We start from the raw sequence: 72,089 nt of genomic DNA, 5'->3' as shown, positions 1-72,089 counted from the left end.
GGTTAGACATTGAGAAACTGGTGAGCTTGGTCAAAGTTGTTCTTTTGTGGTTTAAAATTACAGAAACTCAATTCACTTATTTTTAATCTTTTTCTTTGGTTAGATGTTCAACTGTTTTTAAGAGCTTCTTTAATCGTATTCCCTGTTCTTTTCATGGCTCAAGCTTTCGGGAAAAGTTTGAGACAACGGTGTGGGTTGAACGTGCTCACTGAATTTACATCTACAAGATTTTGAACTTAGCTTCAGAATAAATTTCATCTTTTTGGAAATGGAATATGTTCATGACAATTCATAATAGTTCAAGGTTTTTGAAACTATACCTCTCCAGGTTTCTTTTGGCACCGTTTTAGGCGTTGGTTTGTTGTGCATTATTTCTTTGCTACTTTGCTTTTATTTATGAATTTCCAAGCCAAGATTCTACAGCTCACAGTTGATTTGAATGATTAGGGGTCCAATGAAAAAGGCCACTTTGTACTTGTTACAAATCTTGTCCCATGTTCTGGGATTAGATTACATCTTTGGCCTGAGAAAAGAAAATCAGCATCAGACTTGCCTATTAGTAAAAGGGTTCTAGAAGTGACACAAAACATGGTGCACATTCCATCAGGACCAGCACCAACGCAGGTACAAAATGTTGTACTTATGATATCCAATCCACTCTATGGGAGTGCTTAATTCTTGTGTAGGTTAGTTTCATGTTGTTTGTGTCAACTCCAGTGGAAGTGATTATCAATGTAAAATAACATGAATTTACATTGATTAAAAAAGACAAATAAGAGAAATTTGCACTTATTTGTGAAGTTGTGAATCTGAATTGCTATCTGAGTGTGGTTAGAGTAGCAGATTTTAGTAAGTTGGTTTGTTTGACATGCTATTGTAGCTGATTTTTTTTGTTTTTGTTTTCTAGATTGAACCAGGTAGTCAGACTGAGCAAGCTCCTCCATCAACTGTATTTTTGTTGGCTCCTGGGGATATGCGTGGTTTCAGATTCTTGACCATCTCAGTTGCACCTAGTCCGGTATTGTTTCTTTAATTTCGTCTGTTGTCTCACATGTGTTCTCCATTTCATAGTATCACAAGTATATATGCATCAGAAGGTTTTGTGAAACCTTTTGGCTGCTTGAGTTTGTTTATATCAAAAAAATTCTGGCATAAATTCACCGTAGTTAATTTTCCAAAGCAATCTCAGAAATCAGAGCAATGCATATTATTTGAAAAACATTGTTTGTAGCATGACTTTCTTTTTAATATTGCTAATACAATTGCCATTGGAAAAACATGAGATCTTTAGAGCCACTTTACTAAAGACTGGATATGCACTGATGTTTTTATTTCTAATTTTTCTTTTCCCCCTTTTGTTTTATGTTTGAATAACTTGTTTATTGTGCCCTTCCTTCTGTTTGAATGTCTTTTTGGAATGTTGCGTAAAAATCAAAGCATTGATGCTGTTTGCATTAGCCTCACCTAGAGTCCAGCCTCAATAAAGCCTTTTAAATACACAAGTTTTGCTTTGAGTGGCTGTGTTGTTGTTGCTTCTTTTTCTCTTTCTTTTCTTTTTTTCCCTGTTGCTAAATGAATTTCTATTTTCTAGTATAATAAAATTCTCATTATGCCATAATCTTTGTTTGTTTTGAGGAGTCTCTCATTTTCTCATCTTGTATGCATGTTATATTGTGATACTCTGTTGATCATACAGATTTTATATCCTATGTATCTGCGGTATCTTTTGAATGTTACTTCTGCTCTTGTTGAATGTGATGAGCATCTCTTAGTTACTTTTGAAAGAGGTTTAAGTTGAGAATGTATGTATTATGACTTTCGGGCTCTCAGACTGTTTCAGGAAGGCCTCCACCTGCTACTTCCATGGCAGTTGGACAATTCTTTAGTCCAAAAGATGGGGAATTAGAGTTGTCTCGTCAGCTGTTGCTTCTCTCAACTTATTCTCCGAAGGTCAGTACTTCCATAAAGCAGCTTCTGGGCGTGTGATTTAATCTGGATTATATAGTTTTATTCATCTACTGACGGCTTCATTACTTAAATTTTGCACAGGACATAATATTGAAGGAGGACCATCCTCTTGTTTTCAATATGTCATTTGCTATTAGCTTAGGTCTTTTTCCTGTTAAACTATCTCTGGAAACTACAGGATGTGGAATAAAAAAATCTGTACTCCCCGTTGAAGAGGCTAGAGATCTGGAGAATGGCAGTAAGGCTTTCTTTATGTATTTATTTTTCATGAAGTCAACCTGATTTCAGACATGGATTATATATATATTAATTTGTGGAATATGATGAACATAAGCAACCTCATTAAGGTTTTCCTGTAGTTGATGATCTTGTATAATTTGCGCATAGTTGGATTGCAGCCCCTTCTTCTGTGTCTCTTAATTGAAATTTTACTTATCAAAAAAAAGAAAAAAGAAAGGCTTTTCTAATTGTCAGGTTTTCATACCCTGACAACATCGTCCTCTCGTGGAGAGTTAAAAACATGGAAAAGATGGTTTTCTGAACTTACAATTTAAATATGAATTTTCCATTTGTTGAGTGTTTAGAGTTTTACTAAGGTGTTTTAACCTTAACATTGACACAATAATAAACCTGTCAGTTGATGGCAGTTTCTTAAATGATAGGATTTGGACTTACTAGTATCTATGAAGCACGGACACGCAACACAACACGGACATGACACAGACACTCAAAAATGCAAATTTTCAAAAAATAAGGGACACGACACGCTGGGGACACGTTCAATATATATAATTTTTTTTATATATTATATGTAAAGTTAAAAAATATATTCTAATTTTATTTATTTTTATTTATTTATTTTATTTATTATATGTAAAATTAAAAAATAAATATATTATTTGTATTTATTTATATTATTTATTTACAAAAGAAAGGCATAAAAAAGAAAAAAAAAGAATAAAAAGAATAAAGAGGGAGAGACAGACACGGTATAAGGAAGAGGGAAAGAAAGTAAGGCGAGAGCGAGAGTGAGAGGCAGACACGATCAGAGAGCGAGAGGCGACACCAGAGAGAGATGGACAGAGAGAGAGGAGATGAAGACGATTTGAGACGAACAGGTTCTTCCTCGATCTAGCCTCGACAGGTTCTTTCTCTCTCTCTCACTTCCTCTTTCTCTTTCTCTCTATCTTCAATGGATTAGGTCTCTGGTTAGGGTTTCTGTTTACAACGTGTCCACGACGTGTCAAGCATGTCAGAAAGAGTGTCCACCTGCAAAAATTCAAAAAAAAAACAAGGACACGTTAGGTCGAATGTCGGACATGTGTCTACCACGTGTCCGACGCGTGTCCGTGTCCGACACCCATACGCTGCCTCCAGCGACGTGTCCGTGCTTCATAGCCTAGTATGAATCTAAAAACCTTAACTGAAGGTTCGGGTTCTTTTGGTATTTTGAATATTGTATATCTTCTTTGGTTTGATTTAAATTTGGACAATTGGGGCATCATTATTCTTCTTTTCAATGTTTAGCTTAAAAAATTATGATCTCTGGATTTCCTTACTATCAGAGGGTTTTTTTTTTTTTTTTTTCCATTTCTTTTGATCAGGTTTTTGCTTTCTATTTCTGCTAAGGATAGCTCTTTCCTGGTAGCAAGACTTTGCAAACTACGCTGTTTTCCACCTGTGGCACTCGCTTAGGATGCGACATCAAGTCTTCACATATTTCCAAATTTGTATTCTGAGACAGTTATGGTGGATTCTTCACCAGCACTCTGGAGTTCAATTCAGGGGTTCGAGAAGACTACCGTTTTGTTACTGGTATTGTCATCTAATGTTTAATAAGTTTCCTGTCTTGTAATAACCATACAATATAGGATTAATACAATTCACAGTTCTATTTCTCCAACCTTAAAAATTAAAGGTTTTGATTTCTGCGTTTTCTGTCGGATTTTATTTATTTATTTATCGTTTGTGTGTGTGAATGGGGACTAGTGATTTCAGTAATTTGTGTTTGCCACGTGTTCTGGTTTTTGCAACTAACTTCTGCAGCTTGTTGGGTTGTGCGCTGCTATCTGTTACATGGCGATTTGGCTTGGATACACAGACATGCACTTAATCTTTGGTGTATTTATGACTTTGGAGCATGTGTGGCTCAGCAGGGAGAGCTAAATAATCAATTGAAGCAGTAGCTCTAGAAGTTCTAGAAGTTCTGGAGTTCAACTCAGGGGTCCGAGAAGACTACCGTTTTGTTACTGGTATTGTCATCTAATGTTTAATAAGTTTCCTGTCTTGTAATAACCATACAATATAGGATTAATACAATTCACAGTTCTATTTCTCCAACCTTAAAAATTAAAGGTTTTGATTTCTGCGTTTTCTGTCGGATTTTATTTATTTATTTATCGTTTGTGTGTGTGAATGGGGACTAGTGATTTCAGTAATTTGTGTTTGCCACGTGTTCTGGTTTTTGCAACTAACTTCTGCAGCTTGTTGGGTTGTGCGCTGCTATCTGTTACATGGCGATTTGGCTTGGATACACAGACATGCACTTAATCTTTGGTGTATTTATGACTTTGGAGCATGTGTGGCTCAGCAGGGAGAGCTGAATAATCAATTGAAGCAGTAGCTCTAGAAGTTCTAGGTATGCTATTCCAGTCTGTATCTCTACCAATGATAGGAATTGCCACTTCATTTGTAACTGACTTTAGATGCAATAGTTTTATTTGTTTCTCATTCTTCAGTTGTTCTAGCCAATTCGTATTCAAGCTTTGAAACTTGATGTTGTTGATGAATATTTTTTTAGATTGTGAATACTTTATTCATTTGCTTGCCTAGTGCTCATGTTATAGGGCTGTAAACAAGCGAAGTCATGCCAAGTAGTTGGTTGTTCAAATTTAGCTTGAAAAATAAACAAGTTTCAAAATGAGTTCAAGTTTGACTTGTTTACCGTTGAAAATGTAGCATGATTTGTTCACATACCGAGCTAATCCCAAAGCTTGTCTCGTTTTATAGTATTAGATGTGTGTTCACTAAATGGTCTCAGTGATCTCAGTTTTTCAAGTCTTTTCTAGAAAAAGGAAATTTAAATAATTTTAATAGTAGTTGGGCCTTGTATCACGGGAAAAAGTGTTTCCATATAACATTATGTGCTCACTGTGGTGGATGACAAAAGTGGAAATTTCAGTCTCTGCATATTCAATCAATTATATGTATTATGTTTTTGTTACTGATGAAAAGTCCCTGCTCTCCCACCCTCCAATAGTAATTAAATATAAAAATGAATTAAATTAATGGATATTTGTACTTTTCAAAGTACCATTTGTTATTGTCTGCCGACCTTTCTTTTTCCTGGGTTTTTTTTTTTCTTTTCCATTGATATTCAGTTATGTAACATGCACAAAACTCAACTAAATTAATAATAAAAATTAGGAAGTAAATCTTTTGGAGTGAAATTATCGTGTGAATGATAAAATTAGTATTGCTATGATTAGTATTTTGTGAAAGAATCTGTGAATTATTAGCATGTTTGCATAGTTTGTTATGTGCTATGATTATATGAATACATCTGTAACTTCAATTCTGAGTGAATTAAGTAATCCTTAAATTTGTGTAGCAATGCAACTTACACAATTGAGTTCAATTACATGAATCTAATGATACATGGGGCCTTCTAAATATTTGAAGAAATGTAAAAATGTGTATTTTATTGCAAAAAGATGAAAATAAGCCAAGAATTTAAACAATTCAGTATTTTATCTTTAGCCAAAAGCAACCAAAATTAAAAACCAAAGAGCCAAAAAAATCATGAGCATATTTATAAATAAAAAATAAAAAACCACAATGATTCCTTACCAAAGAGGATTTGATCAAGGCTTTTGTTGGGTATAAATTCATAAACAAGAAGGCATTGAGGGGCTTCAATGGTACAACCCAAAAGTCTTACAAGGTTCTTGTGTTGAATTCCACTTATCAAATTTACCTCATTGAAGAAGTCATTGGCCCATTGTCGTGAATCAAATATACCTCAATGTTACATTATATTTTGGAGCTATTATATATATTCTGTCATTAGTGATAGTGATATATGGTATTCTTTCAATCTTTTGGCATCTTATGTTATCTGTGTTGCTTTATCATCAAAGATCACCTTAACTCTTTGAAGATTTGAATTGTTATATGTATTTCTACTAAATTAGTTTATAAAATGAAATTATTTATATATGAGTTTAGATGTAATTGATAATATATTAATGTTTTCCTTATTTATTTTCTTTGCAGATTGGTTTTTGTTGACGTTTGGAAGCATACTTGCAAATGAAGATCAACTGTTAAATTTTTTTCTTGAACTGATACTTAGTTCTAGTTGCAAATCAAGATCGAGTGTTATTTTTATTTTTGGACTCAACGTTAGTTCATTTTGGAATTTGCTATGATGGTTTTTGTTTATTATACTTAATGGATTATTAAATTCATTTGTTTGATGGATATATTTTCATTTTATAATATAAATTGTTTAGTGAATTTTTTTGTGGAATGGTGTATAATAGCTAGTGGATTTCTTAGTACATTGAAAAGACTATTGAGATATGAGTAAGGATATTTGTGAAATAACAATTTAAATTGAAATATAAAATATGGAACAAATTCAATGACGAATTTTTTTTTGTCATTTGTCCTTGTTATTATGACAAAGTGATTATTTGTCGCTAATAAATATTTTTTGTGACAAAATTTATTACAGCTTATATATGAAATATTTGGTTCATTTTGTTGTTTGGTGACTAAAAATTTCGTCACGTATATATATATTTGTGACGAAATATATTTCGTCACCCATGTATGACTTTTGGAGACAAAAAATTTCGTCTCCTTTACATCTTACTGTGACGAAATTATTTCCTCATCAATGATCAACATGTGTGACAAATTTATTCGTCAACTAAAGTTATAAATATGGTACTGAATAATTATTTGGTGACGAAAATGAAAATTTTTTGTGACAAAATGTTATTTTATTGGTGACAAAAAATTTCGTCACTGAAGTAATCTCATTGGTGACGAAATTATTTTTCGTCACAGTGGTTTTTAGTGACAAACATTCAATGACGAAACCAGTGACGAAAATATTTCCTCACAAATATCTATAGTGACGAAATTAGCTCTTTGAAGACAAAAAAATTTCGTCATTCAAGGCCCAACTTGTTGTAGTGTTTGTTACTTAAATGATTATTTTTTCAGATTAAGTTATTTTAAATATTTTAGTTACATAACTATCCATGATTATTTTGTATCCCTTATACTCTTGGCATAATATTTCTTACTCTGCCATGTGCTTATAGCTATTTACCAATTTTTAGGAAACAGTGCAATTTAGAAATGTTTTTTGGAAAGTCTTAGACGCGAGGCTATGGAATAGACACACACAACACTTTATGATATTTTTATATGTAAATATCGGTCTTTTAGTCAATAAATTTTGTAATAAAAATAGAAACTCCAATGATTATTTTGGTACCCTTACTTAAATATTATTTCCACTTGTGTCTATTAATTTGTTCAAGAATTGGCCGGAGGTAACTTCAGTTATTGGTCATCATGATGCTTAACCCTTGGGTACGGGGAGCGGGAGCCTAGGTTTTTTAAATTATTTTTATAAAAAACATTGGAGCATAAGACACATGTACAAATAGGATAGGGGAAACGTTGAGTTAGATTTCAGGTTGTATTTAAATTAAATATTTGTGTAGCAACAATCGCGGTTTATATAATTATGGTATTTCGTTAAATTTTGTAATTAAGATGAGTTATTTATTACTTTATATAAAATTGTATCTATCTTTCATGTATATGCTGAATAATTTGAAGAAAAAAAATTTTAAAAAAATTTCGTGGTTTCAAATTTGTAATCTTTCAAAATTTATAATTTTTTTTTTTTTATAAAAAAAGATACTAATTTTGAAACTATTTCCCATCAGTAGAAAGTTCACGGATAAAAGAAATAGAAGTTCATCTCAAATTTCTTCAACTCCTACATATGATTCTGTCATTTCATTTCTAGTCGCTTGTTTAATTATGTTCTCTTTTTTTTTTTTTTTTTTGAAAATAAAACCAATGAAAAGTTTTTGAAATCACCCATTGTTTCTCATTTTGACCCAACACAGTTTTTGACAAATAAACAGTGAGTTATTTTTGGTAATTTTTTGAGGTAATTAATCATCAAATTTATTCTCAGACTAATCATCAAATTTATTTATATATTTATCAGAGTACGCAGCGGATAGGTTACACATATGACAAATTTTGATGATGAAATTTCTAAAAGAAGGTAAGACTATAATAACTCGAAAATTTGATGATTAGTATTATGGTTATATGTGATAATATATTATTAAAAAATTAATAAATATAACCGTGGTAATAATAATAATAATAATAATAATAATAATAATAATAAATATAATAATAACAAATCTATGATAATAATAATAACAAATCTAAGCAAGAATCCAGGTGTGTATTTGCTGGACTACTAAATCTTAGTCATCTGGACAATCTAGGATTAAGGAGGATGAATCAGCGAATTTAGATCATTAGTGCACCTAGGTTGTGTATATATATATATATATATATAAAGGGATGAGTGGGGCTATTAGTGTGTATGGAGAAAGGAAAATGAAATAGAAAGGAAAAGGGGAGCGATGGAACAACTGTGGAAAAGTTGTAAAAATAAGAAGAAAATTATAAGGATCAATATTAAAGTGAGTTATATTAGACTTTGAGTTATTATAATATATTTTACGTATATTTTGACTGATCATAATTTATTTTATACAGGTTATGTTTTATAAATTATATTAATATTTCAATTACGTGGGTTATTTTCTGAACTCTGTTTGTTTAAAATGAAACCCATGGATATGTTTGTTTAAATTTTAGAAAGTATTTGACTATGACCTTATAAACAATTATGTTTTGTACGTATCACCACGGGAGTCCCACGCATTGGGGGATTTAAATAACCATTGGCATCTGTTTGGTCACTTTGTGGCCTCTATTGTCATGGATCTATTGACCTTTGTTCTATGCGGAGCAAAGTGCTGTGCGGAGATAAGTGTTACACTATTGTGGGAGACACCTCTACAATCTGTACCTCTGTATTGTTATAAATCCCTTAACCTCTATTCTGACTGTTAATCATGTGACATCTGTTCCGTTCTGTTCGGGACCATGGTTATGATTATTAATTTACATAATCTCAATTTTACTACTTAAATTATTATTTGTTCAGATTAAGTTATTTTAAATATTTTAGTTACATAACTATCCATGGTTATTTTGTGTCTCTTATACTCTTAGCATAATATTTCTCACTCTGCCATGTGTTTATAGCTATTTATCAATTTTTAGGAAACAGTGCAATTCAGAAATAGTTTTGAAAAGTCTTAAACGCGGGACTGCGGAATAGACACACAACACTTTATGATATTTTTATATGTAAATATCAGCCTTTTGGTCAATATATTTTGTAATAAAAATAGAAGCTCCAATGATTATTTTGATATCCTCACTTGAATATTATTTCCGCTCGCGTTTATTAATTTGTTCAAGAATTGGTCGGAGGTAAGTTCAGTTACTGGCCATCACGATGCTTAACCCTTAGGCACGGGGAGTGGGTCGTGACAATATTTAACTTGAACCGACCTTTCCATGGAGGCTTCCATCCGACTGAGACATTATTTGAAACTTTGGACAAAATTTTTTTTCCAGTAACATGCTGCCATTCAAAAGTTCTAGCCATCACCATTGTTGCCTTGAAAGGAGAGGGATTGGTTTGGAAGCAATAAGCATTACGATTAAGCCAGATTTCCCAACACACAAAAGAAAAGATTATGACCCAATTCACAGAAGATATGGGCGAACAACTTTGGACTGATAGTTTAACTTGATCCAAGAGGAAAGGTCAGAGGAGAAAGAATGGAGAACCGTGGGGGGGATACCAATTTGAGACCAACACTAAGAAGCAAAATGACAATTCCTAAGGACGTGAATAGTGGTCTCGGGATAGTGTTTACACAAAGGGCAAAGGGCAAAGGTCATCCTGTACAATGTGCCTATAGAAGAGTTGAGTTTTGGTGTTAAGCTTTTGATGAAGCACACGCTAAAGAAAGTGTCAGATTCTCGAGGTACCAAGGACTGCCCAAAGCCAGGATCAATTGGGCAAATGAGAAGATGCTTGAAAATCTCGAGTTAAAAAATAAACGAAGTTGCTTTTGAAGTTCCCATCGATGGAATGTTTCCAAACTCTAACATCTAATTCCGACTCAAACCAATAGGGTGATAAGCTTCTAATGGACTCAACAATATAAGAGGAAGAACAAAGGAGATGGCTGAAAAATCTCATTAATTATTGACCCAACAGTCTCTAACACCATATAAAACTCACACTCATGTGAGTGATGTATAGAATTTGATTTTTTTTTTTTTTATTGTTTAGCATTTCTATTTTTCACTAGGGACAAAAGGGGAAAAATATAGGTAATGTCTTAATTTGAATGAAAAATTTTAGGGTGCCTCTATTTACACACCACATTTAGTCTTAAGGCACACTATTAATTGGTTATTTTTTATTACAATAATGACGTTACATAAAATGACTAAAATGACCATAAAAGAATATTAATACACCCCTCACACACCACCACTCTCCGCTGCCTGATTCTACCTCCGGCCACCGTCATCGAAACCCAGCCACCATCGCAACCCTTACAACCTCCCTACCTCGCCGGCGACCCCTTTCCCCTATGCAAGCCCTTCTCCCTGTTGATTGAAATTCGACTTTCCAAATTCAAGATCGACTCTCCTTGATCCTATGTGTTGTCAAGAACAGAGCCTTTGATCTTGCGACTTGATTTCCTTACTTCGCGACTTGATGCCTTTGGATTTTGCGGCTTGATATCTCCACTATTTTGAGGTTTCCAGTTCGTAAACTCTCAAGAACCCTAGTCGGCAGTTCGCGATTTGGTCCACTCTAGTGCTGCATCTTTGGGAAATTGGTGTTCAAGTTTGGCATTACACAGATGATTTCGCAACTTGACCGTGGATCTTTTTCGCGATTGGCTTCAGATCCTCTCTGCTCCTTTTTGGGTTCGCAGCTACTGAGTTTTGTATCAAAACCCTAGATCGAACACATTGCGAACTAAAGAAGTGTCACAAGTCGCAATTTCAGAATTGTTATTACATCGCGACTTGTGAATCAAAGAGGCACCTGAAATTAGAGTTCAGAGTTATTGGTCACAGTGCGATTGCCGAAACTTATCTGGATTCGCTGTGGACTTGAGTCTGGCTTCCAACTTGTTCTGGTATTCTGGGTTGACCGAGGCAACATTTGGGGATAGAAAAGGGTTTGGAAGTGTGGTTGGAAGTGGTAAGGCAGGAAAAGTGATGAATGGAGGAGTAAGGAAAAGATTCGCCGAAGAAGGAGAGAGAGACGACGACCTGCGGCGAGTGGCGGCGGCTAAGGTTAGAGTTGGTGAGGTGGTTGAAGAAGATGAGGATTGTCGCGACCCAAACCCACCCCTAAAAGTTTGGCATCGTAACCGACCAGTAATCCTTGGATTACCAAAGGCCTTCTTGTACAATAAAAATTATCGGGGCTTGCGGAAGCAATAAACAAAAATACCAATAGTTCAATGAGCTGTGTATCTAAATGAACAAATAATTGCATGCAAAAACGTTAATTTACCCACTTACATTACATAACATATAACATAATATCTTATATAAAGCAAGTGTACAGGTCAAAAGTGTATAACATGACCGAAAGCTTGCTATTAGCCTTCCAGGTCTAGCCCCGACTCAGAGGCACCCAAAACACTTGGTAGGCTTCAAAACGGTTGCTCGGTTCAAGACTCCGCCTAGGCTTGACTTCCAGAACGCTCACCTATAAATATATATAAAAACAGTGAGCTAAAACCTAATGAATAACATTAAAGTAAAGAAGTTAGTGAACGAATTCCACATATAACATATCTGTAAAACAAATCATGTCACAATCATGCATATCAGTCTCATATCAGAACATAATATAATGGTACATCTCACAGGACATAACACATATCGTCTTTCGACTAGAGTAATCGGTTTCAGATACCGATTAAACACATATCACCACAATGAAGTGGCTAACGAGATCTCGTATCACATGTATGTCATGGACCTGCACTAAAGTGCAGTCCCCCATGACTTAGGACTATCCGTGGATGCCATATTAGATTTGCAAATAGGATATTTGTTCACATAATCAAGATAGCATTTCAAGAAAACATAGCTTATCAATAACAGTTGAAACATAATTTACATCAACATATCTTTACAGAAATGTTACTCACTGTGAGCTTCTAAAACCGGTTGCACGGTCTCCAAGTCTTGACCTACAAATACAAACATTCATAGCACAATTCTTCAATACATATCTGAGTCATGCAGTTGGTTCTTAACCTCATTCAATTATTTCTATTCTTTTATTACTTTATTTCATGTTCATGAAATGCTAATGGATGTATATGACATATGAAAACCATGTAACTGAAGGCCCAGAAGTCAGAAAACGAAAAGAAAACTAAACCAAAAAATCTGCCTTGTTTGGCCGCACGTGCGGTGGCCTTAGCCGCACGTGCGGTGCCTTGGATGCTCGTGCTGTGGCCTTGGCCGCACGAGCGATGAAACTGCAGAATGCATTTTGGCCCAAAACAAGGTTGGCCGCTGGAGCGATGGCCCAAGCCACTTGAGCGGTCTGGGTGAAAAATCAATCTGAAAATCTGCTTTCAATGGGAACTCATTCCTTTACAAAATCAACTTTAAATTCATACATTTCAAAGCCCAAAACTCATACAAACAACTTGAATTAAACACCTTTCACTTGAAACATAAATCATAACTTTAAATTAAATTCAATGTTTCATGTGAAGACCAAAACTTTGAACAAAATGGCAAAATCATCAACTATACACATGTTAACAAATTCATGGAGTTTCACCCTCCATCTTCAAGAATCATGCAAGAAGACAAGCTTATGAACATGACTTAAATGATATGATGCCACGTATGAAAAGTTATGAACCATCTTTCTTCACTTCTTGCCATATCCTTCTATGGTGGTGTTTGGGAAGCAAGTTCCCAAATTTTTTTCTCATTTTTTCCACTAAAAGACAAAAGTTTTGCAAAACCAAAAAAAACACATCCAAACAAAATATCACATCCAACCCCATAATCATTTCACTTTTTCTCTCACAAACATCACATCCAACCACATAGAAACCCAACTATCTTCCCAAACACCAAAAATTTTTTATCTCATAAAAACCTACATCTAATAAAATCTACATAAAAACTCACTTCCCAAACACCATCTATCTCTACTCCATGTTCATGAGTTTATGTATGTCTTAGCTCCATATCAAGAAATTAATAGAAATTTCTTACCTTTGAGTGTTGATCTTTGAAGCTTGGTTAAGTTTCCCCTTTGTTCTTCTTCTTCTTCTCTTCTAAGTTTCTAGATCTCTCTCTCTCTAAGATTTTCTTCTCCTTTTTGTGTTGAGTCAAACAAGGACCCATATTTATATCTATATATAATTGTCTATAGGTTGAGCCAAACATGGCTTAGCGAATCAGACAAAATTAGTTTTTAATTAAACTTCCCAAATGACTCTAAAAATTCCCAATAGCATATTCATGTGCTCAATTTCGGTTTCTGAACCCATTATAGTTGTCAATTTCAGTCCCGAAGTTGTAGCTCAACAAATATTTTTCCAATTCAAACAGATATTCTCCAATTAATTCATATTATCACATAATTAAATAAGGATAATTGTGACATGCTTTTTGGGCCATTAAAAGGATATTTTAGATATATATGAAAATGGATGATGTGCATTGAGCAAAAATAATAAAGTTAAAATTGTGTTAAGTGTGCATTAAGTAAGTGATATACCTTGAAACCAAAGATGATGTGTAAATAGAGGTACCCGAAATTCTACTTACACCAACATTTAATCTCCTTACACCCATTTTCTCATTACAATCAATCCAAATCTTTTTCCCTCTAAACTTCTGAATATACTAATTTTTCGCCTCTTCTTTACACTTCAAACTTTTCAAATCCTAATTCTATCTTATCCCAACCACCTCCTTCGGCAGCCACTTTTACTGTCGGTAGCCGACCCATAGTTCCGCCACCACCGACGACTCCCTCTACCACCGCCGCCACCTTTCAAATCTTTTCACAACCGCTATCTCCGACCACCGCGAGCCCATTCCCTCCGCTGTGATCACCTTCCCAGCCCACCTCCACTGTTGCGTCTCCCTTTCTACATTATTCTGTTGCCATCGCGCCTCCCCTTCCAACCTCTTTATCCGTTGCAATCCTCCTCTCCGGTGGCGACCCATCTCCGCCACAACCCATCTACACTACCATGAACTGCACGCGAACCCATCCATGCCCTCCCATCATCCCAAGCGATTAAGCAAATAAGAGAGAAGTTTCAGATTTGGAAAGCAACAAAAGAGAAGGAGAAGAAGAATCGCGATTCGCAGAGAGAAAGGCTGACCTGGACGGCGGTTTTGGGAAGGAGAAGGGTTTTCAGAGGTAAGAGAAGGGTTTCTGGGGGGTTGGGGAGGTACGAGAAGGCTGAGAGAGCGATGCCGGTGTTGGAAAAGGACTGTCGGCGTTGAAAGACGGTTGGCTGGTGGTGCGGAAAGGCTACCAGAGGTGAGATAGCAGGTGGTGGAGATTGGTGGGTGGGGTGAGAAAATCATTTGTTAAATTTTTGGGATTTGAGGGTTAATTGGTAATTTTATAGAAAAATAAAATAGTAATAAAAAATATATTAAAAATGAAGGTATAATATTAAAAATGAGAGTATAATGAGTTAAAAGTATTGTGGAAGTAGAATTATTCAATTTGAATTTTATTGGCCAAGATTTACTATTTTTATCTCTTTGAGTTTGGAATTTTTTTAGATTAAAATTTATGAAAAAATAAAATAAGTTAAAATAATTAATAAAATAAAATATTTTATTAAATTTATAATTATTTTATTTTTTCTCCCACAAATATCACATTTAATTATAAAAAAAAATAATCATCTACTCAAATATAAATATTTCAATTTATTAAAATAATTTATTAAAATAAACAACTTCTTAAACGAGGCTAATCTGAGAAGTATTCTGACGAAAGCGATATGCTATATCAACAATGATTCATCCCCCCTTTTTCCCCCACCCCCTTTGACCCCCTCTCTCTCTCATTGATTACATTTTCTTTTTCTTTTTCTTTTTTTTCCTACTCCTCCAATCACCACCCGCCACATGACAAAGGGGGTGAGGGAGTGACCCCCAAAAGGGGGTCCCGAGCATTATTCTATGCTATATTACTTCGAAGTTATCGAGTAGGTTCTCTTATTCCGTAGAATTAAAATGTCATTCAACAGACACATTAGGTTGATTCATTCATGTGATGATTTCTAATCTTAAAAAAAAACGCAGAACATTTCTACATCACACTTTGAAGGAGTCATGCAGCACGCTGGTGTGCGCCGGTAAAAGACCCTGTTTGATACAGTTTAATTTCAGCTTATTTCAGCTTTCAGCTTAATTTAAGCTATTTTGATGTGTTTGGTTTAGCTTATAGCTTATAGCTTTGTGGAAGTCAGAAAACAGCTTATTCTTTGAGTGGGGCAGGATATGCTTTAAGAATAAGCTGGAAATCAGCTTAAGCTGAAAGTTATAAGCTATAAGCTGTTTAGGCATAAGCTATAAGCACTTTCCCACAGCTCTACCAAACGGGGCTAAAGTGCCATCGTCCGCAGCCTCTTTAGGCTATGTTTGGCATGTTTATTTTGAATTAAAATAGTTATATAAGATAAAATTAATTATTTTAATCAAATAAGATAAAATTTTACATTTAAATTATAATTATTTCATCTTTTCTCTCACAAAATTTAAAAAATTCTATCACAAATGAGACTTTTTAACTACAGGATAAAATAGCCAAAAACTAAAAAGTCAAAATACCAACCCACATTCCAAACGAAGGCTTAGTTATACAGTGATTTAATTTTGACTAATGTTACATAAATAAATAAAATTATACAAATATATTTATTTGGTACAATCATCTCGAAACATGATTATAATGCTGTGTTTGGTTGGGGGATTTGGGGAGGGATTTGAAAAGGAAAAGGGAAAAGGTGTGTGAAACTATATGAAATGTAGGTATATTTTTTTCACATTTCACCTATCTTTTCCATTTCTCTTTCCAAATCTCTCCTCAAATCCCTCAACCAAACACAGCATAAAGGTAATCTTTGTACCATCTAAAATCACTTATTGTTGTTGGGAATGTTAGATTATTGATTATGAATTCGTAAATGAACATTAGTATGTGTTTCTATAAAATGTTTATTTATTTATGCAACATCTATTAAATTAAAGTGGGTTATACTTCAATTTATAAAAACTGTGTTAGAACATCTGCATCAGCCTCAACAAATTTTGAGTCAAATTATAACTCAAAATTCACTTTTGTCATTTTAGCTAGTTACCTTTTTAGTACTCACTACATCAAACTCTCTATTCTAACTCAATCTTATTAAAATATTAATTTCTTATTGTATTTGTTATTCTTTTTTTTTATTATTAAATTGATGAGGTGTCACTCAAAAAATTTTAAAAAAATGCAAAAAAAATAAAATAAAATTGCCATTGACCGGTAAGACTAATTTTGGACATTTTTTCTTTCTGCTACAGGCACTCACGAGACATTCGATAGGATATTCGAGAGGACATCCGGATGGACGACCGATTTAAAAATTTTGGCCCAGTTTTGCTCCAAAAAATATAATAAAAAATCATGTAGCCAATAAACAGTACCTCTTTAAAGTTGTTGAGATATTGTAACAAATTTAATAAAAAGTTAATTTACAAAAAAATTGTTGAGACTGCTGGAAGAAGGATTTCATGATTTACTAATTATATTTTACCTTTTTGTTATTTTGTCTCATCTGATGCGGATGCTCTTCGGTACTTTTATATAAAAAGTTGTTCTAAAAAAATGTAATTAAGTAAAATAAAGGAAAATGAAATTTACTTTTTTATGTGTATTCATTTATCAGGGACCAAAAAAATGCATTATTAAAATTATTGTGAAATCTATATTTTTCACAGTAGATTTTTGAGAGAATATTTATCATAATGAGAAAGTTAAAATCCAAGTGTCACAAAATTCACTAACTAAACATGTAAAAGACAATGAAACAGTTTTTCTACACTTCATTTTTTTTTTTTCTTCTTCTCGACAACTGAAAATAGTCAAAAGTTTTATTTTTAAATGACACATTAATTAGTAAAAAAGATTGTAAGATTTGTTACTCTGTATATCATATATTTTTTTAAAATTTTCATTACAATAGTAATTACATTGGATCATAATTCAAAATTACACCTTTTGTAGTATGATGATTCGAATTTATGGAGAGAAATGTATCATTTGTGATGGTGATTTACATATGAGTAAATGCTAGAAACTTTAACAATTCTATTAAAAATTTTATCAAATATCTCAAATGTCTCACATGAGTATAGGACCCACACAATGTGAGTTCTAGATGAATCCCACAACCGTGTGAGATATTTACTAAAATTTGTTATATAATTTTTTGAATCTCTAACATTTTTGTTTATATTGTACAATATGATTTGGGGTAAAAATTACAAACATTACAAAAACTTCATGAGTTAATGGCACCGCAATCATTTAAGTAGGTTGATACTGTTTAGATAATTCTAAATCAAATCAAATATGGAGGTAGTATTTCACAAGATATAGCTGGGTCAGCAAATTTGGAAAAAATTTATACAAAAGGACATAAAATTCCTTCGATGTTCATCTGGTAATTGAGTATAGAAAGAAAACCAAAATCAAAACAAGTCAATCAAATCAGACCACCATGAAATTTCTTTACCAGTTAAAAAACCAAAAATTCTGACACACTGCAATTAGAGCACAACACAAAGAATTAAAAGTTTGGTGGCAATCAGTCAAAGAGCAATGAGAGAGAGAGACTAAAAGAGCCTAGCTGCAAACGAAACGCGGGCATGAAGAATTTTATTGTGCTTCCAAGACACAAATTTTACGATTCAAAAGAATCAATTCTGTGAATGACACAATCTTTGAGGGAGAAACTGGTACAACTTACTAGCGATAGTAAGGAGGCTGACCTGGAGGTGAAGCACCACCAGGTCCCACATTAGGCTGATGAGAAGCCACAGCATAAGCTGAAGCAGATGGTGCATACGTTTGGCTGCAAAATGTGCCGGGAGCTGAAACAAAGTTTGGTCTGCCCGCCTGCATGTTTGGATCCCATGAGGGCACTTGTCCACCCGGAGCTTGACCTGGCACAGCCCCACCAGCACCAAACTCACTCCCTTGATACATAGGAGCGGGTGGACGATTCTCCCAAGCTGTTGGAGCCTGTTGCATTGCAAGCAAACTTGATTCGGGGATTGTGTAATCTCTACTTTTGTCACTGAATGCCTAGAACAAAGTTAAATTACAATAGTCAAATCCAAGGGAAAAGATTTTTAGGGATTTACTTATAAAAGGGTGAATTACGTGTCAAGAAGCATACATTCAAGGACCAAATCTTTTTTGATCAACAACAGACCCACTTTTTCTTGTAACCAAGTCTTTAAATTTTTTCCTCATAAATTTTGCCTCATGAACATTTTAACTCAAAAGCACATATTTTATACCTTTACATTGAGATCAGTATGACGAGAGTATGATAGATGAAGCTTACAATAGCCACCATCATATATGCAGTGTCCCTCTAAAGCATCCTTGGCGACTGCTGCGGTTGTGACGTCTGGAAAAGTAAGTGATTTATAAATTAGTTACTAGGCTGCACCAAAAAGTAAAGGGAAAAGAAAGAACAAAAGCACGCAAAGACATAGGTGCACTTTAACAACAATCATCAATAAATGTTCGTAAATATCAAAGCACACATCAATAAGCCAAAAGTAGAAAAAAGGAATTTTGGAGAAGGATACTGAATTGGGTACTAGAAGAAAAATGAGTGAGTGAGAGAGAGAGAGAGAGAGAGAGAGAGAGAGAGAGAGAGAGAGAGAGAACCCAAAGCCCATATAGCCAATTTTCAACCTTTTATTGCGGCTTACTGATATTACCCAAAACCCATCCTATATGCAAAAGTACATCCTTTCAAAAGTACAACACTTCCTTGGCAACTATTTGAAATGGTTCCTCACCTTCTAAACATTTTGAGCACCAAAACCCCAAAGTTTTGACCTGGCTCAAAAAAGGTTTTCCCAGTAAATAAGTTCATCCCTAGACCGGGCAAGAAGTTTGTAACCAAATAGAGAAAAAGAATCTTAGGCCGGTCACCAGTGAATTGGCAGTGGAATGTGATTATTCATTACATGCATTTCATATGCCTTGCTTTCTCTATTGAGATTCTAGTATCACATTCAAGAAAGATGGTTAGATATAGGATCTAGTATCTCCTAACTTTTCATAGAGACCAAGAATCATAAAAAATATCATACACAAAGAAAAAGAATAATTTTTTCCATTACATATCTGGGCTAATATTCCAACAGTATCTGATCCCACAAAGGTTGTCAAGGTCAAAAAACCAGAAGTCAGCAACTACCAGGATATTGAATCAGTGGAGTCTAACAGTAAAAGAGGTCTTTCTTTTTAAGGCCTCATTTGGCAACTCTATGTTTTATTAGCATAAAAGCCAAAAAGTCACTAAAAAAACAAAAAGCCAACAAATTGTACAAAAAAGTCAAAGATTCTCTCTTCTCTATACTTTTATACGTTTTTTCGTAAAAAGCCTAAAAGTCATCCCAAACATACTAGTTTTTTTAACCTCATATTTTAGTCAAAAAATTACTAAAATAGCATGTTCCCAAATGAGGCCTAAGTAAAATAGGGGGCACCTACCAGGATATTGAATTAGTGCCTGTGTTCCGCCATTCTTCTCAAATATAGCAATTTTCTGGACAGTACCAAATGCAGAGAACACCTGAAATATAAATCAACAGAATTATAATAATACAGTACACTAGATAAAATATACTTTACATGAGAAAGTCATAAGTACAATCCATCACCGTGTGAAGAACATCCACTGTGACAGCATACTGCATATTTTCAATTGATGCAAGAAGCACAGTACTCTCAGGTTCTTTTTTCTTTCCATCAGGTCCTACAGCAGGCTGCATGTTACCTCTTGTTAGTGTTTGCTTAAATACTGCATAATATAACGAACATCCTAAATGAAAAACCATACCTGAGCAAATCCCTCAATAGCGGTAGGATTAACAGGAAGATATGGGTTTGTATAATCCCTGTAAGATTAAGCAAACAAATTCCGTGTATCAGGTGACCTTTATTGACAACGTCGTAATAGACTAAAGCAACATTAAATCTCAATTGAAAGATTGAAAAGAATAACAATCAGAAAGCAAATTCAAAGATGTAGAAGTTTCAGAAACAGAAACAAAATAGAAGCACAACACTATTGTCCAAGGGAAGAGAAAGAAATTTACATGGATGTGTATACAGGTGAGGATACCAAAAAGTCCGATATGTTGGACTCTGGTAATAGACATGCAAGAAATGATGAAACATGAGAGGGAGAATTACAATTCTCAAATAACTGAGTTATAGAATCAACACAATTGACAACAGAGGAAGGCATTTAAATAAAATTAGGCAAGAATAGATTGGGACATAGCAAACCCATGATGGAGAGGCATTAAGACAAAAAAAAAAAAAAAAAAAGACTTTATATATTACATTTGGACACTTCCCAGGGAAGAGATGGCATTGTCTGCTTTTCTCAAACCCAAAGACTCAAACATCTGTAACATCCTGTCCTACATTGGTTAGGTAGGAAAAGTTTCTGTGCTATATAAGTGAGTTCACATCCTCTCAAAAGTAAGCGGACAATATCATTACGACTCAGGATGGAGATGTTACAATTGGTATCCAAGCAGGACCTACCTTGCAGTGTGTGGGTCACACATGGTGGAAGCCGCCTCTAGAGTATGTACAAGCCACCACTTGACTCCCATGAGCAGGAGCAAAATGTTGTGCAAAGTTAAATGCATCATCACACACCACACAAGGACGTGTGGTTCTGACTTCTGAAAACTTATTAGGCTATATAAATGAGTTCACATCTCTTCCTAATAACAGCGAGTTTTAAAGTCACAAGGGTAGCCCAAATCAAACAATATCGTTTCAATTCAGGATGGGAGACATTACACCATCTGTCTTACAAAAGAAGCTCAATTGGTTTAGAGATTGGTGATTTACATCTCCGTGTCAAAGTTGGGTTGGAGGAGGACTGCTTGAACCACACAGTAGGTGGGAAACGAATGGGTCCCCAAAGAGAACAATGGTGGAACAAGTCAACAGAGGTGGTGGCAATGTTGATTTCCAGCTTCATTTGTCTTGTATTTTTTCTACTAATGCATCAATTATTTTCTTGATTTGTTAGAGACTCTTGAATTTCAATATTTTTAGAATTCTTTTGGTTACTAAAAAAACAGAGGAAATAGAAAAAAAAAAAAAAAAAGAAAGAAAAAAAAATACAAATAAAGTGTTCTACATTTGCAATTTTATTGTTTCAGGTTGATTGAAGAGGAAATTTTACTTTGTGAAAGGATGTTTGTCTTCAAGGTCACTAAACAATTTTTTTATTTGCAATTTTTTTTTTTTTTTATATGAGGCAGGGAAGGGTATACCCCCCTGACTCATACCCAACCTGTTGCCATCCCTGAATACAGGCTGCAGATAAGATGTATGTTTAAAAAGACACATGAACAACACAAACTAAAAAACAAGAACAAAAGACAAAAAGTGCAACTGAAACTTGGTGTCATTGACAGTGGAGGTCCAACATGATTGTAAAGCATCTGCAGTAAGATATGACGAGGGTATTTGCCATTTACGAATAACTGAATAAACAAGACAAAAGGTGAGATGTGTTCGTTCAATGCATTTACTAGATATAAACTAATGAGATCCAAAAAATTTCAACTACAGTGAAATTACAGGAACACATTAAACAACTACAATAAGATTAAGAAAATTACTAAGAGGCCATGAAAAACACATCTGTGTTCTAGCTGCCGAGCTTCACTAACCCCTAGTTAACAAAAACCACATGCATCAATTAGCAAGACCTCAATCACCAAAAATCATAATCATAGAAGTATAATGATGAAAGAGCAAGCATTGAATATAGCCAAATACAGAATAAAGAAACATCAAATTAATGGCCAGCTGGATTCATTATTACCTGCTTCGATGAGATTGGAACTTAATATTCAAGTCTGTGTGCGCCGAATATGAGATGCGCAAGTGGCATGAACCAACATGGTCTGGAAGCAAGTACCTGAAATTTGTTACATACCAACCAGAAATCCACCATAGTGAGAACTTCCACAATTCTAAACTTAGCAATATCGTAAAAAAGCGGGGAAAGCAATTAAGATGGATACGAATAAAAGATAGCATGCCTAGGTATGCTTCTTCCATCTAATGCATCTCTTGCTGCAGCTGCAGTCTCAGCATCACTGAATTGGATCAATGCCTTCAAACATGCAAAGCTAGGTGGCAAATTTAGAAAAGTACAGAAAGACCAATGCAGATACCAAAAAAATACAAGAAAAAAAAAAAGAGAGAGAGGGAGAGAGAGAGAGAGAGAAGAAGAAGAAGGCGATTTTCGACATCACACCTGAAAACCTGCAGCCTTCTCAAAAGTTGCAATCTTGTGGACAAAGCCAAAAGCTGAGAACACCTGAGGTAAGTTTCAATAAGATTTAAGCATGCCACTAAAAAGAGAAGGGTAGGAAGAACAAAATGGATCACCATCAAAAAACCATCCTACTATCAATACAATTGGAGGAGAAAATATCAACACATCAGATAAGTGCAGAATGACACCTGTATATGAAAGCATGAAGATAGATCTTAGAAAGGAGTATGACGCACATGATAATATATTCCACAGTGTCTCCAACAAAGGATCTAAATAAGAACCATCATCATCTGTGATTCAACTGATTTCAATCACAATTGTATTGGAAATGAACCAAAAAACAAAACAAAACAAAACAAAACAAACGAAGAAGAAGACAGTGTGAAAGTGATCAATGAACAGTGCAACCGACTTAGATTGACATTACAACTTATTTAAGCATGGCATCAACAATTTTTTAGAAAAATATAAAATAACACACTATGATAATTGTCCCCACAAATGTTATGGAAATTAGAGAAAAAGAAGATCATCAAAATAAACGAGATAAGTTTCCAATGCAGTAGAGAAAAGTGGATTTTCAGGTGAGATGGCACTGGATTATGAATATCCATGCAGACTCTTGTAACAGCTAATTGTAAGCTGATATACACAGTAAATATTAGGTATTATTACATCTGCTTAACAGTAGAAAACATAAAAGAAAAAAGATATTCCCGAAACTCAGACCAACCTACTATACAACTTAGATCAGATAGACAATACAAGGCTCTGTAACACCTGATAAGAATCAATCAAACAAGGTAATAACTTATGGCCAAAAGACACTTACCAAATGAATAACATCGATGCTGACATCACCGGCTTCTACTCCCTCGATGGTTACCAGCAGAACATTTCCCGGAACATCTCCTGGACCTTTGTTGTTCACAATTTCGTGTCTATTAGAATATTGAATATACACAGTTTTCCCACGAACCTGCGCAGGCTCTGAAGATGAAGCATAATATGTAACCATATTAATGGCCTGATTTAGGTCTGTCTGCAATTAAAAAAAAAAAAAAAGAGTCAAATATTGCTTTTGTCAACGTGGAGCCTCTTCCCAATAAAAAGGACAAAGGCTAGGAAAAAAATAAATCCACAGGCTTTAAATCAAACAAATAAAACTTTACATTGAAAAACATTTAGCAACCCATGGGAAGTTCAGTCACACACTAACCAGTTTATATTATCCACATGAAAGTCCAATATGATGAACAATCATGGTTTTGAAAACCAGCCATTCTCATAATGTAATCCGTTAATCATAATGTAATGTCATTACACAATGTTATGTCTGAGTTTCGATATTGAGACTGGGCCAGTTTGGTGCAACTTTTCTCAAGCTAAAAGTTGATAATCAGAAACGAAAACTAAAAACACCCCTCCCTTAGCTTCCATATAATTATCTTCTTTCAACTTATTTAAAGCTATTTCTGTCCCATAAGACAATAAGTTAAAGTTGCACCAAACACTCTAATACAGATCAAACAAGCTGCCCTAAACAGGGCCCCTTGTTAGATCCAAAAATCAAGTTCTATCAGCCGTTATGAACTATTATGTCCCCGAATTGGCCATTAGATTAGACCCAGCCGCACACCAATTTCAACACTTGAATTTGAAAGCTACCTTACAACACTTCTAGACCTCAACTTTCACCTATAGCTCACTCAAAACTACAAAACTTTATTTATAAGCCATAGTTATTCTTTCAAATATCAAATTAGCAAAAGATGGTGTTCCACTTGAAAAGTTTGATAACTTCAATTTTGCATCTCTTCATAGAAGGGCCACACTGCACATTTAGTTGTACAAACCTTCTTAAGAGCTAATTCAACCGCATTATCAACATACTTATTATATGTGTTTTTATTAAATCTCTCTCAATTTCGATTGTGGTCCTAACCGTGAGTGTAATTTAGAGGTCAAATGATAGAAAGTATTTTCTACTGTCCTTTTCTTTCTCCTTTTGTGATAATTTCCAACGGGTAGACATTGATTTAGAAACCAATACAAGTAGCATTTGCATTACAAATAATGTCTTTAATGCTGTGTTTGCTTCATGAATTTGGGTAGGGGTTTGGAAAAAGTATGTGAAAGGTGTGTGAATATATTTCATTCACATTTCAACTATCTTTTCTTCCCTTTCCCTTTCCAAATCCCTCACCAAATTCTTGAACCAGACACAGCGTAAGTGTCTAAAAATAAACCGAAATCTTTGAACTTGGTAAATTGGGTGCTAAAGCATGAACACGGGGTTAGTTTAGGAGTTCACTAGCAAAAAGAAAAGTCCACAACTTCAACAAAATAACACCATGACCACAAGCATTACCGAGACCAATACAATGGCTCAACCAACAGAACTAACATGTTCATGATAAGTTTTGGACAAGCAAATCAAAACCTTGATGAAATACAATAGGAGATCGTCCGAGTTATATATGAAAATATCCTTAATATTCTCAACACTTGAGCATGCACCACTAAAATATCATTAAAATGTGTCGTATCCCATGAATATTCTTTCCATTCTACGCCCACCCACTGCTTAAAAACACAATAATTTTTTTTCCCCAATTGTAATTGATAATGATAACTCAAAATGATCTTAAGCTAAGACTTGTAGCTCAACATATCTATAACCATAGTTGCATACATATAAGAGCATTCACCAAACGAATTACTAGGAATAACAAGAAACTCATAGAATGAATGAATGAACGATAATACCAAACGCAACCCAAGACCAAATCTAATATCAATTCAGATCGAAACGCAAAAAATGAAGGATAATACAAAAACCCTAATTCAGCAAATTGAAATCAAAGAAAGGGGAAATACTGACGAATTCAACAAAGGCCTGATTGCGATTGGCGCCAACATTGCACTTGGTGTTGACGATCTTGCCGAAGGGTTTGCAGAGCTCGATAAGCTCTTCTTCGATACACTCCCATGGAAGATTGCGAAGGTGGAGGACCTTCGATGGCGTCTGGGTGTATCGGAATTGAGGCTGCCCAGACGTCGACATTGGCCGAATTAGGGTTTTGGATAGTTGGATTTATTTAGGTCAGACGAATCGATGCGATGAAGGTAACTAGAGACTTTGAAACGGACCGCCGGAGATGTTTGCAGCGGTTGCTTGATTATTATCTTATCTGGAAAAAATAAACTACTACTAAAGTTTTTTGTTTTTTTTTTGGGAGGAGCTTGCCTATGGTTCAAGAACCGACTGGACGGCACTGTTCGGCGCGTAGGGGCTTATTACGGATCTGTTTTGATAATTTAAATTGGTCAATGTATAGAGTTTATTGAGAATTATATATTTTTAAACAATCAAATATCGATAGTTATCTCATCAGATCAATTTTTGTCAACTGTTAATTTGTTTATTGTTCTCTTTTTTTATACAAAATTGATTTAATCACATAACTATTGATATCCGATTAATGTGATTTTTTATAGACATATAATACACGACGAATTCTACATATTAAACGGTTCAAATTATCAAAATGAAATCCGTTATAAACTCTCATAAATCGAATAATATCATTCAATTCGATCTCAGACGACTCTTTTTTTTTTTTTTTTTTTTTTTTTGGTATCTGTCTATATCTCATTCAATATATATATTTTAAATCAATATTCAAAATCTTTAAAACACCACTCATAAATTTTTTTAGTTTTAATTGACTTATTTTAAGACAAATAAAAAATTGAGATCAATTTAAAAATAATATATTAACCTATCCTTTTTTCCTAAATAAAATAAAGTTTTTTTTATAAAAAAAAAAATTGCATGGAAGTGAGCATTTTTGTTTGGTTTTTTTTTTTTTTTTTTCCGTTTTGTTTCCCATCATATATTGAATGTGACCTACCACTGATGATAATTTTGGTGTTATTATACCATTAGAAAATTGTTTAGGAAAATGAGCATTATTTTTTAAAATTATTAATAAATAAGAAATACGGTTAAAATTATTTAAGATAATATTTCTTATTCATTATTTTTAAAACAAATATGATATAATATGTGTAATTAACTTAAATTTTTACATAAATAATTTATTCAATAAATTTCACAAACAAATCATTTAAATTATTAAGGTGAACACAAAATGAGCCCACAACACGTGAATTTAGGTCTCTCCAATTAAGCCCAATAGAGAAGTCAAATCTTTTTTAATATTGTTGTTAATACGTAGCTGTTGGCATTGAGCCAAGCGCCCATGAAAATCATGCCCATGCCTGTCCATGGACTAAGCCTAACGAGTTTTTATTTTTTATTTTTTTTGCAGGTTAGACTTGGGCTGGGCTTGAACCTATATTTTCGGCTTGTGCCCGACCTAGGCTGTATCAGATGGGCTTGGGCTGTGGGCTGTGGGCTGTGGGCTGTGGGATTATGGGCCTATAAATTTGGACTTTTTATTTTTAAATATACTCCTTTGAGGTCATGCAAATTCTTCATCCCCACGTAGGCTATAGCTGGTACTGGAGTACGCAAAACATTCTCTATTACATGTGTCAAGAGTATGAAAGCACAAAGTGGGGTTGGTTGATCAGATCTAGCAACCATACCAACTCAATTTTCGCACGTCCATGTCCTTAAAATTTGGGTGCCCCTCAGACATATATCAACCACCCCATTTTGCCCAAAATAGAATGCTACAAGGTAGGCAAATGACTTCATCAAGGAATGTCATGAGACCGTACTAATTTGGTAAAGATTATTATTTTCCAATTCAGCCCAAGGTTTTGGTGGAGTTGGAACATGTAGAGAATCATATGCTTTGTAGACAATATTGTCCACATGATAGAGCAAGTAAGGGCAGGTAATACTTGATAAAATAACCTCTAAAGTTCAAGCTTTAGTCAGTGCATCATGTACTTGCCCACATGATGCTTGATTTGGGGCCTTGATTAGATTAGTGGGCTCCCATGCCACCAAAGACTATTAAACCTAACATGCAACTAAAAAACTTTAGAAAAAGTTACGAGAATATTTAGAAAAATATAGTGTATTGTATATCTTCAAATTATATATATCAAAATTGTGTGACTGTGACGTTTTGAAAATAACAAATTACTTTGATGCGTCTCTTTGATTTAAAATGAAATGAGACAAATCTATCATATTATTCTGTATAGATTTTTTGAGTATATATATAATTACTCAATAAGTATGATATGATTCATGTCCAAAATGATTTAGCTACACATTTTATTTTTCAAGACACTTTAATTTCTAGGTATAGTGTTATATAAGTTACATACAAAATAAATCTAGAAAAATACTTTAATTTCAGATATAATATATGAGAGTTACATCCAGAGTAAATCTAGGCACATTTTATTTTTTGAGTGTGTAGCATTGGTGCTACATGTAGATCGCTTCTCTTTGCTTTGCCTTGATAACATACCTATAAAAGAACCCGCTTAGTGGTGGAAGGAAAGGAGTTAGACCCTGGCATGAACTGTAAACTTAAACATCTTAAGTTTAACTCTCACTAGTATCTCTTAAGTTCAATTGATACTTTTAATTTGCAAGTGATTATAGGAATTCAAGATTATATAATATTATGGATCATAAAAAAAATATCATGAAATGCATCATGAAAATTTTTCATCCTTTTATTAATGTGTGGTGTTTTATTGTATGCGTAATGTAAAGGTGAAGAATCTTTCATGATCGTCTTCATGATATTTTTTTCATGATCCCTAGCATTACTCTTCGAGATTTACTTTGTAAGGATTGTTTGGGAAGGTTCATTGTCATAAAAAAATAATGATGATAATAAATAAAATAAAGCAAAACAAAAAAACATGCCTATAAATTCACTTACCACTCTATCAAGCACAGACAGCTCTAGCATGCTCTAATACATTTTGTTGCAAACCCTAAAATTCCCCTAGTTGTTTTCTTGAAGTTGAAGATGATGAAGTCAGGTGCTCTTGAGCTTGGTGAGGCCTCTAAGGGTTCCACCACTCCAAATACTGGGGTGAACAGAGGTGTCTCCATAGTAGACTTCATTCTAAGACTCATCGCCATTTTTGCCACCATAGGAAGCGCAATCGCCATGGGAACAACAGATGAAACGCTTCCTTTCTTCACTCGGTTCATTCGGTTTAGGGCTCAGTACGATGACCTTCCGACATTCACGTGAGTACTACTGTCACTTGTGTTTTGCCAAATATTTCTGATAGTTTTTTAAGGGAATTACTAGGTTTTATATTTGAATAATGCTTGGGACCCGCTTTTGGAGGTCACCCCCTCACCCCCTTGCCATGTGGCAGGGGGTGATTGGAGGAGCAGGAAAAAAAAGAAAAAGAAAAAGAAAAGGTAACCAATGAGAGAGAGAGAGGGAGTCAAAGGGGGTGGGGGGAAAAGGGGGATGAATGATGAAAAAGATAGTATATGCTAAAAAACCTCTCCTCTCAATGTGTGTTTGGAATAGGTTTTTTGTGATTGCGAATTCGATAGTGAGTGCATACTTGGTTCTATCTCTGGCACTGTCCATCTTCCACATCATGAGGAGTGCTGCACAAGGCACTAGGATAGTCTTGATCTTCTTTGACTCGGTATTTTTCAATTGCATCATTGTGCTTAAATTTCTCGTATTTCAAAATTTCAGTCATATTATGTGATTGAGAATGTATTGAAATAAAATAATAATTAGAAAAAACAAATATTTTGAAGTCAACATCCATGCCACCGGCATCCATTTTGAAAAATGCAAGTTTTCTTAGACCAACCCCAAACCCGACTTGCCTATGTATGTATATGTTATAAATCACACTTATATTTTTATATGAGCGGCAATATATAAACAAATATTTATTTAAGATTTTTATACATAATAATGATATGATTCAATTATAATCTTTAACTTTAAAATAAGACACCTATATATAAAGATCACTTACATTTACAATAATATTTTTTTTTATCGACAAAATAAAGATTCATTGATGCAAAAAAAAGTGTAAGATGTACAAACTGTTAGGGAAAATCGATGTGATTCCCCACAAGTAAATCAATCAATGGAAATAAATACTAATGCGAAAAAATTAAATCAAAGCAACACAAGAATTTTTACGTGGTTCCCTCAATGTGAGGTACGTCCACGGGATCGAAATCCGATTCCACTATCAACCAAATAAGTTCCAAACGATTACAAACGAGACACTAATGGTCTCACAAAACCACCCTTAGATGAATTTCAAATAATCACAAATAAACAAGAGGAAAGACCTCACCAAATAGATGAACCAAAATCTTTAGAATCAAAGTTGTAGAAGACCCAAAATAACGACCCAAATCAACTTCACCAAAGCATCCAAACAACGATGCACGATATTAATTTGCTGCTGCTCCACAAATCCCAAAGCCAAAAACTAATTGTTTTACTATAGTATAGCAAACCGCAGCACTATTCCACCAATTCCAAAAGGCACGAACTGATTAATCAAATTATAGCGGTCGTACTCCCTCTTTTTTTCTTGGGAAAAACAATATCAATAATTATATATTGTGAATCTAGCCGATCAAAAAAATATATTGTGAATCTAGAGTTTTGTAATCAAACCCTAATTATTTCTAAATTGGATTGGGTTTCCTTAAATATAATATATAAAAATATATTATACCTAAATCAAGTCAAATTAAAACTCTTTAACAAACCAATTGGGTCCCACACTCCAATAAGGAGGTATACCCAACAATTCTCCCCCTACCGACTTAGGTGGAGACATCAACCATACCCGCCAAAGTTCGACACTTTAGATGTTTGTCCCTCGACAAAGTCTTTGTCAACATATCTGAAATATTATCATCTGTGTGACCTTTTTCAAGTTGTAACAATTTCGAATCTAACACATCACGAATCCAATGGTATCTCACATCAATGTGTTTCAATCTCGAATGAAAAGTAGAATTTTTGCTCAAGTGAATAGCACTTTGACTATCACAATAAAGCACATACTTTTCTTGCTTTAAACCTAACTCTTGCAAAAATTTCTTCAACCATAACTCTTCTTTGCAAGCTTCTGTAATAGCAATAAATTCAGCTTCGGTAGTTGAGAGAGCAACACATTTTTGTAATTTAGATTGCCATGCCACAGCTCCCCCTACAAAAGTCATCAAATACCCCGAAGTAGATTTCCTAGAATCAATATCATCGGCCATGTCAGAATCTGTGAACCCATCAAGCATCGGCTTACCATCCCCAAAGCACAAACACACCTTCGAAGTCCCTCGAAGATACCTTAAAATCCATTTTACCGCTGCCTAATGTTCTTTACCCGGATTAGAGAGAAAACGACTCATCACACCAACGGCGTGAGCAACATCCGGCCTTGTACAAACCATGGCGTACATCAAAGAACCAACTGTTGAAGCATAAGGAACTTTCAGCATCTCTTCTTTGTCTTTCTCACTTGTAGGACATTGATTCGAACTAAGCTTGAAGTGACCCGCAAGTGGACAACCAACCGGCTTCTCTTTATCCATATTGAACCTCTCAAGAACTTTCTCAATGTAGCTTTCTTGAGACAACTAAATTAGCCCCTCTTTGCGATCACGAACAATTTTCATACCAAGAATTTGCTTTGCCAGTCCCAAATCTTTCATAGCAAAAGACTTGCTCAACTCCAATTTTAACCTGTTTATCATGGTAGAATCTTGACCCACAATTAACATGTCATCAACATAAAGCAAAAGAATAATAAATTTACCATCCGGAAAATTTTTCATAAACACACAATGGTCCGAAGTGGTTTTAGAAAAACAAATATTCATCATAAAAGAGTCAATTTTTTTGTACCATTGCCGCGGGGCTTGCTTGAGACCATACAAACTTTTCTTCAATTTGCAAACAAATTTCTCTTTCCCTTTCTCTACAAAACCTTCCGGTTGCTCCATGTAAATTTCTTCTTCAAGGTCACCATGAAGAAATGCGGTCTTCACATCAAGTTGCTCAACTTCAAGGTTCATACTTGCAGCCATGCCAAGTACAACCCGAATAGAAGACATCTTTACAACCGGCGAGAAAATCTCGTCAAAGTCTATGCCTTTCTTTTGCCCAAAGCCTTTCACAACAAGACGTGCCTTGTACCTCAGATTCTTGCCATCATTCTTCAATTTGAAGACCCACTTATTTTTCAGAATTTTCCTCCCCTTAGGCAACTTCACTAAGTCATAGGTGTGATTTTCAAGTAAGGAGTTCATCTCCTCTTCCATAGCCTTTTTCCAATCACCTTTCTTTGCATGCTCAATTGCTTCTTGATAGCTCTCCGGCTCCCCTTGATCAGAAATCAACACAAATTCATTGGGAGGATACTTTCTTGAAGGTTGTCGGTCCCTTGTAGATTTTCTTAACTCAAGTTGTGGTGGTGGTTCTTGAGTTGGATGCTCTTCCTCAATTTCTGGCTCAACTTCATTAGGATTAGTATCATCCTCTACATCTTCAATAGGTGGCTGTACATCTCCCCCATTTTCATCATGAACAGAAGATGAAGGAGATGGATCTATGTCAATGAGATCACTAGTTTTTGGCTCCAGTTGATCACATTTGCCAAAGTCTTCAATTGTTTGGTCTTCAAGAAACACAACATCACGGCTTCGAATAACTTTCTTGTCGACCGGATCCCACAATCTATACCCGAATTCATCACGCCCATAGCCAAGAAAAATGCATTGTCTTAACTTACTATCAAGCTTGGACCTCTCATCCTTTGGAATGTGAACAAAAGCTCGGCAACCAAACACTCTCAAGTGCTCATAAGACACATCTTTGCCGGTCCAAACTCTTTCTGGAACATCACCATTCAAAGGATAGGAAGGAGACAAATTGATTATGTCAACCGCTGTCTTCAATGCCTCACCCCAAAAGGATCTTGGCAATTTAGCTTGTGAAAGCAAACACCGTGTTCTTTCCACAATGGTGCGGTTCGTCCTCTCGGCAACGCCATTTTGTTGAGGAGTCTTCTTAACTGTCTTTTCGTGCCGAATACCTTGGCTGCGACAATACTCATCAAATGGCCCAATGTATTCACCACCATTGTCTGATCGGATGCACTTCAATTTCTGCCATGTTTCTCTTTCAACCATGGCCTGAAAATACTTAAATACTTCTAGAACTTGATCTTTAGTTTTTAGTAGAAAAGCCCAAACTTTCCTTGAATAATCATCAATGAAAGTAACAAAATAAAGTGCACCACCATGTGTTCTAACTTTTAAAGGACCACAAACATCCGAGTGAATCAACTCCAAAACATTTTCTTTTCTAGAAGCAACATTTTTATGAAAAGAAACGCTATGTTGTTTACCCGCCAAACAATGAACACAAGTTTTAAGATGTGTACCTTTCAAACCGGGTAGGAGCTCTTTCTTGAACAAAACTTGCAGCCCTTTTTCACTCATGTGGCCAAACCGCTTGTGCCACAATTCGGTAGAAGTATCATCTTGAAGTGCATTAGCAACACCTTTACAAATTTTTCCTTGCATCGAATAAAGTGTATGAGTCTTCTTACACTTAGCCACCACCAAAGAACCCTTTGTGAGCTTCTATATTCCATCACCAAATTTGTTGTTGAAGCCTTCATCATCTAGCTTGCCGGTAGAGATCAAATTGAGGCGAATGTCGGGAACATGCCTCATATCTTTAAGCAACAACTTGCAGCCCAAATTTGTTTCCAAGCAAACATCACCCATACCAATAATCTTGGACAAACCTTCATTACCCATTCGAACAGAACCATAATCTCCTTCGGTGTAGGTAGTGAAGAAATCAACTCGAGAAGTCACATGAAAAGAAGCACCAGAATCAATCACCCAATTGCTCTCTTGGCCCACAAAATTGATGCAATCATCTTCACAAACGACCATGAGATCACCATTGGTAGTAACTGCCGTTGTGTCTTCTTGCTTCTTGTCCACACTTTTGTCACGCATTTTCTCCTTATTCTTGAGCTTTCGGCATTCTCGCTTCATGTGCCCTTTCTCATGGCAATAATGGCACTCAATGTTTTTCTTTGAAAAATAACCATCTTTCGATTGGTTACGGCTTTAATCACGACCATGAGGAGTCTTACTCCTCCCCTTTGTTTTGCTTCGGCCTCTTACAACGAATGTTTCCGAATGAGAGGAACCCGCTGATTTTCTTCTAGCTTCTCCATTCAACAGGCTACTAGTGACTTGGCCCATTGTGACAACTCCATCGGGCGCTGAATTACTGACGGTCACAACCAAAGTCTCCCAACTTTCGGGCAAAGAACTAAGTAGCATCAAAGCCTGCAACTCATCATCAAAAACAATTTTCATAGAAGCAAGTTGGTTAACAATACTCTTTATTTCATTCAGATGTTCCGGAATAGGGCTGCCCTCTTTATATTTTAAATTAACCAACTTACGAAACAGAAAGGCTTTATTTGTGGCTGATTTCCTATCATAAAGGCTCTCTAATTTTTTCTATAAATCATGTGCTGAAGTTTCAGTAGCAACATGATAAAACACACTGTCATCAATCCATTGACGGATAACACCAACGGCTTTTCGATTAAGCCTATTACATTCATCATCTTTCATACCCTTGGGTTTGCCAGAATCACCCTTAATGGGTCCATACAAATCTGTACAAAATAATAGGTCCTCCATTTTAGTTTTCCAAGTTACCCAATTGCTTCCATTGAAGCTAGACATACGACCCACATTCCCCTCCATTGATTTACACAAATATATAAACCCAAATAGACCGTAAGCTCTGATATCAGTTGTTAGGGAAAATCGATGTGATTCTCCACAAGTAAATCAATCAATGGGAATAAAAACTAATGCGGAAAAATTAAATCAAAACAACACAAGAATTTTTACATGGTTCCCTCAATGTGAGGTACGTCCACGGGATCGAAATCCGATTCCACTATCAACCAAATAAGTTCCAAATGATTACAAACGAGACACTAATGGTCTCACAAAACCACCCTTAGGTGAATTCCAAATAATCACAAATAAACAAGAGGAAAGACCTCACCAAATAGATAAACTAAAATCTTCAGAATCAAAGTTGTAGAAGATCCAAAATAACGACCCAAATCAACTTCACAAAAGCATCCGAACAAAGATGCACGATATTAATTTGCTGCTGCTCCACAAATCCCAAAGCCAAAAACTAATTGTTTTTTACTATAGTATAGCAAACCGCAGCACTGTTCCACCAATTCCAAAAGGCACGAACTGATTAATCAAATTATAGCAGCTGTACTCCCTCTTTTTTTCTTGGGAAAAATAATATCAATAATTATATAATGGGAATGTAGAGTTTTGTAATCAAATCCTGATTGTTTCTAAATTAGATTGGATTTTCTTAAATATAATATATAAAAATATATTATACCTAAATCAAGTCAAATTAAAACTCTTTAACAAACCAATTGGGTCCCACACTCCAATAAGGAGGTATACCCAACAATACAAACAAATTACATCAAGAAAATACAAAAGGTCAAGACAGAAAGTATCATACATTTACAATACTATCACAGTCACATAATTTTTATAATTTTTTTTATACAAATTTTATATATGAATAGAATTTTCCTTTATAAAATAATAAATAATTGCACCTAAAATAACCCCCAACTCGTCACAACAAAAAAAATATGAATTTACAACAAACACAAGCAAAAACATATTCTGAAAGTTTTGCTCTTTTTTTTTTTTTTTTTTTGTCCTTTGGTAAGAGATATTTCGTAAACAAGAGAAAGAAAAGATTGCGTTATAGTAAGTCAAATTATTCTTTTTAAGTTACTTAGCGAAGAACACACTAGATTAAAATCAATTACTATTATTTTATTTTATTTTATTTTTGTTAATATTAATTGTGAAGGCAATGTTGGCTCTCTTGACTGCGGGAGCTTCAGCTGCAGCAGCGATCGTGTACCTCGCCCACAAGGGAAACACAAGGGTGAACTGGTTTGCGATCTGCCAACAATTCAACTCCTTCTGCAAGCGAACCTCTGGATCTTTGATCGGTTCATTCGGAGGAATTGTGGTGTTTATCATGTTGATCTTGTTGTCTTCTGTAGCTCTTTCTCGACGTTGATCATCATGTCGTCGCCATCGTCTTCTTCTTCTGTGCAATGTTCATGCATATGGAATAGACCGTATCGTAGTAGCTCGTTACACTATTGGTTTGTGTATTTTTACGTGTGATGTGAGTTTGATTGTGTGAGAGTCATGCATTATTGTTATTATTATTTTCTTTCTTTTCTTTTTTTTGTATCCTTTGTCGCTGTTGTATGTAATGGCTTTACTCTCAATCAATGTAGTGATTGTTTGAAATTAATTTTTTAGTGAATATTTTATTTTGTTCTGTCTTTAATGAATTTTTTTATTAAAAAAATAATAAATAAAAAACTCTACACTTTTGACACATGGTAAATAAACTATAACATTTCATTGGTCGGACATATGAGTACATAATCTTCCAAACCTACACTACAAGAATTTACACATTTTGCGACCACTTTTGCCGACCAAAAAAATTTTTGTCGCAAAAAAATGACATTTGGCGACCAAATTTTAATTAGTCGCAAATGATCATTATTTTTGGCGACCAAATATTTTTGGTCGCAGAAGGTTATATTTTGGCGACCAAAAAATATGTTGGTTGCAAAAAGTGGTATACTTTTGCCGACCAACTACAAATTTGGTCGCGAAAGGTCACATATTTTTTGGCGATCAAAAATTTGGTCGCGAAAACCTTATTTTCAGCAACCAAAAAAAATTAGTCGCCAAATTAGTACTTTTAGCGACTAATATTTTAGTCGCCGTTGATTAAGATTTGGCAACTAAAAAAATTTGTCGGCGAAAGAACCTGTTTTTGCGACTAATTTGACGTTTGGTCGCCAAACGTTTGGGGGGAAATTTGATTTTCAGTGGGGGCGGGATTTGAATTTTCTTTCTCTCCTTCGGTGCCCACTCTCTCTACCAAGCCTCACTACCAAGTCTCAGCCTTTCTTTCTCTCTTTCTCTCTACCTAAGAATCCTCCTCCACATCTTCTCTTTCTCTCTCTCAAAAAACCCCCATATTTAGTTTTGTATGGCAGTTCGCTTGCTAGCATACGAGGTAGCTGACCTCTGCCTAGGCAAGCCGCCTCTCAAATCTCTCTCATGGTCGATGTCATTTGCTACCTCTGCAAAGACGAAAACCTCTCTTCTCCTTCCTCTGCTCTCAAATCCCCTGTTTCTGTCTTGCTCCCCAAACTTCCTGGTCTTGTCAGGCACTTCGAACCCTCTTGCAGGTATGGCTCTCTTTCTCTTTCTCTTCCTCTTTCTCCACTTCCCTGTTCTTCCCCATCATCTATCTACAAAGGAATACATGATTTAGGGCAATCCATTTGCAAAAAATGGGTTTGTGTACTGAAATTGTTCATCGGGAAATTGATGATAGGCACTGGGTATAAACCGTTGATGATTTATTTGAAGCTATCAGATCTGAGGGCGCATCATTGTTTCATATTATTTTTTTTTGTTGGTCTGTATTTTCATGCTATTTGTGTATATTTAAAGCTGCATTCGATACTTTTTTTGGGATAAAAAATTGGGTTTGGGGTTTTATATTCAGTATTTATGCAATAAAAAATTGGGTTTTGGGTTTTATATTCAGTATTTATGCAATGTGCCTGGTAGATTGAGTGATTCACTTTTATATTTTGTTGTATTTGCTTTTATAGATTGCTTGATGATAGGTTTTTCAATGTGTAGAGGGGTTTCTCCAATGTCCTCTACATGTTCGATAAATTGCCTCAAAGAATTGACCCCACAATTCCAGCCAAGAATCTATGCATGTTTTATATTATGTGTTATTGATTGTGTGTGCAGCTTTTGTATTTGTTTTTGCCATTAAAGTGGTGACATGGGAAATGCCTTTTTAATGATAAGAAAAATTGCTTAGGTAAATGTCACTGTATTGTAAAAGCAATTTGAGGTCTCTACTTTATTAAATGTTTTGATTGAAGGATTTTTATTTTATTTTTTGGCCAGATTGTTTGATGGACATTGTGTCTATTTCTATATCATCTTTTAGTTTGTTTTAACTTGTCTGTGGAAGGTTTCACTTGGTCCACCATTATTTACTTGGCTTTGTTGCGAGTCTTGGTGGCTCTGTCCAAAGATCTTTTAGTAAATTTTCTTAGATATGATAACAAATCAATGGATGAGAATGTAAATATATAATAATTACATCTAACAAGCATTGCACGAGTTGTTGACAATGTCATTTAGTATTCTCCTGTTCCATATTTTAATTCAATTTATAGGTGACAAAATTCTACCTTTTGCAGTCAAGTGGCCGATATAAATATAAATGAAAAAGGAAGATGAAACTAAGAAAATGAAGATTTTCTGGTCACCTTCCGTGCGAAAAGAATGTAAAGCAATGCCCTCTTTCTTTCTTCTTTCTTGGTTCTTTTGTAGGTTTCTAAACCTTTAAGCTTGCAATGATGCAGGCTTGATATTCACCTTGCAGCTTGTATCCAAACCTATGATTTTTTCGGTTTTGTGTTAGGCCTAACAGTCTTTGGCTGTGACTTGGGGCCTCTTATTTTTGATTAATTATACTCTAGATGAAAGTTAATGAGATCTTTTTTGGTAAGTGATTTAATGAGATTTATTGCCCTAGAAATCAACATAGGAGTTTTAAGGGAAATGTAGAATATATTTTGTTTTTGGATCAGTGTTCCTAATGGTTCATGGAGATAGTAGTAGACTCGTGAAATATCTATTAAGTGGCTACCTGTTTTAGAAATTTTCCTTGATCTTCATCTGCATAGTAAAATCAATTTTAGTGAATCTAATGGTCTGTTTGTTGGAAAATTCAGTCAGAAGTGAATTTTCTGGGAAGGCTTTCTCATCCGAACTTAGTGAAGCTGTTTGGGTACTGTTGGGAGGATCAAGAGCTGTTACTTGTATACGAGTTTATGCAGAAGGGAAGCTTGGAAAACCATCTTTTCAGACGTAAGAACGTTAGCAAAGAACAAAAGAAAAGAAAAGAAAAGAAAAGAAAAGAAAAGAAAAACTAGCTGTCCATGGTTATATTGCATTGAATTGATTGCTGGATTTTGAACGGTTGTGCAGGGAGTTCTGCTGTTGAGCCACTTTCTTGGGACATACGGCTCAAAATAGCCATTGGTGTAGCACGGGGCCTTGTTTGCTTGCACACATCAGACAAGAAAGTCATTTACAGGGACTTCAAAGCATCTAATATACTGCTTGATGGGGTGAGAATTTATATGATCATGCCTCGTAAGTTAATGAGTTGGATTTTATACTTGTGTTCTGAAAAGGCACTGACAATAAGAATAAGTAGGAAAAGGAACTTTGAATATGGTGACTATCTTGGAATGGAATGTGTGTCCTCTGTTTGAGTGACAAGGGAATGTAAGAAAAGAGTTGAGTACATTTTTTTTTGGGGCGGGGGAAAGGGAGGGGAAGTTGATCCCGGGGCTCGAACCTGGGTTTTAAGCTTGGCTTACCCCTAGGTATCCATATTTTTTTTTGCAAAAATTTGTATCAATTAGAGGGGGAGGGAACGTCAAACTTGTGACCTCCTCCTAGTGAGGAACGAATCATGAATTCTGGCCAGTACTTGTTATCTGTGTTTTCTTAATGACAAGGTCTATAATAAGGTCTCAAGACTTGGGAGAGTGACTTGAGCACTTATCTAGAATACAGGGACTGCCATTTCATCTTTTTAAATCATTCAACAAAACAAGTGGTGTATCAACATCACAATCATGTAGATAGATATTTCCTCTAACGGCATTCATGTAATGAGACTCATCCTGTGCATTTTCCATTGAAACAAACATGACCTACGATAAAATGGGGCAAACATGGAAAACAATTATTCTGAAAGCTTTTGTGTGTTTTGTTTTCTTTTTACAGAACTACAATGCAAAAATCTCAGATTTTGGCTTGGCGAAATTGGGGCCCTCAGGTGGAGAATCGCATGTGACAACACGAGTTATGGGCACATATGGTTATGCTGCTCCAGAATATGTTGCAACAGGTAAATATGAATCCTTTTTTGTTAAAATGTTTAGAGAATTGAACCATAGAAATTATTCCTAAAAGACATCTTCTATGAACAAGCACATGAGAGGCAAAGGTTCCTGCTTATATGTTTTATTTGGTCGATAGTTCATATGATCTAGGTCGAAAAATAAAAAATAAAAAAACCCGTCCCTTGTGGTAAAATGAATTAGTTCAAATTTTCAACAGGTCATTTATATGTGAAGAGCGACGTGTACGGTTTCAGTGTTGTGCTGCTGGAAATGCTGACAGGTTTGCGGGCACTTGATTCCAAACGCCCCAGTGGGCAGCACAATCTGATTGATTGGACAAAGCCCTTTCTCTCCAACAAAAGGAAGCTGAAATCAATTATGGATGTGCGGATAGAAGGGCAATATTCTTCAAAGGCAACGTTGATTGCTGCTCAACTCACTATACAGTGCCTGGAATCAGAACCTAGAAAATGCCCCCCCATGAAAGAAGTTGTAGATATCTTAGAACAGATTGAAGCCATGAAGCAAAAACCAAATGATCACATAAATTAGCTAATTAAGCTGCAAAAAAAATGATATATATATATGGTTCCGTAACTATGATCTGATCTCATAGAGCCTTTTATGCTAAACTCTACTTCACAAGATCTAGATGTACTTAGCTAATTCCAACTGATTAAGACAATCAACCTGATGTGGTTATGAGGTCATTGTTTCATAAAATAGAACTTAACAATCATATGATCACATAAATTAAAATGGATGTTTGTATTTAACATACTCCAAGGAAAGAACAGAGCACCACTGAGAATAAAGTGAATGCCCTCAGGTTCAAACCCCCAACCTCAAGATGATAAGCTGTGTTTTCAACAATTGAACCTGTACCCCGCCTTATTCTTAACAAGAAATCAGCATACAAAAAATAGTGTGGCATATTTAGAACTTGCACTTTTTTTCTAACCGATCCAATGCATGAGACAAGTAGACCGTTGAGCCTTAGAGATACACTTTTACTTAGTTTATCACAATATGATTTTTTTAATTAGCATCCTACACTGGTACTCCATCCAAGCACCTAGAAAAAAACATTTGACTTGGAATAATCACACTGATTGGTGTGTAAATTTTTTAATGAATTATGCAACTATAGTTATGTATTCACTTCTATGAGGAAAAAAATAACAATAATTTACTTTACTTTCTTGCTCAGCAAATATCATTAGGAAATAGAAAGGTAAAGGAGCAAATAAACAATGTCCAGTGATTCTTCCTAGTGTGGAATGAGTAAAGAATCAAGCTATACTTGTTGCACTCATCTCTTTTCCTTTCTTGATGTAATGAGTTCTTTATTCATCAATAAAAGTTTTATTTTGCCAATCTAAAAAAAAAAAAAAAAGGACCTAAAACAGTTAAATATTGTTTTAGTTTGTGAGAAATTGATTTTAGGTTTTTGTACTTATAATTGGTCTATTATAATTTGTAGAATCTATAATAATTTATATTTTAATTTAAACAGTGGCTAATTACAATTTGGTTGGGTGTAAATGTCTAGCATTGGTCTATACTGTTTGGGTGCTTAACTGGCACTTATTGAAACACTTTGTATTACGTATATTTTGTAAGTTAACATGATTGAATAGAACATATGATAGCATGGGTGTAAATGTCTAGCATTGGTCTATACTGCTTGTATTACAGTTACTTTTGATCGTCAATTTGAGAGTGTTGTGCTTATTTTGTGTTGCTGCGATGTTCAGCTATATGCTGCTTGTACTGAGCTGTTCTGCTGGTATGGCTGCTAGGCTATTTGTTGAGCAGCTTTGCTACTGTACTGCTCTGTCACCAAGTGTTCCTGCTGCAGCTTTCTGTGCTGCTGAAATACGTGATTTTGGATGCTACAGTTGGCTACTACAACTTCTGCTACAGCCCATATGGATGCCTCTATTTGGATTGTTGCAGAATTTGGGTAAGACAAACTGCTGTTTTGGGGTGTGGTCCTTATTTTATTTTAATTTTCTTTGTTTTTCTGTTTGTGTGGTCTTCTCCTGTACAGGGTCCCTTTTACCATATAAGTGTATTCTACACCACTATGCATCTGTGCCAATTAGTGGAATGAGTTGGATGGCATGGTTACATTGAGATAGTAGGGTTCACGTTCTTATGTGGTGTTTTATGATTGGATAGCAGGACCACATATGAACGATGACGTGATATCATTGTTGCATTGAAGTTTTACTCAGTAGCCACGTCATTCTTTATATGGACAAAAAAGCTACAGAGCCATAATAAGTAGTCCGAAAAATGGCTAGTGTGTGGATCAGCTTCACTTTAGATGTGACTCACATCACGTTAAATTTGAATCTTCAATACTCACTTCTATTTTTGTGAATTCTGTATGGCATCGCATTGCATTGCATATTGGAACTTAGTGAAAGATGCTAATATCCTCTTTATTACTGGTTGCAGGCATGGGGTTTGGACTGAGATTTGGAACATAAAGATGAGTATTATCTATTGTTTTACTGTACAATAAACATTGTGTATTGTTATTATTATTATTATTATTATTTTTGGGGTTGACGTCGCGCTAGTCGGAGAATTTGTTGATGCAGAGGAAGATGACAGTGAGTGATACCTCATGGTTACTAATCTCTTTACTGTCATTGGGAATTTAATTGTCTGCAACTTCTGCTGAAAGCAGAGGCTGTGGATATTTCTTCAATAATTAGAGAGAAGTCGCAAGAAAATAAACTGGTTTGATATGGATTTCATTTTCTTTTCTGTTCTCAGATTTTTTATTTATTTTATTTAATTTTTTTGGTTGAGAACACTCAATTTTTAGAGAAACACTTCTAGGCTGTTTTTAGGGTAAATTACACTTTGCACCAAATCTCATTTTGGTTCCTACATACGAAATCATGATAATCAACCTTCTGCACTTCTAGTCAAATCCCATTTTGATCCTTACACATAAAATCGTGACAATAACTGGACCATGATTTTTTGTTCACCGGCTGCCCAACTACATAATGATAGCAACTTGTATTCAGTCAGAATTAGAGAGTAGTATAGTATAGTGTAACCTGTATTCAGTCAGTATTAGATTGAGGAGAGACAATGCCTAAGAAGGTATGGTTTTGTAGTTAATAAAATGGAGAAAGATCCAAAAGAATGTTGGATTCAAATCTAACTCCATTCACAAAGACATTAATTGTTATTTTACCTGTACTCGATCTGATCATTATATGTTATTTTACTTGCTGCAATTTGGACACCATTAATTTATGCATTTGTAATTTTAGGCACAAAGTGATAAGAACAAAGCAAGTCGTGCAGAGCGAAAGTATAATCATACAACTGGAACAAAAAGTTTTCCACGTGTTCAGAAGGAGCAGGTTAATTCATCTTTTCATGTTGTATATTTAATATGATAAGGTATACATAATGTGACAGAATGATATAATTTATATTTTGGAATATATTATTTTGTAGAAAAATAAGTTGGGACACTCTCCAACTTGTGCTCACATGTTTAAAGTATGTTATACAAAGGAGATTGGAACCCCTGAGGCAACGAAAGCAATGATAGTATGTACCAAATAATTATATGTCCATTTGAACTTGAAGATTAGTTAAAATTTCCACATTATAATGTTGAGTTATTGAAATGTATATATTAAGTTATGTTTTTTGCAACCTTATAGGATGAAATGAATGAGAGGACAACCTTAAATGCAAATTTATCGAATAAGGGCCCAAATGATCATCATGGATTGTATAGAAATTGAGAAACTTCTTGATTTTTAAATATTGTGAAATTTCTAAATTTCAAATGCTACACATTAGAAACTCACCCAGGAAAAAGTGCACAAATCATCATGATGGATTGTGGGCCTTATTCAAGATAATATAGTACTGAGAACACCATACATTTTGTTGTATGAAAATGTTAGTGTTTGTATTTATTTTGATGGAATATGATCTTCAAGTGGTGATGTCAAATGACATCGTTACAGAAGAAAGAATACAAATTAATAGTCAACTATATATGGTGGTGACTATCAACACCAATTCATAGTTTGTATTTATAGGTGACAGTCAACTATCAATACAAAGAATTAATGATCGATGTATCAAATTTATTAGAGAGCTGTTATATATTATTTGCTTGTTTTAAACATTTTTTTTTATATCACTGATCAATACATGCATGATAAATATAAAGTAATATATTAGTATTTGCTTTTTCTAATACTTATCTCTAAATAAAAACGATTAGAAATAAAACTACCCAATAGTCACAAACTTAACTTTTTTGCAGGTATAAAAAGTTCCGTTTTACAAGTAGATTGCCTACCTCCCCTTTGAGGAGTGAATTGGTTTGGTTAATCAATCGAACAGCCTTTGGGTAGTCAAGTGCCACACCCATTATCCGATCTTTCGGCATTGGCATCTCCCTTTGCATCAGTTCCGATATTGCCATGTAATGAAACATGTTCATCATCCATTCATTCATTATTTATCAATCTAGATATATAGGTTGCCAAAATAGGAGTTTAATTTAATTCACATGAAAGGTTCATTGAGGAAGATAGGAGTTATTGACAATATGGATCAATTTTAGTTGCCGTGTTTGGTTTCTGCTGTGTGGCACTATATTGGATCTGGAATGGTGGCTGATCCAATTTATTCTATAGACATAAGAATGCTATTGTTTTATTTACAATTTGATAATGGTAGTCATTTAATTTGCTAAGGTGACCTTTGCTTTTCATGGACATTTTTCATTATTTGTCCAATTTTAAATGACATTATTTATCTTTTTCTTTGGTACAGATGGATGAACTCGTGCACAAAGCTAAATTGTACAGGACAAATTGGCACTTTTTGCATTTTTGGAAGGATTATATATTTTTGTATAGATGTATATGGAAAATATTAGGGTAGACTAGTAGTTATATTTTTGGATACACTACTAGTTATATTTTTTGATGGGTGTGTATAGAAAATATTTGGTAGACTAGTAGTTATTTTTTTGGGTTGATGTACATGGATAAAAATTTCAAACATAATAGCAAGTACTTGTTATGTTTTAAATTTTATGCTAGATGAAATATGTAGTTTCGAATTATTTGTGGATGTAAACTTATAATAGTTGCTGACTTTAATTAAACAGGTTCAGAAATGGTTGATATATGTATTTTGTTGAATGTTGATGATTCAACTTATTTGTTGGTTTGAATGATTTCTTCTTTTTACAGATTATATTGAATAAATTGGATGAATTATTATAAATTACAGGTTTATTTTGTTGGATGTTGGCGACCAAAATTTGGTTTTGTTTTTATAGTTTTGGCGACCAATTGATTAGTCGCGAAATGTCACAATTGGCGACCAAAAAAATTTTGGTCACAAAATGTGACAATTGGCGACTAAACAAATTTTGGTCGCAGAATGTCACAATTGGCGACCAAGTGATTAGTCACAAAATGTGACAATTGGCGACTAAACAAATTTTGGTCGCAGAATGTCACAATTGGTGACAAAGTTTTTTGGTCGCAAAATGTCACAATTGGCGACCAAACAAATTTTGGTCGCAGAATGAGACTATTGGCGACCAAAATTATTGGTCGCGAAATGTCACAATTGGCGACCAATATTTTTTGTCATCAATTGTCACAATTGGCGACAAAAAAATTTGGTCGTTGAATGTGCTAATTGGCGACCAAAATTATTGGTCGTGGAATGTGACAATTGGCGACTAAGATATTTGGTTGGCAAAAGGCGACTTTTCGCGACCAAAATGTTTTTGCGACAAAATAGATTAGTCGCAGTAATGATATATTTAGCGACCAAAAATTTAGTCGGCAAATCCAACTTTTCCCGACCAACGAAAATTTTGGTCGCGAATTACTTTTGCCGACCCTCAATTGGCGATCAAACTAGCGACAAAAAAAATTGGTCGCGGATAACTTTTGCCGACCAAAAATCGACTTTTAGCGACCAATTTTTTTGTTGCCAAAAGTGTTAATTCTTGTAGTGCTACTAGGAGCTAAGAAACTAAAAACCTTTAAAAATTAAAAAAAAAAAATCAGAAAGGTAAAAAAAAATAGTCAAAAAATTAGTTTTATGAGGCTTTTTTATTTTTTGTCTTTATTATTATTATTTTTTTAAAATATTTGTCAACGGACTTGAAAAATAAATTGAAAAAATTGACATAATTTTTAAAAAAATTACTCCAAAAAAACAAATATAATTTTTTGAGCAAATTACCAATAGGTCCTATTTTTGAGATTTATTACTTATTAAATCTTATTGATAAATTTATCATCAGTCTCTCTTATTTTTATAAATAAATTTATAATAATAAATTTATCAAGACCTATAAATAAATAAATTTAATTCATAGAACTGATTAGTAAGTCTCTTAATTTTTTTAACCATATGCCAAGTGTTCATCGAGTTACGGTCCATTTTTATTCTCTCATACAAGATCATGTCTAATTGCTTCCTATCCTGCAATTTTGTTCCCTCTCTTTCTCCCTTTCTCTTTTATTATTTTGGTTTTTTTCCAACTTAATTTTTTACTAGTTTTATGTACTTTTGAAAATATGTCCTGGAAAGCTTAGTTCAAAAAAAAAAAGAAAAAAAAAAAGAAAGAAAACTTAGTAGTGGACAATATAAAAAATTGTGGGGATATATTTTCTGAGTACCAACACGTGGCAAGGTGACGCCGACGTGTCAGCCGAGGTACCACGTGTCTTGGTCGTTGTGCTGAGGTCATCTCGGCTAGGCCGAGGTTGCCTCCCGAAGATATCGGAATCCGAGATAAGCGGATAAGAGACAAGAGTCCTAGAATGAAGAGGGAACTCAACTTGGATATGGACAAGAGTCCTAAATTGGGAGAAGACTTCAGTTTGGGTAAAGATAAGACTCTTAGAGAGTTTATCCTAATCCCACTGGGAGTCCCAGATTAGCAGTAATCCTAAATCCATTAGGGCCAGGCTCCTATTGGGACTGGGATTGTATTGGCTATAAAAGGGAGGCACCCCCATGGGTCTAAGGTATGTTTTTGATACTCAAGCTTGTGAGTTTAATACTTGATTTATCTTTGAGAGATATACTGACTTGATCGTCGGAGTGCCCCCGGGTGGTCGAAACCACCGCGGGATTCTTATATTTCTGTTACAGGTCAGTCAGGTGCCATCTATTCTGCCAGTGCTCTCCAGCTGGTTACTAAGCGGGCAGTGTGGTCGGAAAATCACCCACACAATTTGGCGCCGTCTGTGGGAAAGAAAGAAGAATAGATGGCCAATGACGAACAGAATGACTAGATTAGAGACTACGCTCTTGCTGGGAGTGAAAGACCTATTGATCTCGACGTTGAAGGGGACAATAGCAACACAGACACTCGTGACCAGAGTCACGGAGTGAAAGAAGCCGGCCAGGAAGGTGACGCACCAAAGACAACAGATCGAAGCAACGAAGACGACTTCCAGGTATGAAAGGATAGATACTTGCGGAGGAACGAAGACCCTTCTAGAAGGGATGCAAAGACAGGGGGGGCATGAGCGCTCCCAAGAAGATAACATTCAAGTATAGAAGAGCTCAACCTGAGTGAGCAAATCCCGGATCCCAGATCCCAGAAGACATGATCTCGGCCTAGATGAGTAGGTCCGAGAAAAGAAGAGCTCAACCTGAGTGAGTAGATCCAAGATTCCAGAAGATAAGATCTCAGGACCTGAGTCCGAGAAGAGAAGAGCACAATGAGCAGATCTCAAATCCCAGAAGATAAAAAGGAAACACACAAGATCAGACTAAAGTTGGCCAGAATGGAGAAGTATGCTAGGGCCGAGGAAGACATGCCAGGAACAAAGGCATCGGAACAAGAAAAGAGAAACGGCTCGCCGATGCGAGGCCGAAAATCAAACTCAGGTTGGAGCCAAGTAAGATCAATAGAGAAACCAAGGCCGACAACCTCGGATTGAATTCAACCTCGGCGACAAGGTCGAAGCTACATGATGAGAACCCAAGTGGATTTTAAGTTCACATTGGGGGCAAAGACAAGAAGAATGCGGTTACCACTTGTTGAAATTTGTAGCAATTTACAAGTTGGTTAAACCAATATGATGCTTAGTGGTGTGCGCGGTGCGGGTCAGTGCGGTTTGAGAGAAAATAGAAACCGTATGGCGGGTAGCGGATTGATAAAAGTGTCACTAGAATTTGCCATTTTCCTTATCAAAAACCAGCGGTTCAGTTGGCAAATAATGGCGGATTTGCCTTGGCGGTTCGGGCGGATTGGCAGTTTATAAAAAATATAATTCAAATTACAAAACTTAAATCAAAGAGTAAAAAAAAGACGAGAGATATCGTGATGTTAAGCATCTTGCGAAACTTTCTTCTGATGCAGCAAGTGTAGCAATAACATGATAATATCAACGACTATGCCATCAGTTCATTACAAGAATCTGTGAAAGCTACAATGATCAAATACAATACATTAAATTATATCATTCAGGGTTTACAATTTATTGAAAATGTTTACTGTTGAAAAGTATTTAGATTGAAAAGTGAGCTGATGCAAGTTTGCAACATGGCCAGAAAAAAAAAAAAAAAAAAAAAAAGATTGAAAAGTGAATTGGAATCCAACTTTATTTTGGATTACTGACATCTTGAATTCCCCTCGAGCAGTAATGTAATACTATATTCTAAGGTATAGAACAACAAGCAAACTTAAGTAAAAAAGAATTTTTAGAATCTTATAAAACATCATTTAATAGCGGTGCGGGTCGGTGCGGTTTGGAAGAAAAATAGAAACCGGCGGATTGATAAAAGTGTAACTAGAATTTGCCATTTTTCTTACCAAAAACCGGCGGTTCGATTGGCAAATAATAACGAATTTGCCTTGGCGGTGCGGTTCGGTGCGGTTTTGGCGGTTTCGGCGGTATTATGCACACCCCTAATGATGCTTAGCCGAAGTTAAGCCCAGATGATGCTTAACCGAAGTTAAACCGAGACGATGCTTAACCGAAGTTAAGCCGAGATAATGCTTAACCGAAGTTAAGCCGAAGATGATGTTTAACCGAAGTTAAACCGAGATAATGCTTAACCGAAGTTAAGCCGAGACGATGCTTAATTGAAATTAAGCCGAGATGATTCCTTGTCTTCACTTGTTGAAATTTGTAGCAATTTACAAGTTGGAGTCAAGATGATTCCTTGTCTCCACTTGTTGAAATTTGTAGCAATTTACAAGTTGGAGTCAAGTTGATTCCTTGTCTTCACTTGTTGAAATTTGTAGCAATTTACAAGTTGGAGTCAAGCTGATTCCTTAATTCACTTGTTGAAATTTGTAGCAATTTACAAGTTGGAATTAAGCTGATTCCTTATCTTCACTTGTTGAAATTTGTAGCAATTTACAAGTTGGAGTTAAGCTGATTCCATATCTTCACTTGTTGAAATTTGTAGCAATTTACAAGTTGAAGTTAAGCCGAGATTACTGTTTCTCTTCACTTGTTGAAATTTGTAGCAATTTACAAGTCGAAGTGAAGCCGAGGTTATAGTCTGCACACTTGCAGCAATTTACAGGTTGAGGTAAAAGCTAAGTATATTGCTTAACACTTGTTGAAATTTGTAGCAATTTACAAGATAATGTTAAGCCGACATGTGATCATCTGTTGAAATTTGCAGCAATTTACAGGTTGAGGTCAGTATCTTGCCGAAGTAAAAGTTTTGTAGCTATTATACCCGAGGTATGTAACCCCGAGAAGATTGCACAAAGGAGGCAAAGTATGAAAGACATGCAAAATATTTTAAGTATAGAATCATGCAAGAGCAGTTAGAAGAAGATCAAGACAGAATTCATGGTGATTGACACGCCCTCGCCATACAATATCATCTTAGGAAGGCCATGGTTGCATGCAATGGGGGCAGTTCCCTCAAAACATGGGATTGAAGAAGTCAGATGAGACCAACTGTAGGCAAAGAATTGCTCCATGGCAGCAATGAAAAACTACCTGCAACATTCGGGAACCAGGGAAGACAGAGATTGAAGACGAGAACACGGAGGTCCTAGATGATGTCGGCAAAGAGCCAGCCGAAAAGAGTGAAGAGACACTGAAGAAAATCCTCGTCCAGGAGGGCGACGAAGAATGCTTCTTTCTTCTCGGCTCAGGCTTAGCCGAAGAAGAAGAAAGAGAATTGAAAACAAAACTACTCGGTATCAATGGCAGGATATAGAAGACAGTTGGGAAGACTTCTCAGCAACCTTCTCGGCCACGAGCTAAGCCTCGATCTCCTGAAGAGTTTGATCAAGGCTCTTCTCGGCGATTGGCACCTCAGGGTTTGAAGGCAAAGATTGAAAGCAAGAATCTGGAAAAAGACACAGAAAACAGAAACATGAATGTAATTCGTAATAAAAAATGATGATGAAGCTATCAAGAAATCAAGACAAAAAGATTGCACAAGTATGCCAAGCCAAGAACAGTGGTAGAAATCAACAGATGTGTGAACAGTGTGTATTCAAGAAGATGATTTGGAAATAACGGGTAAAACAAGCAATGGTGATTAACAATGAAGCAGAGCTTCTTGGAAAAGCAACAAGAAATAAAACCAGGAGGAACAGTGGCTTACCAGAAAGAGGGAAGCCGGAATGAGAATTGCCGAAGTCTGACAATAATGACAGAATGACGTAAAGCTTCACCGGAGGAGAGAAACGAAAACAGTTGCAGAAGCTTGAAAGCTTGGAACAAATGACGGATTTAAGTAAAAGAGCTAGAAAGAGAAAAAGCCAGAGGATTGAATGAAAAAAGAGAAAAATAGTCAAGAAGACGACAAAGTTCAAGAATAAAGCCAAGTGCACAGGCACTAAGTAAGTATGTGAAGAACAAGAAAGTAATGACCCAGACATGATGCTAGCAACAGAAAGCGGATATGACAAGAACAGTGCCAGGCATTCAAACAATTCAAGACTTGAAACAGACGAAAATAGAAGACAACAGAGGGCAAATAAACAGATTCAAAGTAAATCAGAAGAGTTATGAAAGATTGAGCTTAATAGCAAGTAAAGAGTTTATGAACCTACAAAGTGAAATGAACGCCGATATGAAAATCGCTGGAGTCAAATAGATGACTGGAAATCGGGAACTCACCAGAGAGTGTGAGTGGAACAGTTGCGAAGCTCTTGGAGTTTACGAATTAATGGAACCAGAACCTCGGCTAGGAGGTACGATTTCAAGCAGTTTGGAAAACATGAAACTTGATTCTTGACACCGGTGGACAGTAAAGTCCAGGGAACTTTGAAGACGGCAAGTTTGATCTCGGACAGAAGGGCACAGATGAACGAACAGTGTAGGTTCCATCACTTCAGAATGTCGAGGTAATAGAACCTAGGGGGCAGTTGTGGGGATATATTTTCTGAGTACCAACACGTGGCAAGGTGACGCCGACGTGTCAGCCGAGGTACCACGTGTCTTGGTCGTTGTGCTGAGGTCATCTCGGCTAGGCCGAGGTTGCCTCCCGAAGATATCGAAATCCGAGATAAGCGGATAAGAGACAAGAGTCCTAGAATGAAGAGGGAACTCAACTTGGATATGGACAAGAGTCCTAAATTGGGAGAAGACTTCAGTTTGGGTAAAGATAAGACTCTTAGAGAGTTTATCCTAATCCCACTGGGAGTCCCAGATTAGCAGTAATCCTAAATCCATTAGGGCCAGGCTCCTATTGGGACTGGGATTGTATTGGCTATAAAAGGGAGGCACCCCCATGGGTAGGGGTGAGCATGGTCCGGATTGGACCGGATTGGGGTAAAATCAGGACCAATCCATTATCTACGGTTCCTGAAAAATTGGAACCAATCCAATCCGTTTCAATCATGGAACCAATCCAAACCAATCCATTTAAATACGGATTGGATCGGTTTAGGACCACGGATTCACATAATTAAATAACAAAAATATATATATATATATATAACACTTTAATTTCATAAAAATATAAACATAGCGCTATATTAGTTCCACAATAGCAACATCTATTTCTATAATAGCGACATATTGTTGTAGAATTTAAACAACCATAAAAAAACTGGTTTCACCATAAGTATTTAAACCATTACAAATTAAAATTAAAAACTAACAAACAAAAGTAATAAAAGAAAATATTATACAGTTTTAGGTTTGAGTTTAGATTTTATATAAAATAAGAGAATATACTATGGGGAGGATGTATAATAAAAATATATACTATTTGTATACGGTCCGGATCGGTTCCAATCCAGAACCGTGGGGTTCAATCCAGAACCAATCCGTGTACTACGGATTTTTAATTCTTCAATCCGGAACCGAACCGCGGATTTAAAAAACCAATCCAAACCTATCGGATTGGACTGGACTGATCGGATTACGGATTTTACGGATTTCTTGCTCAGCCCTACCCATGGGTCTAAGGTATGTTTTTGATACTCAAGCTTGTGAGTTTAATACTTGATTTATCTTTGAGAGATATACTGACTTGATCGTCGGAGTGCCCCCGGGTAGTCGAAACCACCGCGGGATTCTTATATTTCTGTTACAGGTCAGTCAGGTGCCATCTATTCTGCCAGTGCTCTCCAGCTGGTTACTAAGCGGGCAGTGTGGTCGGAAAATCACCCACACAAAAATAATAATAATAATAAATTACACAAACTTCTTTGAATAATGAAAAAATTATAGTTTGTTTATACTTGTTTTTATAAGTATACCACGCATCGTGAAATATAAATTTTATAACTTTTTTTATTATAACATCAATCATCCCTTAATTAAACGCATGAAAATGAGGATGTCATCATTTAATAAAGTAAAATGTCTGTTTTATTGTGTATTACTTCACGTTTAAATATCATTTGTCTTTTTGAAAAGAGAATTTTTATAAATTAATTTATTAATTTATTTAGGTCACATTATTATTATTATTATTATTTATAATAAACTAAAAAGTCAATTTATAAGTTACGTACTAAAATAACATCTGAATAATTAGTCAGTCCACGTGACATTTTTCGAAGTATTTGGGGGTTAACGAGGTTATTTAATTAAAAACCACCAATTACCAAACATGAATCGAAGAGGTTGAATTTTTTGAGTTATGACTTTAATCCCAGCCATGTCCCTGTCAAATTCCTTGTGCAGGATGAAGATCTGGGCACAGGCCAAAAATGTCTAATGGATGCCAGCAAATTGTTTTGGATAATAACAAAGTCAAGTCGATCAAGGAATGGATGAGAGAGTATAATCAATCGTCAAATTAATAAACCATCGAAGATGTTTTAATAATTTTAAAAAACAAAAGACAGGAATTATCTGAAGTTTAAAATTTTAATGATTTAAATCATTTATTTCGTAAAGTTTTTCATATATATAATTTCTTAAAAAAATTAGATTAATTTGATAATAATAATCAATGTATTTGATTTCAGTTTTCTAAATTCAATTTTTTAAAAATTGAATTTTTTTTGTTTTAAGTGAATATTTTTAAAATTTTAAACAATTTTTTTACTTTTTTAGATATACCTTACTTCGATGTATCTAAATAATAAAATATTTGTAAAAAATATTATAAAAAATTAATAAATATACAAAAACATGAAAAATGTTCTGAATTTTTTAGATTAGGCCCTCTCTCTTTCTAATTGTCATTTTTTGAAACTATACAAATCAAAATAATATATAAACATTATTTATGACATTATTATTAACTCCACTCACTATATAAATTATAAATATTAAAAATTTCATAAATCATGTGACATTATTAATTAATATATTAATTAAGTATATATTGTTTTATTCCTAGTTAAACTGGTTTTTGAGAAAGCCCTGGTTTCGGTGTAGCCATTGGGTTTCATTCCCACCATTAAAAAAATAAATAAATAAATGGCCACAAAGCCGAAGGCGGTGACCGAACATGAAGAAATATATGTACTACTTAGAATTTATCAATATTCCAATCCGAATGGATTACAATGAGCAATGCTATAGACCACTAATTTATCATCAGTAACTCCACCACTAGTGAGGTGGCAATTGAAAAAAAAAAAAAAAAAAAAAAAAAACAAGGCACAAAACACATGTGGCAGTGGGTAGGACCCACTGTCACATCATTAGAGCCACCACTAATTAGTGGTCTAAAACATTTTTGGGGTTACAATTCGCACTTTTAAACTTTTCAATCATGAAAATTCTAACTCCAGATACAAATAGCTCATTGCTGACTGTTTGACAGCTCATGCTGCCGATTATGATGCAGGGTCAGGGTCATGTTATGTAATTTTTTCCTTTTTATAAAAAAAAAAAATTGGCATAGTCCTGTCTGGCAATGATTTTTTTAATTAAAATAGTTAATTAAAATAATTAATAAGATAATATGTCACATTTAAATTATAATTATTTTATTTTTTCTCTTACAGTTATTAAATCAACTAAAAAAAATTAACTTTCCAAACATAATTTTTGTAACCAAATTAAAATAGTTAAAAAATTAAATAAATAAACTAACTACAATAACTAATTTTCAAACCAACCCTGTATCTCTCCCGTCCTTTCCCTACCACCCACCGGCACTCTACCGACCAATGTTGGTGGCCACTTTGGACATTCTCATTGTGTGACACTACATTCATAATTATTTTAAGAAGTTAGTTAAAAGTTAATTTTTTAATTTTTAAAAAATTTTATAAGAAAATATGTAAAAAAATAAAGAGATAATATAACTCAAAAAAAAATTAAAAGTTGATTTTTAACTTTTAACTATCTTTACAAAAGAGACTTATATATTTACCGTTGGTCGTCACATACAACAAGTCACTAAACATGTTCTGTATTTTTATTTGAGTAATGTTAAGAATTTAAAATATTTTATTAATATTTTTACTAAATGTCTAAATGTGTGGAGGACTCACATGAAATTCATATGGTATGAGTTCTACACCTATATGAGACATTTGATAGAAACATTTGGGGTCCTAGCATTTTCCTTTTTATTTTGGGCAAATTACATATACACCCCTCCAGGTTTGACAAAATTACAGATACCCCCCTGAAGTTTGAGAAATTACGAATTCCCCCCTGAATGCTATATTTGCATAAGAAATTAGGGGGTAATTTGTTATGAAATATAAACCTCAGGGGGTAAATTGTTATGAAAATACAAACCTCAGGGGGCGGGATGTAATTTCCGAAACCTCAGGGGGGTATCTGTAATTTAACCAAACCTGGAGGGGTGTATATGTAATTTGCCCTTTTATTTTCAGGACTTCTATGAACATCTAACAAGTTTTTTATTTTTATTTTTTAGGAAAAGATAAAAAGCTTATTTCTTGTTTTTTGTAAATAAAAAATAAAAAATTGACAAAATGATAATAAATGTGGGACGTTAGTTGGGGGATGGTTGGCTAGAGATTATTTGGCTAAAATAGTTAACAAAAATAAAATAGATCAAAATAATCAATAAAATAAAATGTCACATCCAATTTATAATCATTTTTTTTTCTCACAACCATTAAATCAACTACAAAAAAAATTAATTATCATCTCAAACACAATTTTTTAAACCAAACTAAAATAATCAAATAACTAACTAAAATAATATATTTCCAAATAGGCCTTATATGAATGGCAGGAAAGAAGGGTATGACAATGGTTAGGAGGCTGGAGTTCTTTTTTAACAATTTCATGCGTTTTGCAATTATTTTTATTCCTCTACATGATATGTGATTTAAAAATTTTAAAAAAAATTATTGATTGTAATTTTTCTTAATCTTAATTATTCATTTATGTTAGTCTCACATAAAATTCAGATAAATGAATGTTAATAATTATTTTGTGACATAGTGAGGACGAAAAGTGATTAATTTTTTACGAGTCAACTGCAATTAGCGATTGCCCATTAAATCTTCCTTAAAAACAAATAATGTGAAAACTATTAGATTCAAATGCAATTTTTATATACTTTTACATGATTTATATATATTTTTTACTTACTTTAATATTATATATATTAGCATTTTTCATTTTAGGAAGACAGTGATTACCATCAAAGTATGAAATAAAAGGTTTGTCCATTTTAACATTGATTATCAACTATCTGTTTTTAATTTAAGTAGACAATTAATGAATTTTCAAATCAATATCAAATAGGAACACCGCAACAGAAAAGTTTCCATAAATTTTCTTTCAAATTAGATGGATATACATAGCTCGGTACCACTTATAAATTGATTTTTTTTATTATTATAAAAAGATGTGTAAAAAAATAAAAAATTAATGTAACTCAAATAAATTAATAAGTCAATAAACAGTTTATTTATGATGTTGACAAATGAGCCCAGGCTCAATTTGATAACTTAGCTTATTCGAGCATCCGCATCGAACTAGCTAAAGTCATTTTTTTAGTTAGTTTGATGATACTGTTCATAAAAACCGAGCCTCCTCAAGCTTGCTACAATAGGTCGTTAATTTACAACCGTTACAATAACTCGTTACAACAAACGAGTCACTGTTCATTGCTACATTAGTGTTACCGGATGTTCAGCCGGTCAACGGCCAATTTTTTTTTTTTTTTTTTTTTGCATTTTTTAAGAATTATTTGGTTTGTAACTCATTAATTTAATAAATAAAAAAAAAGAATAATAAAGATAATAAGAAAATAATATTTTAATAAAGTTAAATTAGAATAGAGAGTTTGATACAGTAAGTACTAAAGAGGTACTAGCTAAAACAGTGAAATAACTTTTATAGCTATAATTTGACTAAAAATTTAAATAAGCTGATGTTGATGCTCTTAGTATTTTTTTTAAAAAAAATTATGAAATGAAAAATAAATGTGTTTAGAAATATATTTTTTAGCTGAATAAATAATTGTGTAAAAAAAAAAAAGTTATTCATAATATATAAAACCTTTTGCTATTGGGATTGAGTTTTAACCTTTTTCTTTTTTCTTTTTCTGTTTTTTTTTTTGTGATTATTGAACTTTTTTTAATCAAAAAAATCACTTTCGAAACAACACATAAATGTTAATATGACAGTCCATAGAGACCAGTAAGTCAATTAAAGACTTATCCATACTGTAAACAGATTGAAATTAAAATAAGTTTAGTGAAGGAATATTCCAAAGATTAGGAATAATAATCTTTGGTTCCTCTCATGGTACTAGGTTTGCAAACGAGCCAAGTCGAGCTTTAGTATATTTGATTTATTTATTAAAATTTTAACGAATTTGAATTTGAATTCAAGTTCGGGCTAAATAAAAATTTAATGAACCGAATTCGAGCTGAGTTGGCTTAGGCTTGACTTAAACTTGAGCCTATTCACGAGGCTTAATAAGCCAAAAAAATTTGTAAATTCATAATTGCATCTGAGATTAAAGTTACAATTAAAATTTTGAATATATAATTATATATATAATATATATCAACATTTTTAAAAAAAGTTAATATTTTATCAAAATAATAATATCTACTACCACTATTATATAAATGTACTATCTATAGTTAACTGTTATTTATATTTACATTTTTTTAAATATATAAATAACATATTTATCTTATTTTTTATACATATTTTTACATTATTTAATATATAAATAATAAATATCAAATGAGCCAACTAACGAGCTGAACTTAAAAGCCGAACTTTAGAATGTTTGGACTTATTTATTAAAAATTTAATGAGATCAAGTTCAAGTTCAAACGCAAAAAAAAAAAAAAAAAAAAAAAAGTAACGAATCGAATTCAAATAAGCTCTTACCGAGCCGAGCTCGAGTCTGTTCACGAACGGCTCTGTTTCATTTACAACTTTACATGTCACAGAGGGTTCATTTGGGAAGTGGATTGGTTTTTTTGTCTTTTGGTTTTTTTTGACTATTTTATACTAGGGCTAAAAAATATTGTTTGAAAAGAGTTTTTAACTTTTTTGACTTTTTTGTGAGAGAAAAAATATAATAATTATAAATTGAATGTTATATTTTATCTTATTAAACTAAAAATTTATTTTATTTTTTATGATTAAAATAATCCGTAAAATTCAAAACTTAGGCTTGGTTTGGGAAGTGGGTTGGCTTTTTGGTTTTTTAGCTTTTTTGGCTATTTTAGCCTGGGCTTAAAAGCTTGGTTTGGGAAGGACTTTTTGACTTTTTGACTTTTTTGAGTTTTTTTGTGAGAGAAGAATGTAATGATTATGGGTTGGATGTGATGTTTTGTTTGTTATGATTAAAATAGCCTATTTTATTTTTTGTGGCTAAAATAGTCAAAAAAAAACCCAACCAAGACTTCCCAAACGAAGCATTAGCTTCCCAAATGTGGCCACTCATAATTACGTCATTCTCAGACTTCCGCATGCGATGACATCTTCAAAAAGTAATAAATAATATAATTAAATTAAGTTAGAGCATCTTCAACGGTGAATCAAATTTTTTATTAAATTTGAGTAAAAAATAACCCATTTTATCAAATTTGATACCACTCGCTCCAACGGTGCACTTTCATCAAATTTGTGCCGGGGATAACCGATTGGTCGACCGGTTAAGCGAATTTTTTTTTTTTTTTTTTGAACTTTTTGAACCTTTTAGTGGTCGACCGGCTCGTCGACCGGTTAGGCAAAATTTAATTTTTTTTTTTTTTTTTTTTTTTACTATTTGAACCTTTTTTTCGAATCATTTGAACCTTTAGGCGGTCGACCGGTTGGTCAACCGGCCGGGCAACCGGCTGGTTGACCGGTTGGTCTCTCCGAACGGTTAGGAACAGTGATTTGGTAAAATGCTTCGCCTGTTCTCATTTTGGTAAAAGATTTGCTGAATTCTGAATTTGATATCGATTTGGTGAAACCGTTAGAGCTCAAAAAAATGACTTTTTCATCAAATTTTGAATTTGATATCAGGTTTGATGAACCGTTAGAGATGGTCTTTAACAACAACAAAATCATAAAATAAGTTTAACCACAATTATATATCAACCTTCATGGATATAGTTTTATTTTTCTTCGAACGAGTTTGTGAGTTTGATGATTTTAGTTAACACAATATTTATTTATTTATTTGACATTTAATTTTTTTAACGGATGACAAGTGATTTACATACTTCTTTCTTTTATTTATTTTTTAATCAGATTCATTGAATGTGTTCCCCATACTGTCTGAAAATATCTTAACCTAAGTAAAAAGCAAATGAAAGAGAATTTTAACTTCAAATCATTTGCTAATTATTTATTGTACTTTTTTCTATTTTTTAATAGGATATACTTACTTTATTTGTACTATAGAAACGACGAACAAATTGGGCCACGTGTCAGTCCCCTATCGAGGCATCATGTTGGGGCCGAGGAGACATGGCCCACAATCGCAATGAGGTTTTCTTTAAGTGTAACAAAAGTTTAGTTTGATTTTTTTGACTTTTTTCTTGTCAGCCAATAAGATCAACTTTCTCGGATTTACGTGATACACACGTTGACCGTATGATTGAATCACAGTCGTTAGACGAAAATAGTGTCCTACACGATTGAAATTCCTCAACCAAACTAAAGCTGACACGTATTTACACTAATTAATTTACTAATTTCTTCATAAAAAAATGTTACCGGTCACTTTTGCCATTGTTGAGCTCCACCGCCTAACTTGAAGTGTGAAATTTCGATATATTGAAGTGTGAAATTTCGAAAAATATATCGTACCGTATTGAGTTTTTATTAATATATAATATTTTGTATGATATTTTTATATATGTATTGGTACTTAAAATATATATTTAAATTTTTTTTCTTAATTTTTGAAGTACTTAAATATATTAAGTATATATTCAAGTCGTACCATCTTAAAATAATATTTTCTTATATTACAGAAATGAAATTCCTTTTACTAGACTTCTTTTTTATTTTTTATTTTATACTTAGTGTAATTTTTAAATTAAACTTTGATTTGTAAGTTATTTAATATATTGACATTTAGGCTCAATTTGGGAAGAAGGTTATAAGTTGCGTTTTGGCTTTTCGCCAAAACACAAAAAGTGACTTTTTTTTGTCATAAATTGATTTGGGATGTTGGTTTTAAGTCAAAAGAAAAATTACGAAATTACCCTCCATAGATGGAAAATGAAAGGGTAAAAATGTGTAATTTTTTAATTGGCTAGGGATACTTTGGTCATTTCATTATGATTTGACATTATAAACAAATATTAATGAAAAAAGTCAAAAGTCACTTTTTACCAACTTCCCAAATCATTTGTCTAAAAAAGCCAAAAGCTTGGTTAAAAGTCAAAAAGTCACTTTTTACCATCTTCCCAAAATAAGCTTGATTTATATATTTACTTTTGACATTAAATGCTAATTGTAGATTGGACCTTAACAAATTAAATCATTTAATTAATTTTTACATTATTCTAAATTAAAAATAAATATTTTTTTACAAGAGTACCAAGCCGTATCAGTACCTTATTTTTTTTGAATTTTACTGTATTGACTATCGACGTACCCGTATCATATTAGTACCAGTACTCGTACTCGTACTTATGCTTCATAGCCGCCTAGTTTGATTATTGTTGTTATTATTATTATTATTTTGGTGTTGTAATTTTTTAGATGAAATCATTTTTTTAATTATAAAATCTTATGCAAAGTAAAAAAAATAAATAAAAATTATGTTACCTAAAGATTTTCACAAAAAAGACTTCAAAAGAAAATTTTATTTTAATTAGTAAAAAGTCCATTCCCATAGGACTATATGTAATTTAGTCAAAGATTTAATCTTTTTTATGATAAAAATACGTGTTGAAATGTCGTTGGTGGCGGCAACTTGTAGTTGTGAAGTGGACAAATAAATGATATTGAATAGATAAGTGAATAAATAAATCACACATGCACAGATAGTGGGATATTCAAACAGATAATTTGAACAAATAGATAGATATCTTTTTTGACAAATAATGTACTTTTAACTCAAAAAGATTTAAACTTAGGCCAACGTTTAAAAAATAAACATCTGACCTAAGTGCCCTTTCCCGGAAGTTGGCTAAAAATAAACTTACAAACAAAACTAATGTTAGAAAGATAGTTTATTTGGTACATTTCTAAACTTTTTCTGATTTTTTAATGATTTTTTCAAGTAGTTAAAATGGACTTTTTAGCAGAAAATAAATTTGCTAAATTAAAGCTTTTTTTTAATAAAGTGAGATTTTTCAACCAATAAATTGACTTTTAAACTACACCCAAAAAAAGCCTTCTAGAGGCCCAGTTTTTTTTTTTTTTTTTAATTACCCAAATAAAGCCTTGTTTGTTTTTATAGTAGGAGGATGGGATAAGGACTAATAGTAAGGTGAGATTCAAAAAATCATATTTATTTTGTAAAATGGCCATGGGACTATGAAAGACCTCCAAGGAGAGGACTAGCAATACTTTGGAAGAGATAGTATTGATATCTAATCCCAAGGGTTTGGACGTAAAAATACCATTTTGTCCCTCATTTTACAAAATTAATTTAATATCCAAATAAAATAGTATAATAATATATTTATACCCAAAAAAAAAAATATATCAACACAAAATAATATAGTACCAAAATATAATTTTTAATATTAAAATATATCAAAAACACAAAAGGGTATTTATGGTATTTCGCATAGTTAATCCCCTCACTAAAATATATCACAAACAAATACAATTTTTCTTAGTCTCCTTACTAATAATTCTCATATTAATAATCTCCTTACTAACAATCCTTACACTAATAATCTCTCTCAACCTAATTCTAAAAACAAATATGCCCAGAAGGTGTAAACTAATGTGAAGTTATTATAACACAAAGGATGGACTTGTTAAGTCCAAATCCGATGTAGTGGTAGCCTCTAGTGCTTCCTGCAGTGCTCCAAAACGACATTGTTTTGGAGCCAAATTAAAAAACAAAAACAAAAAGGAAAGAGAATAACAGAACCATCGCTATCCATCATCCATTGATGGCAACTTTGCCACTGCTCCCTCTCTAGAGCCAACGTGTTTCTGCAAACTTTCCCTCACTTTTCCAAGAAAATCACAAAATCACACCAAACATACACAACAAAGGAAATTACATGCTTTTGAGAGATACAACCAAGTTTTTACATTCAATACAAAACCTTCCTTTCCTCTTCATCAAATGATCTTCTCAACTATTTACATCATTTCAATTCACACAGAGCCTTATCAATCATAGTTCCAAAACAAAGTTTAGATCAAAACCCTTGCATAAATAAACTAATAACCAACAAACAATCATTGTTGGAACAATTCGTCTTGAATTTTTCAGTCGGTGGTCTTTGGATCTTTAAAACTTTGCGACAATGTTGTCTATGTAGAACATAAATTAGGTGCTTCAAGTCGCGTTACTTAGTTGCTTTCCTAAAAACAATATTTGCACCCATCAAAAAGTGTATAGAGGGTTACAGCAAATTCGCCTGCAGGATATAATGAAGCATGATATAAGGCTTAAGTCTACCGGCGTCTGCACTGATGATAATAGATTAGAATACTCTTGATATAATCAAAAAAACCAAGACACTGATAATAAAGTCTACAGAATTTGATTACTAATGAGAAAAACAAAAATTTACTTAACAAACTCTTGATTGAAAACTCTAAATCAAGAGCGGGAGAGAGAGAGAGAGAGAGAGAGAGAGAGAATTGCAGGAATACTTTCTAAATTTTTGAATGGATTAAAATGGCTAATTTCGCAGCCTATTTATAGGCCTTGATGCATCTGATCGATTGATTATATCCCTTGATCACATCCGATTAGAATTGACCATTAGATCGACGATCTATAGTGCAGATCATTCTCATACTGAATAGATGCCTTGACTGATGACACCTAATCATGATCGGGTGCCATCTCATCCATACGATCTCATGCATCTCCAATCAACAACTATGATCAAACCGCTCCAGATCGAATACGCAACCGTTCGATCGGTTGGTTGACTCATTGCCAACGGATGCCACATCACTAGCACGTGGAGCTGATTCTATTCCACGTTACCTATGTCATGTTGGATCCACGCCATCACTCCAACTTATCTAATGCAAATAGAAAAGTGCCCTCATAATGCCTTATGCTGATGCTTCTGTGCTAATGCAAAGTACGCCATCAAACGCCACACAGTCCAATGCTTTTGTGTGCGTGTATGTGTGCGGATAGTACGAAGCACCATCTTTTGTAGTGTGAGTGCATGTACATTAGCATTCATTCCACATTTCCATATTTAAAGGAATATTCCATGAAGCACTTTATTAAGTGCTCTATGTTTTTGTCACGACCCCAAACCCGCCCCTATAGGTTTAACATAGTAACCGGCCAGTAATTTTGAGATTACCGAAGGCCTCTGAAACAGATAAACAAAATAAAGGGGCTAACGGAACCAAATATCAAAATACAATGTCCATAGAGCTATGTAGACTTACATGGGACAGAAGATTTAAATATATAATCATTTTATATATAAGGTCATACACGTCATCCCATGTACAGATAAACAAAAGGGACTTAGCTCTATATACAGAACATACAAAAGTCTTGATCAACAAAAGAAAGATAGACATCACATGCACTTGACTTGAACACTGAAACACTTGGGAACCTCCTCGGGAGGCATGGTGGTTGTGACAACCCTCACCTCTGTTTAGTGCTAATCCATGATTAAGCATTATAAGTAATTGAATAGACTGAAATTCTGAACTGAACGCATGAATATGTTGCTTGATTGCATTTTCTATCTATTTGACTGTTAATTGATCGGTTCATGTTTTAAGTTCGAACTGCAAATTGAAGGCCTTATCGGCGCCCGAATCTGAAATTGATTTGTGTTAGATGTTAGTTAGAATTTATGTGATTTTATGGTAGGTTTAATTTAAATTTGATTGGGAATGATTAAATTAGATTAAATAAAGTTGTATCACATTAGTTTGCACTTTTTACCAAATTGCCATTGAGTGGCTATTTCCTACAAACTTTGTTTGGCACCTTCATACATCATTTTTCAGCCACTTCCTTAGGCCAAACCGTGAGAGAGTAGAGGAAAATTGGTTTCATCAAGAGTTTTGCTTGGAAACTTAGAAGATTTGAAGGTTGATTGCATAATTGAGCTTCTATACCTAAAATTGAAGACCTAAGGTAGAGATTTCACATTCCTCATTGTGAATTTGAGTTGTATCTTGCAAGATTCATGGTAATTTAGAGTTCAAAGTCAAGGATTAATTTGAAGAGTTGAATTATGAGCTAATTCATGCATGCATGTTCATATTCTTGCATTTTGAGGTTGTTTTGCATGAATTCCTTCCATGTATGTGTATATTTTGAATGTAGTCTATGAATTCACCATGTTCTTAAGCTTAATCTTGCATTTGGCCAAGTTTTAGAGCACTTAATTCATAAGAGTTCTTGCATGTTATGTTTCTACATAGATCATGAGAGTTTCTTTGAAATTGTGTTCAATTGACTTACCTTTGGGCTAGATTTTACAAAATCGATCTTCAAAACATGTTGTAGTATGAGTTTTCCAGTGTTTTCCAGAAAATGGGCCCAAAAGGATGAGTTTTGATGTGTTGAATGCTTGGTTTGCGCTTGGGAGGCAAATCTGAAAATTCCAGATTTTGGCTTCCACGCTCGAGCGACCGTCTTTTGTTCAGAGCTCCGCTCGAGTGAAGGAATGCTGGCTCGAACGTAGATTGTAAGCTCTCAGGTATTTGGTGCACGCAGACGCACGCTCGAGCGAGAGAACCTACACTCGAGCGAGGACTGTGTCTTACGCTCGAGCGAGCATCGAGCGGGGATTTTCAACATCCAACACTTTTTGCATTTTTACAAACCGCTCGAGCGAGGAAGTCCACGCTCGAGCGACCCCACTGTTTTGACAAGCTCGCTTGAGCGAAGAAAGCCATGCTCGAGCAAGACCCCTGTTTTCTAAAAATTTTGAAAAGTGTTTTAAAGTACATCTTTGCATCATTATTTCATCCTAGGCATTCCTAGGCCTAGTTTAAGGCATCTTAATGAGGTTATTGATGTAGAACCACACCGAGTCAAAATAGGGACTAAGTTGTTGATTTCCAAGTGTGTAACTTAGTGTGTGTTCGTTCTGTAACTGTGTAGGGTTGGCATCCGAGGACGCTCATTAGCTGCCTATAGCCCAGTGCTCTGTGAGTAACAATGTTGTAAAGATATGTTCAATCATGAATATTTTCTGAATGATCTACTGTACTTCTTTCTGAAATGATATTTCTTACTGAATGAATGTTTGTCCTATTTGTGCACTGAGTTCTTGGCATCCTTAGCAATCTACTGTTACTGTACTGTTAGTGCTACTGTTACAGAGATCTCTGTCGGTCCCATGTTAGGGACCATTACTGTTTACTGTTATGATGGTCATCAACTGACTGTTCGGTCTGTTAAGACCTACTGTACTGATTTGCAATTGGATGTACCACATATAACTGCTATGGTTTCTATATGACTGTTTAATGACTGAAAGAACATTCATTCTTAACCTCTTTACACAGTTGTTATTCACTGGGCTTTAGCTCATTGTTTATATTTATATGTAGGTGTTCAGGCACCGGATCGATGCTAGGAGCATCGGGTTAACTCTCTTTTTGTCAAGTCAACCATTGTGCCTCACCTCGATGTTCTAAGTCTGACCGAGCTAAGATTGTTTTAGGGTGTCTCAGTTTTACCCTTCCGTCTCTATTTTGTAATACTGTTTAAGGCTTGTACTGTACTGTGCTAATTAGGGATTTGGTCCCTAACCTGAATGATTGTACACATGGTGTATATATATATGCTTTGCTTATGAATGTGAATATGTTCGAAAAAGTCTTTTTGCATACAAACTGTCACAGCTCATTGGACATCTTTTATTACTGTTTTGGCTTTCGCCAGTCCCTGTACTCTGTATCACTGTCTTTACTGTTAAGCAGGCCTTCGGTAATCACGGATTACTGGCCGGTTACGGTGTTAAACCCATAGGGGCGGGTTTGGGTCGTGACCGTGGTTGGCTTGACAAACAAAACTCCAGGTTGGCATCTTAGGCCTGGTCTTGCATTTTATCACTCACATACATAAATAATACAGTGAGAAGCCCAGTGAATAACGACAGAGTAAAGGTTTTATGAATGATGTCCATCACAGATTCAGAAATCAGACTTCATATCTGAAACAGACTCAGATTCACATGCTTATACAAATTTCATAAACAGTTATACGTGGTACATCCATTAGCTATAAATCACTTGGTCATAAAGACCCATATTCACTTGACATGGTCACAATGACCCACTTTCACTTGAAATGGTCATTTAGATGACCCATTTTCACTTGATAAAGATGGTTATGCATAACCAGTTCCATAAATAAAACCCACTTGAAACCCTGGTACCAGGTCACATATATCATATGAACACTTTAAGCTAAAGATGCCACGAATACATTTCAGAAAACCAGACAATCATTCATGATTCATAAATAACATTTCAGAAAACAGATCATATCACATTGTTCAGAAAATACTTAAATTCAAACATAGTTTTACAGAGTTGTTACTCACAGATAGCTCCAAACGAGAAACAGATAACTTGGTCAGAACAAACCGATCAGGCGGTCGATAACACATGACCTACACAAACACGTGACAGATACGCATTGAACACGTCCTATAGGTGCTTAAGTTATCATTTTTCTTTCTTAACGTGTGTTTCTAACTCTTATCCTTATTATTATAACTTAACCATGGCCTGGGAATGCTTAGGATATAATGAGGTTGCAAACATGTACTTTGAAAACACTTGCAAAATTTTGAAAAACATAACAGTTCGCTTGAGCGCAGCTTTGGTCGCTCGAGTAGTCTGCAAAGTCTATAAAAGTACTGGGTACTTGACTTTTACGCTCAACGATCGCTCGATAGTCGTTCGAGCCAAGTATTGAGGAAAATAATGTTCACTCGAGCGCACAATTGGTCGCTTGAGACAGTGTGCAATTGTCTACAAAACTGCTGGAGCTCTAATTTTACGCTTAAACGAACATCTTGGTCATTTGAGCCAAGGTTCAAAACAAAAGGTGGTCTCTTAAGCGAAGCTTTGGTCGCTCGAGTGAAGATGCAAAATCTTGGATTTCCAAATTTGTTCTTCAAGTTCAAAACTCAATTTTGAAGCATCAAAACACATTCGTTTGAGCCCAAAACTTGAGAAAACATGTAAAAACTCATAATACATCTTGAATTGAAAATCATTTCGTAAAACTAAGGCCCAAAAGCATGTCAATTACCCAAGACTAAACTTGAAATGTATATATATATATATATATATATATATAACATACATGCAATAATATGAATTCAAAACTTCTAAATTATGATCAAATGAGATGTTTAGCATAAAAGCATGTTGCATTCTTAAAACAAAGCCAAGATAAGAACATGCATGTGCAAATTCTTTGAAATCAACTTCAAAACAAGATGAAATGAGCTTGCATGCATGATATGCTCTTCTTTTCTATGTTTTTAGCTCAAATGATACATTAATTCTTATATTCTCTTGAATTCTCATGCACTAAATGACTCAAATTCATAATTTAAGAGTTGAATTTCCTACCTTAAGTCTTCAATTGGGCTCTATATAGTAAATCTCTTGAGATTTCAAGCCAATTCTTCCAAATTCCTTCTAATCTCACCAAGTCTCCTATTTCTTCTTTGATCTCAACCTTCTAATATGTTTCTCTCTTCTCTCTCACGTTTTTTTGTTCAAAAGATGGTGAAGGAGTGTGTGTAGATGTTTCCTAGCACTTACATTAGCCTTATATAGGCTTGATTAGCATTAGGCTAATTAAGAGTAATTAGTTCTAATTAATTTATTCTAATTATTTGATTCTAAATCGAATTCTAATTAAACTTACCGGAAAATTATAAAAATTCTAGATAACATATAAACGTAGTCAATTTCGTGTTCAAACGCCGATAAGGCCTTCAATTCGCGTACCGAAATAGAATTTCAGACAGATATTCCTATCATAGATAGATATAAATACAAATAACACATGCAATTAACTTAGGAATTCACCTTAATTACTTGTTACACATTCTTAATAAAGGATTATAGGCTAATCACAGGTCGACGTTGTTACAGTTTTGCTCTCTTTCCAATGTGGGACAAAGTCCACAAGTTTATTTTAAGCTTTTCAAAGAAAAATAAGGAAGGTTTTGAAAATACCAAAAAACTAAACTATAAATTTTGAAAATTCCCCAACATTCCCTCACCATTTTTAAAATACCAAATGATGATTCTTGGTTCACTTAGCAGCCTTAAGCATAGGTGAAGTTATCATACGATTTGAATCATTCACTTAGTGAAGACACCTCAAAGTTAGACAAGATGGCATAGTAGACTTGTCTTTGAACTAGTGATCTTATACTACTAACCAGATTTGTTTCACATACAATACATGTTACCTCAAGTATTCAAACAAACCGACACGTTGATTGGCCTTGTGTCTATATCCTGTTTCATAAGCACTTTAAAGTCAAGCTTTTAGACTCATAGGAAGCGGTACTACCTCCTACACTCACATAGGTAAGCTTACTGAAAGTACCCCTGTAATTTACAGTACCTTAACAATCCAGTTATAAGCTTATTAAGAGTTTGCTAACTCATCATCTTCTTTTTACATTACAGGTACCAAGCACTTCAACATTAGGATGAAAAAGAAATAAAACTAAGTGCTTGGAATCACGACATATGGTGTACTTGGGCTCATTAAACTTAAGACTTGATGTTTCTTCAAGTGTTGAGTCGAGTTTTCACCAAGCGTGATTATGTTAAGTGGATTTAAGACCCATCATCTTTGATGTTTTTCACACCAAATCCATTGCAAGTCCCTTTATTAAGGGGTCAGCCAAGTTTTCACTTTACTTTACATAACTACTGGTTATCACACCTTCTGTGATTAACTACCTGACACAGCTATGTCTCAGTCCTATATGCCATCTCATCTATACGATCATAGGCATCTCCAATCAACGGCTATAATCAAACCGCTCCAGATCGAACATGCAACCGTTCGATCGGTTGGTTAACTCATCGCTAACGAACGCCACATTATTGCCGATGCAAATAGAAAAGTGACCTCATGGCACTTTGCGCCCGTCCTAAGTGCAAAGTGCTCCTTCAAACAATACATAACCCACTGCACACACCACGTGCACGTGCGTGTACGTGTACGGATGGTGCGAAGCACCATCCTTGCGATGTGAGTACATGCACACTAGCTTCCATTCTACAATTGCATATTCAAATGAATATTCCATATAGCACTGTATTAAGTGCTCTATGTTTTGCTTTCTTTCCAATATGGGACCAAGTCCCCAAGCTTATTTCAAGCTTTCCAAAGACAAATAAAAAAGGTTTTGCAAACACCTAAAAACTAAATTATAAATTTTTAAAATCATTTTCAAAATTCCCAACCAATTATCAGATATGAGAAACAATTACTAAATGTAGCACAATTAACATTTTAGATAGACAAACCAGATTTTGACTTATATCTCCAGGCATTGAAGAACATGGCAGCTGATGAGGGAAATGGCGAGGACCTTTTTCTTTTCAAACTGATAATCAATTTAAAAAAATAAAATAATCCTGTTTGAATCTGGGATGTTGTAAGATGTTGAATCTGAGTTAGGCTTCTTCAATTTGGTGGAGTGAGCTAGATTGTGTCGATCTGGAGTGAAAAGGGATTGCTCTACATTGATTTGGGCAGGGAAGGAGTAAGGATATGGGGGAGAAGGAGAAGAAATAGGGTGGTGTGGGCTGACTATGGAGGGTCGCGATGCTGATGGTCACTAGAGAGTGGTGCTAGCGATGGGTTTGGTTGCTTTTAGAGAGAGAATGAGACAGACGAAGACGAAGAAAGGGGAAGCTCTCTGTAATTCTTTCTTCTTATTTTTTCTGTAATTTTACCCCAAAACGAAGTCGTTTTGGGATACTGTAGGAGGCACTAACTACTACTATAGAGGATCCGAACTTGAACTCGAACTTGTTACGAATCTCTTACCTTCTTTTGGTTTGGGTTTGTCTATATTTTATCATTGCTTTTAAAATGAGATTTAAGTCCTTGGCAATGTAACATTAAAAGTAAAGGCATAGGATTTTTTTTGGAATTTTAGTCTCACCAAATTGATGATAATAATGGATACTTCTATTTATACATATTATTTCTCAGTCTTACAATTCTTATTCATTTATAGTCATTAAATCATATTAAAATAAAAAGGTATAAAAATCTCGAGTCACAAGTAAACAATTGTGAGTAACTTAAAATTAGAGAAAAAAAAAAAATAGATAAACCATCTCCAACCCTTGCATAGAAAATTATAATTTCACATAAATGAACGTAGAACAATAGGTTGTTTTGGGAAATCGGTTAAAAATTGATTTTTTATTTTATTTTTTACTTTTTAAAAAAATATGTAAAAAAGTAAAAAAATCATGTGATCCAAAATAGGTTAAAAATTAACTTTTAACTTTTGACCATCTTTCAAAAGAGGCTGAAATATAACGTGTGTCAATGGAAATATAAGGTGTGTAGCCTCACTATATCTAATGGTTAGGTAAGCAGGCATTAACCAAAATGATAGAAAAGAGTTTTTCAAAGGGATTGGATTGAAAACAATATAACAACAACAAAGATGATGTTAATGTCTGTGAATCCAAATTATTAGCACCTTGATTTCTTTGCCAATTAAAGCTAATTTTAATTTGAGTATCATTCTAAAAATAATAATAATAAAAAAATAGAATATGCCAAAAAAAGAAGGAATTACGTGTACACACACGTCTAAATACAAAATAATAATAATAAGTGTACTTGAATGATTCTGCCACGTTGGAATATTTTGATCATGTGATTTAAATCCACTTTGCACAGCCCGTAAGGCATGTTTGACAATAGTTTTTATGACTTAATTGCTCGAGGACAAAGATTCTAGTTGGCCAAACATTGCTAACGTGAGACATGATTCTTGGGCATTCACTGAAATAAGAGCCAGATTGATTTTGTTCACACAGTTAATAGAAAGATGTGTGTAATTATTTAGTATATGAACAAAATACATATATTTTGATTGCTTAAAATAAAGAGATTTTTGTATTTTAAATGGCGTTGATGACAAAGTGTGTTCATTCACACATTTAAATGTGTTTGTTCATATACTTTATCAAATGTATAAAATAAAATGGGTTTGGCTTCTCTCCAATCCATCAACTAGAGAGTATTGTTGGGTCCTATCACGGATTTCATTTTGATAATATGAATTGTTTAATGTATAGAACTCGTCGAGTATTATATACCTGTAAAAAATCACATTGATCGAATATCGATAGTTACATGATCAAATCAGTTTTGTATAAAAAAATAGACAGTGAAAAAATAAACGGTTAATAAAAATCTGATTCGATAAAATAGCTATCGATATCTAATAAACTTAATTTTTAACAAGCATATAGTACTCAATACGTTCTACACATCAAACGGTTCAGATTATCGAAACGGGACCCGTGGTGAGCCCCTACAGTCCAACAACACTCTCCTGTATGAACTAGAGGGAAACCAATCCCAAATAAAGTATTTTTTCATTAATTCTATTTTTAAATTATTAATTTAAATAGAAATTTAAAAAAAAATTAAATAAAAATAAATAAATTTTAACTTATACTTCACTTATATTGTCTTAACTATTTTTTACTTTTTTTTTTTAAATTCCTACCTAAATCAGAGTATTAAGTTTAATAGTGTGAAATCTTGAATTCAACTCCGATGAAAAAGAGTTTATTGTGGATTAATAGTCTATTTAATGATGGGGTTGTATATATAGTTAGTGGTGGTTGTTGAACGTGGGTTTAGACTGAATGGACTTGTTATTTGAAAATTTAAAAAAAAAAAGAAAAAAAAAAGGGGGTGGAGGGGGGGGGGGGAACTTACCAATAAGTCATATATACAAAGTTTAAAATTCATCTAATCTCAAAACAAAATATTTACATTAATTAGGCCAAGTTTGGCTATCCTAAATAAGTACACACTTTTTATCTTTTTTCCATCACATCATCTCTCTATTTTTCTGTATATTTTTTTCGTAAAAAG

General features: G+C 34.2%; 3 protein-coding genes and 1 long non-coding RNA gene across 5 annotated transcripts; 3 read left to right on the top strand and 1 right to left on the bottom strand.

Annotated features, from left to right (window-relative positions):
* Positions 1-17,953: 17,953 nt before the first annotated feature.
* LOC114269096 (polypyrimidine tract-binding protein homolog 1) lies at positions 17,954-26,148 on the bottom strand. 2 transcript variants are annotated; one of them, XM_028210367.2, is made up of 10 exons: positions 25,705-26,148; positions 23,653-23,862; positions 22,797-22,859; positions 22,579-22,652; positions 22,359-22,454; positions 20,340-20,397; positions 20,161-20,265; positions 19,991-20,072; positions 18,778-18,890; positions 17,954-18,559 (listed from the first exon to the last, which is right to left on the bottom strand). In XM_028210367.2, the coding sequence occupies exons 1-10, from the start codon at positions 25,885-25,887 to the stop codon at positions 18,221-18,223; spliced, it is 1,323 nt and encodes a 440-aa protein (XP_028066168.2). In that variant the 5' UTR covers positions 25,888-26,148; the 3' UTR covers positions 17,954-18,220. The 2 variants fall into 2 exon arrangements, with proteins under 2 accessions (XP_028066168.2, XP_082723648.1); XM_082867522.1 differs by having other exon boundaries at positions 18,825-18,890; positions 25,705-26,091.
* Positions 26,149-28,717: 2,569 nt separating this feature from the next.
* On the top strand, positions 28,718-36,198 carry CASP5 (casparian strip membrane protein 3). The gene is made up of 3 exons (XM_082867521.1): positions 28,718-29,019; positions 29,315-29,438; positions 35,744-36,198. Exons 1-3 carry the CDS (start codon positions 28,793-28,795, stop codon positions 35,957-35,959), a joined length of 567 nt encoding a protein of 188 aa, XP_082723647.1. The 5' UTR covers positions 28,718-28,792; the 3' UTR covers positions 35,960-36,198.
* A 2,148-nt stretch (positions 36,199-38,346) lies between these two features.
* Positions 38,347-41,503, top strand: LOC114308271 (putative serine/threonine-protein kinase PIX13). Its single transcript, XM_028253828.2, has 4 exons — positions 38,347-38,874; positions 38,995-39,137; positions 39,805-39,928; positions 40,141-41,503. Exons 1-4 carry the CDS (start codon positions 38,838-38,840, stop codon positions 40,473-40,475), a joined length of 639 nt encoding a protein of 212 aa, XP_028109629.2. The 5' UTR covers positions 38,347-38,837; the 3' UTR covers positions 40,476-41,503.
* A 1,825-nt stretch (positions 41,504-43,328) lies between these two features.
* On the top strand, positions 43,329-45,164 carry LOC145823555 (uncharacterized). The gene is made up of 3 exons (XR_014365852.1): positions 43,329-43,511; positions 44,245-44,406; positions 44,760-45,164. It is a non-coding gene; the product is annotated as an uncharacterized LOC145823555 (long non-coding RNA).
* Positions 45,165-72,089: the final 26,925 nt, after the last annotated feature.

This window comes from Camellia sinensis, chromosome 4, assembly GCF_055761805.1.
Source record: "Camellia sinensis isolate YWXY chromosome 4, ASM5576180v1, whole genome shotgun sequence".
NCBI classification, from domain to species: Eukaryota; Viridiplantae; Streptophyta; class Magnoliopsida; order Ericales; family Theaceae; genus Camellia; species Camellia sinensis.
The sequence above is the reverse complement of the archived record's forward strand: the minus strand, read 5'-3'. Positions and strand labels throughout refer to the sequence as shown.

Excerpts from the sequence above, each read along its gene's own strand:
- CASP5 (XM_082867521.1), top strand. The coding sequence starts at position 28,793 with ATGATGAAGTCAGGTGCTCTTGAGCTTGGTGAGGCCTCTAAGGGTTCC. Across the intron at positions 29,020-29,314 it reads GATGACCTTCCGACATTCAC|GTTTTTTGTGATTGCGAATT; the intron begins GTGAGTACTACT and ends TGTTTGGAATAG. Across the intron at positions 29,439-35,743 it reads TCTTGATCTTCTTTGACTCG|GCAATGTTGGCTCTCTTGAC; the intron begins GTATTTTTCAAT and ends TTAATTGTGAAG.
- LOC114269096 (XM_028210367.2), bottom strand. The coding sequence starts at position 25,887 with ATGTCGACGTCTGGGCAGCCTCAATTCCGATACACCCAGACGCCATCG. Across the intron at positions 22,860-23,652 it reads GCATCGATGTTATTCATTTG|GTGTTCTCAGCTTTTGGCTT; the intron begins GTAAGTGTCTTT and ends AACTTACCTCAG. Across the intron at positions 20,266-20,339 it reads CTATTGAGGGATTTGCTCAG|CCTGCTGTAGGACCTGATGG; the intron begins GTATGGTTTTTC and ends GGTAACATGCAG.
- LOC114308271 (XM_028253828.2), top strand. The coding sequence starts at position 38,838 with ATGCAGAAGGGAAGCTTGGAAAACCATCTTTTCAGAC. Across the intron at positions 38,875-38,994 it reads GGAAAACCATCTTTTCAGAC|GGAGTTCTGCTGTTGAGCCA; the intron begins GTAAGAACGTTA and ends ACGGTTGTGCAG. Across the intron at positions 39,138-39,804 it reads CTAATATACTGCTTGATGGG|AACTACAATGCAAAAATCTC; the intron begins GTGAGAATTTAT and ends TTCTTTTTACAG.